This window comes from Humulus lupulus, chromosome X, assembly GCF_963169125.1.
Source record: "Humulus lupulus chromosome X, drHumLupu1.1, whole genome shotgun sequence".
In the NCBI taxonomy this organism is placed as follows: domain Eukaryota; kingdom Viridiplantae; phylum Streptophyta; class Magnoliopsida; order Rosales; family Cannabaceae; genus Humulus; species Humulus lupulus.
The window spans coordinates 27,202,239-27,274,327 of record NC_084802.1 but is presented as its reverse complement, the minus strand read 5'-3'; the positions used below and the strand labels follow the sequence as shown (position 1 = coordinate 27,274,327).

Genomic DNA, 72,089 nt, shown 5'->3' with positions numbered 1-72,089 from the left:
TACACTGATGAATAAAAGTATTCACTCGTTACTAATTTTCCCAGACTTTCTCCCCAAATATTCCTCAAATCCCCGTCAATGAAGCCCTGGGTCCTTTATTTATAGTACTCAGGGCTATTACATGATCAGTAGTACTGGGATTGTGGTTTGGTACACGATTATTAGGTAGTGGAGATACGTGTCCACCTCCCCATGATTATGAGAACATGGGTCATCTCATTGTTTCTCTGGATCGTGGTAGACAATGCACGATTGAAACCTCTGGGAAAATGCTAAGTCTAGATTGGTCTATGAGACTTAGGTTCTAGGCCCGACAACCCTTTAGAGCTTGGGTGTTAGGCCCGTTGGTCCTCTGGGTGCTAGGCCTGTGATTTTCTGGGTGCTAGGCATGTTGATCTTCTGGGTGCTAGGCCTATTGATCTCAGTCTGAACGAGAGTGAGTTTTACACAGGAGTGTAGGCCGACCACCCTATGGAGGATAGGGGGCCGACCACCCCGAGGGGTTCTTGGGCATGCTTGGGCTGTCCACCCCTAGGGGTTGGGGTCAGGCCGACCACCCCTAGGGGCTAGAGCCAGGCCGACAACCCCTAGAGGGTTTAAGCCTGGTCGATGTCCCTATAGGTCCTGGACCTATCTTTTTTGCTCATCAGTAATTGAGTATGCGTTATTTTGTGTATTAAATGTGTTTAAAGACCCGCTTTTGTTAAAAATGAGCATTTTCGTAATTTTACCTGTTGAGGGTGTATTTGTAATTATATGTGCATATGCATTGAGACTACATTATTATGTGGATATATATGTGACATTCAACATGATTGGGTCCTCTCGAGCGGTACCAGCAAAAAAGTCGCAATGGGGTTAAATGCCCGGATCGGGTCAAGCCAAGGGGTATTATGGAAATTTTAAATATTTTGGGGTTTATTGGCGATGAAATTTATTGGTGGAATAAGTATATTTGATGGGTTAGTAGATTAATTAATCATCTAGTGGTGAAATTGGGGTTTTAAGCCACCATAATGCCTTTTTCTCAATACTTCATCATTTTTTGCTGATTTGTGATGCCATGTGTCGCTTTCTCATTTGCCACGTCATTTCTGGATTTTTGAGGGATAACAAATATCATATCAATTTTAATTTGAATTTTATTTTTAATAAAATAAAGATTATTTAATAAGATTAAATATTTCTATATAAGTATGATAGTACATGACTTTTAGAAGTAGCTTTCATAATTTTTATGAGATTAAAAAAATATACTCTCTCTCAAAAGCGATAGTTTTCTCTAAACCTGAAAACTATTCTAAACCTCTTCTCTCAGTCAAACAACTCTAGATCTCATGTGTTGAGTATATCTAGAGAGTCACATAAATCAACATTTTGAATCCTACGTGCTCACACACGTACTTGTGTGTTTGAGGATTGATCTGGAAGATCAAGGTGTGAGCTATCAAATTGCTCGATAGGAGGATCGTTGATTTTATACAAAAAGATTCAAAGACACTTGATAGGCTACAAGAGGTAATCTCTGTTCTGTTTTTTATGTTATTTAATGTTTACATATGTATATGATCCTGGCTGGTATTAATATTTATTAAAATGGGTATATATTGCGCTGCGTACCTTTGATTTGATCATTTAATACAAACATTTGGTACCATAGCAGTCTATACATATACATATATGTATATTAAATATTATGTGGGTTTCTTGCATTTGTTATATGTATGTTGATATTGTTGACCCTTGATTTGACCAACGACACGGAGTCAAATGTACGACAAAAGATAAAACGACAATTAAGAAAGATAATCCAATGGAAAAGAAGAAAACACCAAGGATTTATAGTGGTTCGGCCCCAAAGAATGGTAATGACCTACGTCCACTTAGTGCTATTATTAATATTGAATCTCAAAGCCGTGATCAAAGAACTAGGGTTCTTGAGTTTCACAAACCTTGGAAGAAATACAATGAAATGATGGATAATTGCACTATAGCTCTTTTTCTCTCTCTTTCTTCGCAAAGAAATTATGGGATCAAAATTCCCCTCCTTGAGCTATTTCATGCATATTTATAGGCTCAAGGAGGGTTACATGGGCCAACGAGCCATATCTTTCCTTAATAACCGCGTATCAAGGTAATAATGAGGAAATATTCAATGCAATTATTATAAGATTACAATCTTAGAAGGAAACAAATCAAATTATATGACCTGCCTGGTCATATCTAAAAGTTAAGCCTTGACGAAGCGATGTGCCTCTGGTTGATAGTCGAACAACACTTCTACCTCGTGTCAGCCACATGTGAGAAATCCCTGCCACGTCATCAGCAGCCATTTTTTGGGTAAACATTTGCCCCTCAAGTTTATTTATTGCGACCAGCAATAAGTAAACTTAGGAAACTGACCCTTCGAATACCCCACGAAATCTGTCAGAGTCGCCCGTGCTTCCTTGAAAAAAGTGATCAATCACGTCTAATCAAGTCTTTTCGGTTTCCCAATAACTTGTCTGACGACCATTACACTTCCCCATGCTTTGAAAAAGGTAATTCATGATTACTTCTTCTACCGTGTCGCAGTCACTATAAGTAATACCCTAAATTCACATTTTTACTTTTTACTTTTCACTTGCCATCTCCTCTCCAAGAACTTCTGTCTTTAGAGCCCAGAAATTCCCAAGAACTCACATCCGGACGCTCGAAAGCTTTCGTGTTCAGACTCCGTTCTTCATCTAAGTAAGTTTCATGAACTTCTTAGTCGTTTGAGCTGCCATGCAAAACTGTTTCATACTTATTTTTATCTCTGAACCTTTGCATGTTCTTGGCTGAAACTGTTATGGGGATTGTGTGTATATCAATAGATGTTTGCTAGGGTAGTGAAGTAACATTTTGTAGGAGTTAGGAGCCAGTTTGGTAGTTGAGATTGTAGATTTAAAGGCGTAAAATCGAAGTAAAAATTCAATTTTTAGGCTAGTTGAAAAACTGGGTTTTTCCCGCCCCTTTAGAGTCGAAAAAGCTTTTTTCCTGAAAAACTTTTTACTTCTGCTTTTCAATATGTTTTTCAAACTGCTCGTATAGAACTTAGTGTTTTTGCTAGAATTTTGTTGGCCGTATAAAAGCTTAACTTTTATACGCGAGCAACATTATTCTAACTCTCAACACAGATTTTTAGGCTTTACGTTCTCACCTCCCCCTTTCTCTGTTCGCAGTTATTCATGCAAGATCCGTGGGGAGGTGAAAGGCCTATCGACGATGACTTGCTTGCCCAATTACTTAAAGACAAGGAGCAATCGTCACTGTTGATACCAGAAATTCCTTTTTCTCGAACCCCACCCAATAGACCTCAGTCAAACCTTCCAGCCATGGGTAGAGTAAAATCCACTGCCCAGAAAAAGAAACCTTCCAACCCTTCAAATCAGCCTGCTTCTCAAGCTGGAATTCCCCCAACCAATGGTCGAGAAAGAAATATCCCCGACCCCAACATTCAAACTCGTGCTCAGCTTTGAAACGTCGTTCAACCAGATGTTGAATGGTACGTCGCTCCTCCTAGCCGGGTAACGATTAGGATGATCACTAATTATATTAAAAAACATGGACTTCCTGGGGTGACACTAGTCCAACCCACTCAAGATCAACGGGCAAACTTTCTTGGAGGCGCTTTCAGCGCCTGGTTGAGGTACCACATCGAGGCAAGATCGATCCTGCCTCTTCATCCTTTTTCCATGGTGTGGCCAATTACTTCGGGGTCGCCCCTTTTCAAATAACTCTCAACGGATATAGAATGCTTGTTGCACTCTATATCCTCTATAGCCATAAGAAATGGCCTATCCCCACACCACATGAGGTCAACTACTTGTTCGACCTAAAATCTAAACCCAACCAGGAAAACACGGGGTTTTCCCACTTCTGTCACCAGGAAACAGGTCGCACTTTCTTGACTGACACCACTTATATCTCGAACGTGGGGAAGTACCATCTGGAGTACTTTCTGACCACTGACATGGTCGCAAACAACTTGGCCTTCACACAAGGAGGTAAAGTCTTTATACCACTGGTCATTTATCTTTCTTCAATTTTAAGTTGCATTTCCCTTAGAATTTAATGCATTTCAGGTCGATGGTTGTGACCAGAGCCTACTTCGAACATGGAGATCCGATCATCCCTCCTGGCCAGCATGACCGACATAGAGAAAAGTGTCAAATAGATGGTCACAGAGGCCAATTAGAGACTGGTCGACCTTTTGGCCCCTCACCAGGATGTGAGGGAGTTAACAGCGGGAAGTGCCACTGGTGGAGAGGTTCCCGAGCATCACCCAGACACGTCACAACCCCCTCCGAGGAGAGCAACTAAAGTGACAATCAGGGAACCCTCCAGCACCCTGCGAGCTACTGCTCCCCCCGCCCCAATAGGAAAGGGAAAAAAGAAAGCCACCGAACCTCTCGAGCCCCTCGATGAATCTTCGGATGAGAACGGTACTGATCTCTCGCTCTTAGATATTTTGCCAATTCCCTGTCACTTATTTGACAGGGATGGAAATTTTTAAGTATGCTCCTAATTTAGATTCATACTTCTTCATGCTATAGAGTGAGTGTAACACTAGTAGAGTATATAATGTAGCGACTAGTAATGATAGCTCGGGTATTTCACTTACAATTTTCTTTGTTTCTTTTCCTGGCATAGCATACTCAGTCGTTTATACTATCTCATTGTTCGTGTATTTTCTTTTTTTACAAATATGGACTTCGAGAATGTGTTCGACATATACTATGCCCCAGAGGCTCCTGAAGCTCCCTCGAGCAAGAAGAAAACGAGGAAGCGGCATCCCGGGGAAAGCAGTAAAGCGCCTCTGGACAAGAAAACCTGTACTGCAGGTCCTTCGACAAACGGACCTTCAACAAATGTAACACCAACTCCTTCTCCTCTTGAGCACCAAACTCCACCTGCTCCTATCGAGTCGACACCTTCTCCACCGGCCCCAACCGACCAGACTCAGCAGGCTGCTCCTGCTTCCACAGGAGGCGGAATATCAAGTCGTGCCTTAAGATCGGTCAAAGACAAGGTGGCCAAAATTTTGAAGCACGAACGTTGCCGAGAGGCGATGGCTGGGACGGAGACGATGGACGTTGACTAGGTCTTAACCCGCGCATTAAATGAGTTTTCCAGTGTAAGTTATCTTTTTCTGTGGAGACAGCCTTTTTATACTCTATAGTCAGTTTAACTTTTGCATGGATCACAGGCAATGCTGACCCTTACTGCCGACCGGCTCCACTCGGGTGCTATCACCGAGTAGTCCAGGGCTTTGGAGCAACGGCACGCTGAAGAACTCAAAGTTGCCGAAGCAAAATATGCTGAACAGCTTGAGGCTGTGCTTGAGGAGAAGAACAAATTGGCTGAGGAGCTAAGGGAGAAGCAAACTGCTCTGGATAAGGCCGTCGAGCAAAGAGACAAGTTCAAGGAGTCTAACTGCGTCAACTACCGTGAGGCTAAAAAGCTCAAGGATCACTTAACCGCGAGCAGATAGGAGACTACAACATTAGAGGGCCGGATTGAGAACCTTGAAAAAGCTAACACCATCAATTTGGAAAGGTACAAGAACTCCATGGTTAAGTGTTTCTATGACTTCTAGAAACATAACCAAGAGGTTGATTTCAGCTATCTTCCCGAGCGCACAAGGCATGCTGAGATAACCCACTGTGTTGCTCGATTGGCGGAAGAAGAGAGAGCAAGGGTACCTGCCTCGCCCGAAATCTCCTTGGCCACTGGCGTGGACGGGGCGGACAATGAAGCTACAACTGTCGTCGACCAAGGCACCCCTCAAGATCCTCCAGCCTCGTAGTCTGCTATTTTTCTTTCTCTTTAATCTTTTAAGTACACGGCCTACGGGTCGTGATGTAAAGACACTTTTATTTTCTAGTTGAATATTTATTGCTGCACGAGCAGCTTTTACTTTTAATTGAACAATTACATTTGAGCAGCAACTGCTCACGGTGTAAAAGGATCCTTTTTGATATTATAATATATTTGCATCTTATTATAACATATGTTCGCATGACCGAACTTAGCATAGTACTTTGGTTTGATTTATCACAATACAAATTTTTGAAAAATACTCTAAGTACCCCAGCATGCTTTCACTTATTTTGCTCATGTGTTTACTTACCTTTCGATATGCTTTGCTTACTAGATACCTTATGTGCCCCCCAAGTGATCGAGGAGCTTTAGGTCCTTGGTAACTTGTCTTAACCAAAACCTGTTCGAACAATACTACTCGGAGCAAAATAATTAAAATTGTAATACAGCAAAACAACACACGTAATGAGCAAATACTTGTATAAAATACAATAATGGTCAAGAATGACTGGCTGCGCAGAGTCCCTTATATTTCTCGTAATAAATGGACAAAACGTGTCGGTATGAGTTATCAAAAAGATCTTACACTTATAAGCGATTAGTCACATAAAATGACCAACCTTTTTTCATATCTTGTAAAAAGTAAAATTAATACAAGCCAATCCTTTAAGAAGGATTGTTCATTTATAGTACTTGCACTGGTGTTCTCCATTCCAATAGAGAGGAATGAGATCTCCATTTAGGCGAGCAAGTTCGTAGGTGCCTGGATGGAGGACTTCTTCAATATGGTAAGGCCCTTCCCAATTAGGTCCGAGTACTCCAGCAGCTTGGTCGCGGGTGTTTAGGAAAACTCTTCGAAGTACTAGATCTTCGACATTGAATTTCCTTTCTCGCACTTTAGAATTGAAATATCGGGCGACTTTCTGCTGGAACGCAGCTACTCGGAGTTGGGCTTGCTCACGCTTCTCATCGACCAAGTCTAGGGATTCCATCAGTAGTTGTCCATTAGAGCCTTGATTGTACGTTATTCTGCGATGCGAAGGCGGATCTAACTCAACCGACAACATAGCTTCATACCCATAAGTCAAGGAAAACGGGGTATGACCTATCGCTGTTCAGTGGGAAGTTCTGTACGACCAAAGGACTTCAGGAAATTGTTCTGGCCATGCCCCCTGTAACACCCTACTACCTTAGAGTCATTACTACGTGAGTTTAAAACGTGCATTTAACTCGCTAATTGAGGTTTTAAGACAAACGTGTAATTAAACCATAAACAGAGTCATAAACTTTGAAAATAATTCCATTTACTGAAAATCATGAAGTGTTCAACATTTGGGATCCCAAAACACTGTTTAGAAATGTTTACAACACATAAGTACAAGCAGAGTCGACTAGACGAAAAAATCTTGGTTTAGTACAATCATCTCCCAAAATACCCCTGGCCGTGGCAGCCAGGTAGGCTAAACATGTACGCGCTGCTTCACGCTCTCCGTACTCATGGTTGGTCGACTTTTCCCTTGCCCTTACCTGCACTATAAAGCACCCGTGAGCGAAAGCCCAGCAAGAAAACCCTCACAAGCAGATAACATATGCATATCAAACACTTAGCATATAAACAGGCCATCAATAGGCAATACACATATGGCCATGCCGGCCCAAGCGCTTTACTAGGCCCTGGGTTCGTGGTCAACACCGTGAGGATATCCCAGGTATCCTTTAGGGTCCCGCCCTAGCAACTCATACTCCGCGTGCTAAACGCTGCTCCCGGCCCCTTGCCGCACTCGGCCTTGCAATCCACGTGCTTAACGCTGTTCTCGGCCCCATGCCGTTTCCGGCCTTGCCGACCTCGGCCTGCGCCGTTTCCGACTCTTGCCGAACATTAACACATATGCATACATAGCATAATAAAGCAAATACAAAACATGAATAAACTCAATCAAGGGCTACGCCCTTCAACACAATCATATAGGGCCCTACCCTGCATACAAGCTCTATGGGAACAGTGGTTTTCTTACCTGCATCCCGAGCTTTCCAGGAACCGATGTCCCGAGCACAGTCCCCTAATCCGAGCCTCGATGAAATCCTAGTCACAACGCATTAACAATATTCAACCATCAAGTTCTAATCCCTTAAATAACTTTGAGCCATAATTCTAATCTCCAGGACCTTGAATTTTATCATTCCGAGTGATAAAATCCATCCCGAGCCTTAACCTTTGAGTTTCCAAGCCTAAACACACCTTAAAGCTCAAAATTGCACTAAGAGCCATGGCCCCTAGAGGCCATGCCGCGGCCCGCCCCCAAACCCGAGAGCATCCCAAAAATAGGGCAAGCACGCCGCGACCCTAGCTAGGGCATGCCACGGCCCGTCCTTTTGCCAAGCCACCAAGATGCTTCAGAGGGCCGCAGCTCAGCAAGAACAATGCCCCGCCCGACCCTTCAAACCCAGAAAAATCCTCCACTAATGCCACGAAAACCCAGCCAATTTATCCCAAAATCAACCCAACAATGCAAACCATTAATCACAGCAGTCCTAAAACAGTTTCAGCAGCAAAACCTAGCAAGAACTTAGCTCAAAACCTCATCAAACTCATAGAATGATCCATCACCCAAAACACATGCAACACTCAAATATTCAGCTTAAAACCAGTGTGATAAACCAAGATCAAAGTTTACCTTGAGCTGAGTTAAGTCTCTGAATTTGGTCCTTAAGCCTCAAGCTTCTAGCTCCAAAGATTTCCCAGCCCAATACCTTATTTTGATTAGCTTCCACCACAATTTTCCTTTTATATGCTTTAGAGAAAATAAAGAGAGAGAAGAGGAAATGCTTGGGTCGGCTTCTACAAGTTTCTGAGTGTTTCCCTTTCTTTTGTTTTATTTAACTTAAGCTCTAAGGTTACCTCAAGGCTCGGGGTACCAAAAACGTCCTCGAGGGAAAAATGGTAAATTTCCCCAATATTCCCTCCTAGACATTCTAACCTCAAATATATCTCCAAATATTTATTTCCATAACCCAATAACCCCATAAAACATCTAATACCCGGAACACCCCTCGACTCGCGCCAAAATCAAATATTCAACCCCATTGTGACTTTCACGCTAACGGCTCCCTAGGACTGTCTCGGATCATGGTACACAGATATATCACATTTATCTCATTTATCACATTTATGCCCTCAACGGGCTAAAATCACAAACATGCCCCTAATATCCAAACGGGGCCCACATGCATATTTAATTCAACTAAACATGCATCTCTATCACATATTCACATAAATTCACTTATTGCCCTCTAGGCAGACTAATCAAGGCCCTAAGCCTTATTAGCGAATTTGGGTCGTTACACCCCCTTAGCTTCTTCCAGTATTTTCTTCACAGTATCCTTTAGCATTTTATTGACTGCTTCGACTTGTCCATTTGCTTGGGGATGAGCGACTGAAGAAAAGCTCTTGATAATACCATGTCGTTCGCAAAAGTCTGTGAATAAATCACTATCAAACTGGGTGCCATTATCCGAGACGATTTTCCTTGGCAATCCATAGCGACAAACGATGTTTTTGATCACGAAATCCAGCACCTTCTTGGTCGTTATGGTTGCGAGCGGCTTGGCTTCGACCCATTTAGTGAAGTATTCGACGGAAACCACAGCATACTTGACGTCGCCCTTTCCTGTGGGCAAAGATCCGATTAGATTTATGCCCCAAACTGCAAACGGCCACGGACTTTGCATCTGTTTAAGCTCATTAGGGGCTGCTCGTGGGATTTTGGAGAACCTCTGGCACTTGTCGTACCTCCGTACAAACTCCATCAAGTCTTCATTCATCGTGGGCCAGAAGTATCCTTGCCTCAGGATCTCTTTTGACAAGCTTGCCCCCCAGCATGGTCTCCACAAAAGCCTTCGTGTACCTCTTTCATCAATTCTTTGGCCTTCTCTTTTGAAATACATCTGAGGAGGCATTGAGTATCCCCTTCGGTATAAGATTCCATCGACCAGGATATACCTAGCAGCCTGCCGCTAAAGGGTCCTAGCTTTGTTTCTGTCCGTTGGTAACACGCCTTGCGTCAGATACTTTATATATGGTGTCATCCATGTATCCGCCATCTGGATCACCATAGTGGTCTCCTCTGCTTGGATGCTTGGCATAGACAGCTGCTCAACCGGTACTATGTTCAGAGTATCAGCATCCTTCACACTTGCTAACTTGGCCAAAGCATCAACATTGGAATTTCGGTCGCGAGGTACTTGCTGGAGGGTGTATTTGTCGAACTGAGCCAATAGATCTTTTGTTTTTTTTAAATAGGCAACCATCTTTAAACCTTGCACCTGGTATTCTCCCATGACTTGATTCACCACCAATTGAGAATCACTGTAGATGTCGAGCACCTTTATATTCATGTCCCTGGCTAACCGCAACCCAGCGAGTAATGCTTCATACTCGACTTCGTTGTTAGAAGCAGTGAAGTCAAACCTGATTGCACAGTGAAATTGATGCCCTTCCGGTGTTATCAATATCATTCCTGCTCCGGTGTGGCACTTGTTAGAAGAACCATCTGTAAATAATTTCCACGAGGGAGCTTGGTTTTGAGACTCAGGCTCATTACGCTCTTCAGTCTGCTCGCTATCTGTAAGTTCAGTGAACTCTAAGATGAAGTTAGCCAGGGCTTGCCCTTTTATCGCTGCTCGCGGCAAGTAAGATATATCGAACTGCCCAAGTTTGACTGCCCATTTTAACAATCTACCCGCAGCCTCTGTTTTTTGCAAGACTTGTCGTAGAGGCTGGTCGGTCAAAACCGTGATTGGGTGAGCTTGAAAGTGAGGCCGCAGCTTCTTGGAGGCCAAAATTAAGCAATAGGCTAGCTTCTCGATGGGTGGGTACCGTTGTTCTGCTCCAATTAGCCTTTTCTTACAAAGTAAATAGCCTTCTGCACGCCTTCTTCCTCCCTTACTATAACGGCACTAGCAGCATATTCCGTGATTGCCAGGTAGATGAACAAAGTTTCCTTATCGACCGGCTTTGACAGGATGGGTGGTTACGCCATGCGAGTTTTCAATGCTTGAAAAGCCTGCTCGCACTCCTCCGTCCATTCAAACTTTTTGTTGCCTCTAAGTAGATTAAAAAATGGAACGCACTTATCTGTTGACTTCGAAATGAATCTACTGAGAGCTGCAATTCTTCCGGTTAAACTTTGAACATCCTTAATCTTTGCTGGTGATTTCATATCGATTAGGGCTTTAATTTTCTTGGGATTGGCTTCAATTCCTCTTGAGTTAACTATAAATCCCAAGAACTTCCCTGATCTTACTCCGAAGGAGCATTTAAGGGGATTCAACTTCATCTGATATTTGTTCAAGACGTTGAAGCACTCCTGCAAATCCTTTATATGCCCTTATGCCTTCTTCGACTTGACCAGCATGTCGTCGACATAGACCTCCATGTTTGTGCCGATCAGTTCTTTGAACATGTGGTTGACTAGTCGCTGGTAAGTCGCACCAGCGTTTTTCAAACCGAAAGGCATTACTTTGTAACAGTAAAGCCTTGTATCAGTCTGAAAGCTAGTGTGATCTTCATCAAGGGGATGCATACTAATCTGATTATACCTGGAGTATGCATCCATGAATGAGAGAATCTCATGCCCTGCAGTGGCATCGACCAACTGGTCGATCCTAGGGAGTGGGAAACAATCCTTAGGGCAGGCTTTATTGAGGTCTGTGAAATCCACGTATGTTTATCATTTGCCATTCGGCTTGGGAACACACATGGGATTAGAGACCCACAATGGATAAAACGCCACCCTGATGAACCCATTCTCCTTCAGCTTTTTGACTTCTTCTTTTAAGGCCTTTGATCTATCTTTGTCGAGCAACCTTCTTTTTTGTTGCACTAGTGGAAAACTCTTGTCGATGTTCAGGACATGGCTGATGACTGCAGGGTCTATTCCGACCATGTCTTTGTGCGACCAGGCAAAGACTTCCTGGTTCCTCCTTAAAAACTCCACCAGTGTTTGTTATGTTGTTATCTCTAAGTTTTTACCGACTTTCACAACCCTGGTCGGATTTTCTTCATCGATTTGGACCTCTTCAAGGTCCTCAATGGGTCCAATTTCTTCCTCAAAATCCCCAAAGTGAGGATCCAAGTCTCTATCCTCACTTTGGGCAATGCCCTATTTGGTGACATTATCACCTGAGTGGGCCTAAGCATCAATTGCCACTTGCAACTCTTTTCTGAGAACATCTCTCGATACACTCTTCTTTGCCTTGGTGATCGAGGCGTTGTAGCACTCCCTTGCTTCCCGCTGATTTCTCAATACGCATCCTACCCCTACGTCTGTCGGGAATTTCATGGCAAGGTGCCATATTGAAGTGACGGCCCGTAGGTCGACCAGGATTGGTCTCCCAATTACAACATTATATGCTGAAGGACAATCAACTGCTATGAAAGTAGGGAGTAATGTCCTATTAGCATGTGCAGTACCTGCTGTAACTGGAAGCCTAATCTACCCTGTTGGGGCGAACACTTCACCGAAAAAACCATAAATGGTTTAGTTGCATGGCTCCAGGTCTTTGAAGCACAGCTTCATTCTTTCCAGCAAAGACTTGTACAGGATGTTGACCGAACTTCCTGTGTCGACCAACACCCTCTTCACCATTATGTTGGCAATTTGTACGTCTACGACCAGCGGATCGGAGTGTGGGAATCGCACGTGTTGGGCATCGTCTTCAGAGAAGGTTATCAATTCCTCCTCTGTTCGAACCTTTTTCGGTGCTCGATCTTCCACACTCATCATCTCGATGTCTTGGTCATGGCGTAGGGTTCGATCGTATCGTTCCCTTGCCTTCCCACTGTCTCCTGCAAGATGTGGGCCTCCGCAGATGTTGAGTAAAGTGCCTGCCACAGGAGCTGGCTATAGAAGCGGCGAGCGTTGGCGTGCAGGCGCCTGCTCGTTGCCACCTTGAGCCTCTTGCTGAGACCCTCTTGCAGCTCGTACATATCTTCTTAAATGTCCCTGCCTGATCAGGAACCCAATTTCGTCTTTCAACTGGTTACATTCATTGGTGTCGTGCCAGTAGTCATTGTGAAAACGACAGAACTTTGTCGTATCTCTCTTGGAGATATCTTTCCTTATAGTGGCAGGTCATTTGTAAGGCACGCTTGAGCTAGTCGCCTGGTAGACTTCAGCTCAGCTTTCGACAAGGGTCGTTTAGTTGGTGAATCTTGGCTCATATCGATTGCCTTTGGGGTGTTTACCCTCAGAAGCTGAGGGTTCATTGTTCGCCCATTTTCAACCATTCCTACCACTGCCATTTCTGTTGCCCTTGCCATTTCCATTGGGCTTTTGCGACCCGTTGGCGGCTTTGGCGGGTTCTTCCTTGGGCCCCTTGTCTTTTGTTGGAGATTTCCCTTCATTGGCAATCGCGTCTTCGAGCTTGATATATCGATCAGCCAGATCCAAAAACTCTTGGGTACTTCTTACCCCATTCTTTCTGAGGCTACTCCAGGGGGGTGAATGGCGCCTAACCCCAGCAGTTAGAGCCATCATCTTACCTTCTTCGCCCATTGTCTTGGCTCCAGCTGCTGCTCGCATGAAGAGTTGGACATATTCTTTCAAGGGATCTCCGTCTTTCTGGCGAATCTCGACTAGCTAGTTGGCCTCTGTGGGGTGTACGCAACCCGCGTAGAACTGTTCATAAAATTCCTTCACGAACATTTCCCAAGATACTATACTAGCAGGAGGGAACTTGAAGAACCACTCCTGGGCGGTGTCAGACAGTGTCGCAAGGAAAATCCGGCAGCGGGCATCTTCCGACATTTTTTGTATATCCATTTGTATCTCAAACTTATTAACGTGAGATATCGGGTCTCCGTACCCGTCAAAGTTCGGCAATGTTGGCATCTTGAACTTACTGGGGGTTTCGGCCACAGCAATACTCTGTACAAAGGGGGTGCCCCTCTTCCTATCATACTCAATATGGGACGTTCGTCCCCCGACCAGTTGCTGTACCGCCTGGTTCAGGGCATCAATCTGAACCTGAACAGCTTCTGGGACTGTTGAGGCCATCGGTGTCGGGGGAGCGTACTCGTCGTGCCTCTCACGGCGGTCGTTAAGTACATCCCTTAGATCATCGTCTCTACGTCTCTGCTCGCTAGCTCCTAGCGGACTAAAGACATTCTACTGCCTGGGTTGCCCCCCAGCATTGTGGCTAGCTGGCCTATTTTCTCTTGGTGGAGGGCTTCTGCCTCCACCTCTTTCCTCATTTCTCCGACCAGCATTTCTTCTGCCAGAATCAACTTCATTATAGTCATGGCCATCTCTGAATTGTGGCTGACTACGACGTGACCGGTTGTTCACGCTATTTCCTCCTCGGGCTGGCATTTCCTGAGTGTCAGAGGGAGGCCTGCGCTAATCGTTGGGTCCCCATGCATTGTTATGCCATGGGGGGCCCCTGACCGCAGAGCCTGACTCGGTGTTCCTCCTGTTGGCAGAAGGACACTGCCCTCTGCTCGGTGGATTTGGCTCTTCATCCTCGGGGCGTCTAAGGCTATGGGGCGGCTGCCCTACCCTATTTTGCCTCGGGCGCTGGGGATTGCCTCGACCAGCCTGAGATGGATGCTGCTACTCAGGATCCCTAGGTGGGACATCATCCTGAGCCACAGGCGGCTACTCCGGCCTTTGAGGGCTTGCCGGCTGAAGCGGAGGGCTTGGATTGGGACCTCTATGAGGTGGCGCATTCGGTGGCTGATCTGTTTGGGAGGTTGGCATAGCCTGACTCCTAGCCATTTGTATGGCTGCTTCAAGGGCGGCCATGGCATCCCTCTGCCGATGATCCATTTCTGCCTGCCACTCACTCAGCTTCTGGCGCTGGCGTTCTATTTCTCTTTGCTGTAGCGCCATTGTATCCTCAGCATTCTCCTGATTGGCCCTAAGATTAGCCAACTCATCCAGCAACACTCCTAGCATTGCCCTCAATGTTTAGGAATCTAACTCCTCCTCATCAAACTCCAAATGTGGTTCATTCTCGGCCACATTTGGGGGAGGAGGTTGGGATGGTGCAACGCCAGCAGCCTGTCCAGTTTTCTCGGACGTTTTCGCCATTAGATTTTCTCACATTTTTTTGTCAAACTCTCAATGAAAGCACCAGAATGTTGACCCTTGATTTGGCCAACGACACGGAGTCAAATGTACGACAAAAGATAAAACGAAAATTAAGAAAGATAATCCAATGGAAAAGAAGAAAACACCAAGGATTTATAGTGGTTTGGCCCCAAAGAATGGTAATGACCTATGTCCACTTAGTGCTATTATTAATATTGAATCTCAAAGCCATGATCAAAGAACTAGGGTTCTTGAGTTTCACAAACCTTGGAAGAAATACAATGAAACGATGGATAATTGCACTATAGCTCTCTTTTTCTCTCTGTCATCGCAAATAAATTCTGGGATCAAAAGTCCCCTCCTTGAGCTATTTCATGCATATTTATAGGCTCAAGGAGGGTTACATGGGCCAACGGGCCATATCTTTCCTTAATAATTGCGTGTCAAGGTAATAATGAGGAAATATTCAATGCAATTATTATAAGATTACAATCTTAGAAGGAAACAAATCAAATTATACGACATGCCTGGTAGTATCTAAAAGTTAAGCCCTGACGAAGTGATGTGCCTCTGGTCAATAGTCGAACAGCACTTTTGCCACGTGTCAACCATGTGTGAGAAATCCATGCCACGTCATCAGCAGCCTTTTTTTGGGTAACAAATATGTATACTGAATAGATGGATATGTTTTTTGAATGTATGGTTGAATGATGGATCGTTAATTATATGGTGTTATTGGGTTAGGAATTTTAATTTCCTAGATCTTGTGTAAGCCATAAAGGGCATAGGATTTTGTAATTTTGTTTCTTGAAATTTAAATTGAAAATTTGTACACAAAGAAAATTAGAAGGATCCGAGCCTAGGGCCCGAGCCCTAGCCGCACGCACCAGCCCCGTGGCTACCTTACCTGTGCACGCCCAGGCCCGAGCTCCCTGGTCCTGCATGCGTCACCTAGCCAGAGCCCCTGCTCCCTCGCGCGCACCCCTGGTGCCTCCCACATGCAACGCCATGTGCGCCTGACAACTACCGAGAAGCCCCGCACCCCTACACCCTTGGTGCCATTTCGTGCGTCGAGCCCTTGCTGTAGCCACGCCTGGCCGAGAACCACTTGTTCCCATGGCACCTTGTGTCGCCGGACCTAGGATTCCTAGGGCACCAATCTTGGTGCCCAAGCCCTAGATCTTACTTTTGTGCATTATCTTTTATTTAATTAATTTTAAATTATTTGAATTTAAAAGTTTAATTATCTTATTTTATTTTACTATAAAATAAAATATCTTTTAGTTGATTAAGATCTTTTAATATGTTAAGTTTAAATAATTATTTGAACTTGATTATTTAATTAATTAAATTCAACTAAATTAAAAAGATGATAAAATGGTTATTTAATTAAAATTTATTTTTAATTAAATAAATTAATTAGAAAGTTTGTTTCTAATTAATAGGATGGGCATAACAAAGTTCCTAAAGATTAATACGAAAGCCTAAAGGAGAGGAGAAGTATTCTTGTAGAGTCTTGAAAGCTACATAGGCTTAGATTGCAATTTTATTTCTAATTTTTCTAAGGGTTGTAAATTTTAGAAATACTCAATTGTACTCGGTTCTTCATTCATTGTTTATTTATTTATTAATTGTATTTATTTAAATAAATGTTCATTGATGTTTGATTGATAACATGATCATGCATTAGTCAATTACATGCCATTTATGAAACCCCACACAGTTTCTCATTAATCATTCATCTTTTAGAAACAGGATTATTTATGATTGTCCTATTTGTTTATATGAACTATTTTGGAGAAACCAATTGCATGTAAACTACTAAGTATTAAATTAGTTAAAACTTGGTAACTTACATCATAATAAAGGCAATAGTTTTTATAGGAATTTAAGATAACCAACTTTATGTAAAAAGCGTTTTAGTAAAGTTAGATGAATGTAATGGATAATTATCTAGATCACATTAAATATAGAAACAGACTCTTATATAATTATAAATGTATTTTGTAATTACTTACATTCAGATGGTTATTAATAAATTAGTAATTAATTGATTAGTTTTATAAAAACACATTTAATCCAAAATAGTAAGTGGGAGAAGGTGAATATCTCAATGTGACATATGGTCTCCATTATTAGTACAACACCTGAGATATGAATAGGGCCTCGAGGTGGCTTTGTTTCCGTCCCCCTAAGGAAGGTTTCTAGCTGTATTAATAACAAGGTTGACTTCTTACGAAGATAGGAAGGAGTGATGCATTTTAGGCTTGACCGATCCTAAGGCGGCACTCTCTAAGTTAAGTCATGAATTATGAAATAATTGGTTACACTTACAGAGATGCAATTAAGCTTTTGCGGTGGATAATTGCATCTTGACCAAACTAGCAGTACTTTATATTTAAATGAGAAAATAAAGAGTTATTTCAAGTTTTAAATTATAAAGATAAGATTGTCTTATAAGCTATCTGAATTTAACTTGACCGACCCTAAGGCGGCACTTTACTTGTTGAGTAGTTTTATCGCGGAAATGTAAATGTTAATTTATGTGTTTTAATTGTTTCATTCATGCATCATGTTTACTTTCCAAAACATTGATATTTTTTCAAAATGATAATATTATTGTATTTTATTTATTTCAGTAATGTTGAACGGTGGCAATCTAATAACTACTTTACTTTCACTTGAAAAACTTAATGGTGATAATTTTATAAGATGGAAGTCAAACCTAAATCTTATGTTAATCTATGAGAACCATAAATTTGTCCTAACTGAGGTATGTCCTGAAGAGCCCACTGGCACTACCCCGAAGAATGTTCAGGACAAGTATGATGCCTGGATTCAATCCAATAATAAGGCAAAGTGTTACATGCTTGTGATCATGAATGATGTTCTGAGAACAAAGCATGAACCCATGGAAACTGCATTTGAGATAATGGATTCTCTGCAGGCCATGTTTGGGCAACAATCTAATCAAAGTATACATGAGGCTACTAGAACCTACATGACTACTAAGATGAAGAAAGGTGTTTATGTACGTGAACATGTCTTGCACATGATGAGCGCACATAAGTAGGCATCATATTGGAATCGCTCACTTCTTCATTTTCTGCGTTCACCGCCAACTATATTATGAATAAGTTGGAATTTAACATGACCCAGCTGTTGAATGAACTGCAGACATTTGAGTCTCTGAACAAATCCATTACCAAAGAGATAGAGGAAAATGTGGTAGAGGATAAACCTTCAAACTCTGAGGAAAAATCCAAGAAGAGAAAGAAGAAAAATGATAAGGACAAAGGAAAGGGCAAGAAGACACCAAAAGCCAAGGAGAACAAGAATGACAACAACTACAAGAAGAAAGAACCAAAAGGAAAAGGTTTCCACTGTGGAGTTGAAGGTCACTGGAAGAGAATTGTAAGAAGTATCTCTCTGAGCTGAAAAAGAAAGGTAAATGTGATTTACTTGTACTTGAAGCTTATGTAGTGGAAGACGATATGTCATTCGGGGTTTTAGATTCAGGAGCCACTAACCATGTTTGTTCTCCTATGCAGATACTTGAGTCATCGAGGGAGCTGGTAGATGGCGGGGTGACCATGCGAGTTGGAAGTGGAGCGTTCGTTTCAGCAAGAGCAAAGGGAACAGTTCGTTTAATCTTTGGAAACAATTATCTTATTTTGAACAATGTTTATTTTATTCCTGTATTTTCTAGAAATTTAGTTTCTTTATCTATGTTGCATGAAATTTTTTTTGATATTTCTTTCAGTAATAATGCAATTGTTATTTCGAAGAATGGTTTCAAAATATGTCAAACATAACATAATAATAGACTGTATATGCTCAAACCAAATGAACGAACGCTTAATAATTCAGAATTATTTAAAGTAACAAAACCGCAAGGTAACAAAAGACAAAAAGTTTAAAATGAGGATGACACATATCTTTGGCATCTTAGACTTGGTCATATAGGTCTAGATAGGATAAACCAGTTAACAAAAGATGGACCTTTGAGAGAAATAAGAGTTTGAACTCTTCCGGTTTGTGAATCTTGTCTAGAAGGGAAAATGACCAAACATCATTTCTCAGTGAAATGCAATAGAGCTAAAGAACCTTTGGAGCTTGTACATAGTGATGTCTGTGGTCCAATCAATGTGCAAGCAAGAGGTGGGTATGAGTACTTTGTCACTTTAATTGACGGTTACTCAAGATATGGTCATACTTACTTAATGCTTAGGAAATCAGAAACCTTTGGTAAGTTTCAAGAATTCAAAACTGAGGCTGAGAAGCAGTTAGGTAAGACTCTTAAGACACTTCAATCTGATCGAGGTGGAGAATATTTGGATTTATAATTCAAAGATTTCTTACTGGAGCATGGTTTTCTATCCCAACTCATAGCACCAGGAATGCCACAGCAAAGTGGTGTTTCCGAAAGAAGAAACATGACATTTTTGGACATGGTCAGGTGTACGTTAATCTATTCTTCACTTTCTCTCTCATTCTGGGGATATGCACTTCAAACGTGTTACACCCTATTTTTGAGGATGAATAAATGAGTCTTGAAATGTAGGCTCGTAAAGCGTAAGCTCAAAAATATTAAGTAGTGGCTAAACACTTGTATATATATACATGATTCCTGACTTGTTCTTGTTGGCGATCGAGCACAAGTTTAAAAGTCTTGAGCTTAAGGTTCAAGCTCGAAAGATATAATCTTCTTCGACACATATGGGTATTATTCGAGACTTAGTTGGAAGCTCGAAGATATTGGTCTCCAAAGATTGAGTTCGATGAAACCACTAGCTGAAGAGGAGGCTGACTGAAATAACGAGCTCGAAGTCTTGGTCGATCTCGAAAGCGTGTTAACCTTGCATTTGAGATCAGCCTTCTTGCTGGTTGGGCGGACCTATGACCTCGGGTTGCCTCTCGCTCGATCCTGTGTCCGGGTCAAGTTCGACAGTTCCCGTCTCGGCTGTCACTTTGAGATGGCCTTTGTGGTGCATGCTCCCTTGCCCGATTCCTATTAGGAGTTAGCTGAGGTGCCTCTCGAAGTGGTGAGGGTGTCTTATAGGAGACGGTGGATGCCTTATAGGCAATGGTTGAGGCCTTCCATTGTTGAGCCTGGAAGGTCCAGAATTGGCCCGAACTGGCTTCAGGTTATTTCTGGTAGACTCAGGGTTAGTGCTCCGAGTAGCTGGGGGAGCTTGGTTATTCCTTGTTCCTATAGTAACCTCTGCCATAGGATTACCATTAGTATTAGCTTGAGTATTCCTCCCAGGGTGATTGTCGCCAGTGTTTGCCCTAGGCCTTGGCTGGGTCTGCCAGGCCCCTTGTTTGGCCCTCCTGGTGGTCGTGCTCCCGCGGGGACACCCTCTTGGCCTCTGGGGTGGCGCTTGGACCTCGGCGGCCTGCCTAGCCAATTCTTCATTGCATCGTGTGACATCTGCCAATTGTTGGCGCAGTTGCATGTTCTCTAGTTCCATAATGGGGTGTACCTTTCAGGATTATAATAGAGGTTCTCGTTGAGTTTGGGAGTAGGGAGCTCCCTAGAATCAGATTATGCACTCCCTTTGTCTCAGTCATGATCTGTCATTGGTTGTTTCCCAGGCCTCCGGGCATAATTCTTAGTTTGAGGAGTTTGCTCCTCAAGTATATGGGCCAATGCTCGTCCACCAGCTCCTAGGTTGTTTGGTGCTTTCATTGAGAGTATTAAGCTAATATTTTGTATTGTTTAATCACAAACCTCCTGCATTGCATCAATGGCCACCGCAAACAACCCAGGAGCTGGTGGGCAACTGTTGCCCCAAATACCTGAGGAGTAGACTTCTCAAACTGAGAATTATCCCCGGAGGCCTGGGAAACAACCAATGACAGATCATGACCCAGACGAGGGGAGTGCATCATCTAATTCAATGGAGCTGCCTGTTCCCAGGCCCGACGAGGACCTCTATTATAATCTTGAGAGGTACATCCCCATTGTGGAACTGGAGAACCGCCAACTGCACCATTAATTGGCAGAGGCCACATGACGCAATGAAGAATTTGCTAGGTAGGCCGCCGAGGTCCAGGCGCCACCCCAGAGGCCAAGAGGGTGTCCCCGCGGGAGCACGGCTGCCAGGAGGGCCGAACAAGGGGCCTGGTAGACCCAGCCAAGGCCCAGGGTAAACACTGGCAATAATCACCCTGGGAGGAATACTCAAGATAATACTGCTGGTAATCCTAAGGTAGAGGTAACTACAAGAACAGGGAATAACTAAGCTCCCCCAGCAGCTCGAAGCACTAACCCTAAATCTACCAAAAATAACCCGGAGCTAGTTTGGGCCAATTTTGGACCTTCCAGGCCCAACAATGGAAGGCCTCCACCATTTCCTATAAGGCATCCACCGTATGCTATAAGACACCCCTCACCACTCTGAAAGGAACCTCAGCCAGCTCCTAATAGGAACCGGACAGGGAAGCATGCACCACAAAGGCCATCTCGAAGTGGCAGCCGAGACGGGAACTCGACCCGGACACGGGGGCGAGCGAGGGGCAACCCGAGGACATAGGGTCGGCCAACCAGGAGGAAGCCACATATCAAGATCACAAATGACTGAAGCAAGAGTACCGGTGGAAGATCCACCTCACAACCATCGAGCCCCTCAACCAGAACGAAACGTTAGTTTTATGAGTGGGAATTTGGACCTCACTAGGTCTGTAAGTGTATATAATATCGAACCTAGGAATATTGGGAATTATGACAATTATCCTGATCATCGAGATCTTCTGAACCAGAACCAGGGGCAAGCCAATCCCCCAAACCTCGATTTACGTGAACAGCCGAAAGGAACCTGTGAAGCCATCATATGGGTGTTAGGAAAATGTAATTTACCTCAATGGAAATTGGTAAGAAAAATACAAGTCTAGACAAAATATTACAAATAAATAATTATTGATTAAATAGTGTTACAACTCTATAACAAAATATACATGTAAATATATAAAGAGGTAGAAGATAATAGAAATAGAAAATACAACTCTATGACAAAAATATACAAATATATTATAAGTAGTAGAATTAAAATTATAGATGAGATTACAACTCTAAAACAAAAGATACAAATAAAAGAGTAAATAGAGAATAATAGAAGAAGATGAAAAGAAATAGAATAAAAAAACAGGAACAGGAACAATGACCAAAGAACTCTCACTCACACAACCAAAGTGAAGAGTGTTGGGGATCAACAACTTGAACAAGGTTTGAAACATTTGTCCAAAAGCTTATTTCCCCCTAACTCAAGCACTAAGGGATCTCTCATAGATTTTGGAAATGCTTTCTGGAATAATCAAGCCTCTAGGTGTTTTCTAGCCAAGTGCTCTAATGGATAGAAAAGTTGTTGTCTTACAAGTGAGCAATAGGCTCCTATTTATAGAGTTTAGAGACACCCTTTGAATTTCAAATTCCACCAACCCCCATGGCTGTTACCAATGATTAATTGGATGTTTATGAAATTAAAAAAAAAAATGAGATTTGGGAGTTATTTGGGTTTTTAGAGCTGTTCAAAAAGGTTGGAAAAAACTGAAAAACTTGGTCAGTTTTTCACCTGTGGCCGCGGCCACTAGCCTTTGTTCCCCAAGCCGCTGCCACCAATATCCTGTGGCCGCAGCCACTGACCAATTTCAGCACACAAAAATGTGTTGTTTTTCCAAACGGTTCCAACACCCTCCCAATTGATTTTGTAACCCCCAAAACACATTATTGAGGTTAAAATCATATCTCTAACAGCCATTTCACATATGGCTTTAAGAAATTCATCTCAATATTGTGTAACAACAAATCTACATGGTAATGGGCAATATTTGGAAGTTACAAATTTGTGACTGAATTTGTAACACCAAATATGTTACATATTTGGATATTTCACATATATCTAAATATTGTAACTCTTTATTATATGTTACAATATGTGACACTCTTTGTCACATTTATTTAATCTAAAACAGTATATTATAAAATAATATAACAATGGGAACCAGTATAACCCTATACCGGGACAGGGAGCTGAATTTTTTATAAACAATAACCAGCTACCCCAAGCACAAGCGCAGCCTCCTGTGGACTTGGTCCAGGAGAGAATTAATTAGCTTGAAAGATCATTCAGGCTCCTTCAGGATGAAAGGAACAAGGGCAAGGCCGACGACTCTGATGAGGAGCTTGAGCCTTTCGCTCCACATATTTCAAACACACCATTCCCTTACGGGTTCAAGATACTCCATGTAGCTCCTTTTGACGGGAACTCAGACCAGTACAACCATCTGAGCACATTTAACACCATCATGCAAGCCAACAACGTTGGCTACGAGCTCAGATGCATGTTATTTCAAACTACTTTGATAGGACCAACAAAAAATTGGTTCAATAAATTCATAAGACATTTGATCTCGTCTTGGGATCAATTGGCAAAGGAATTTATAAAACAATTCAAAGACGTGGTAGGCATCAAGCCTGAGATCTCGACCTTGACCATTGTCAGGCAACAGCAGGGAGAGTCATTAAAAAACTACCTGACGAGGTTTAACATAGAGGTGGTGGCCCATAATGATGATGATAGTGACCATCTTATGGTTGTTTGAGCTAGAATATTGCCAAGAAGTCCCCTCTGGGATGATATGCAAACAAAACTGATAAGTACAATAACCGAGTTCAACAAAAGGGCTTGGAGATTTGTCAATGTAGAAGAGGCAAGGTCAGCATTAAAACTGACCCCTCAGCCCATTATAACTACAACAACAAATGTTAACTCAGCCTCGACCTCGGCTACCCCATCAACGTCTCAACCCTCAGGAGATAACCCTTCAAAAGAAAGAAAAATGAAGGGAATAACTCAAAGGCAGACAGGGGGGGAGAGAATAAGGGAGACAAGTATTTCTCCATTTATATGGTTTACACCGAGCTCATTGAAACTTCGGAGAATATATTTGTCGCAAATGAGAACCAGGTCCCGTTTTGGGGACCTCACTCAATGCAAAATCCGAAGTAAAAGAGAGACACCAACAAGTACTGTAGGTTCCGCAAGGACATCGGACACACCACCGATGAGTGCCGACAATTAAAAGACGAGATCAAAGGTTTGATCTCGAGAGGATATTTCAGACAATACATAAGAAACTGAAATACCACTCAAGTGTCGGCTGGACAAAGGGAAGCTTCTGCGCAACCTGCCCAACAGAATAACCCCTCCCGAGCAAATAAGGATGATCGACCTCCCCCAATAGATGAGGAGGGTGTGGTAACCATCTCCGGAGGACCACACCTTGCTAGATCGGGCAGAAATGCTCAAAAGAGATATGTGAACGAGCTCAAGACTGGAGACGATTCTCCCTATGAGCCTGAACCACGAGCTCCAAAATAACAAAGGGTTGAATCTCAACCCATTAGTTTTACAGAAGAAGTTGTTTCGCATGTTCAGTTTCCCCATAATAACCCTCTGATCATCACACTTCACCTTGCCAACAAAAGTGTACGCAGAGTCCTGATAGATAATGAGAGCTCAGTCAATATCCATTATAAGGCTACTCTAGAGTAGATGGGACTCATGCTTTGAGATTTGAAAGCTTATGCAACGACGTTGTATGGATTTTCAGGAGAAAGGATTGCCAGCACGGGTTCCATCGAGCTCCCCGTAACCTTGGGAAACTATCCAGTCTCTGTGACCATAATGATGGAATTCATAGAGGTGAATACCTCGTCAACGTACAACATACTACTCGGGAGACCAACCCTGATTGGGTCGGGGGCAGTGTCGTCTGTTAGGCATTTGGCCGTCAAGTTCTTGACGTCTAATGGCATTGAGACGCTGAAGGGTGACCAGTTGGCCGCATGGGAATGCTATAGCATTTCCATGAGAGGAACGAACCAAATGAGTGCACAAGCACTTGTAATTATTCGAGAAATGAGCGAATCTGTCTTCAAAATCAAAGAAGAGATCAACCCTAGAGTTAAAGAAAGGGTCGATCTCAAACAAATGGAGGAGCTTGAAGAAGTGAAGCTCGACGAGAAAGATACCACGAGGGTGATAAAAATAGGAAAAAATCTTTCTGAAAATGCAAAATGGAAATTAACTCGCTTCTTGAGAGAAAACCAGGATGTGTTTGCATGGTCACACTCAGATATAGTAGGGATCAGTCCGAGTATTATAAGCCATGCACTCAACATAGATAAGAGCTTCCCTCTGAAGCAACAAAAAATGGGGCTCTTGGATGACGATAGGAAGAAAGCCCTGAAAGAGGAGGTTAAAAGGCTAAAGGCAAATTGGTTTATCCGAGATGCTTACTACCCTTATTGGATATCCAATCCTGTGCTGGTTCTGAAGCCCAACGACAAGTGACAAACCTGCAATGATTATTCGGACTTCAACAAGGCATGCCCCAAGGATTGCTTTCCCTTGCCTCGAATCGATCAACTCGTAGATGCCACTACAGGTCACGGCGTAATGTCATTCATGGACGCTTATTCTGGATATAACTAGATAGCCATGCATGCACCCGACCAAGAACATACGAGCTTCATGACGATAAGGGCTTGTATTGCTACAATGTAATGTCTTTCGGGCTCAAGAACACAGGAGCCACATACCAAAGATTGGTGAATAGGATGTTTGCTGAACAGATAGGGAATGACATGGAAGTTTATATGGACGATATGTTAGTCAAGTCCAAACATAACTATAACCATGTGGACGATCTCACTGAATGTTTCGTTGTGCTCCAAAAATACAATATGAGACTTAACCCACAAAAATGCTCATTTAGAGTATCCTCAGGAAATTTTCTCAGATTCATAGTGAATGCTCAAGGTATAGAGGCTAATCTCAACAAGATTAAAGCATTAATTGACATGCCCTCACCCAAAAAAACATAATGATGTTCAGAGCCTAACTGGACGAATGGCGGCCTTAAGTAGGTTTATCTCAAAATCAATAGATCGGTGTCTTCCATTCTTATATCTTTTGAAAGGGGGCAAGAAATTTGAATGGTCAGACAAGTGTGAACTCGCGTTCTAGAACCTTAAGAAACACCTCGTGGAGCCACCAATCTTGTCTAAACCGATCATAGGGGAAATCTTGTACTTATACCTCACCACAACCGAGCATGAGATTAGTGCAGTACTTGTTCAGGAGGATAAGAAAGTACAAAAACCCATATACTACATCATCAAGAGGTTACTGGGGGCAGAATCGAGATACTCATTAATGGAGAAACTGGCTTTGAGCCTAATGCATGCGTCTCAAAAGCTTCAACCCTATTTCCAAGCACATCATATTCATGTGTTAACTGATCAGCCGTTAAGGCAAGTATTATCCAAGTCCAGAGCATCTAGGAGATTGTTGAAATGGGTTGTCGAGCTTGGACAGTTCGAGATCACCTATCATCCTAGAACAACGATCAAATGACAGGCTTTGGCAGACTTCATTTTCAAATGTACAGGGATCTCCAACGAGGAAATCGTAACCCCAGCCCGCGAGCTGTGGAGACTTTACGTCAATGGGTCCTCTAATAAATATGGGTCAGGCAGGAATCATTTTGATCACCTCATCGGGAAACCGCTTCCATTCGGCGTTAAGGTTTGGTTTTGAGGCATCGAATAACGAGGCTGAGTACGAGGCATTGTTAGCAGGTCTTCAAATAGCCTCCGAGCTCAAAGCAAAGTCCATCCACTGCTAGAGTGACTCTCAATTGGTCGTTAACCAGATCCTGGATGAATATCAGGCGCATGACATAAAAATGGTAGCCTACCTGGAGAAAGTTAAGGCAGCATTTGGGGAGTTTGAGTTCTACGCTATAGAACAAGTTCCCCGGGTACAAAATTTGAATGCAGATGCATTGGCCAGACTCGCCATGACCAACGAAGCTGACACACTCAACGTGGTTCTAGTAGAATTCCTACCGGTTCCGAGCATAACCGAGCCTAAGGAAGAAGATGTAAACATGATTGACTCGCAACCCACCTGGATGACCCTGATAGTTGACTACCTTGAAACCGGGAGTCTCCTACCAGACCGGAACGAGGCTAGAAAGCTAATGTGCAAAATACCAAGATACACCATCTTGGAAGGAAAATTGTACAGAATGGGATACTCCATGCCACTACTTAGGTGTGTAACTCCCCTCGAGGCAAAGAAGATTTTAGAAGAAATCCATGAAGGATTTGGCAGAGACCACACCGGGGGGCATAGCCTGTTTAAAAAGGTGATTAGGCAAGGATATTTCTGGCTAACAGTCGAGGCAGATTCCTTCGAGTACGTTAAGCATTGTGATAAGTGTCAACGGTTTGCTTCAATACCATGATCCCCACCCACCGAGCTTACTATGATGAGCTCTCCATGGCCATTCGCAGTATGGGGGATCGACCTCATAAGCTCCTTGCCAACAGGAAATGGTGGACTAAAATGTGCAGTAGTCGTCGTTGACGATTTTACAAAGTGGACCGAAGCCGAACCCTTAGCAACTATCACCTAGAAGAAAGTCCTACATTTCATAGTAAAGAACATCATTTGTAGATACGGGATGCCCAGTGTGGCGTGCTGCCCCTTTGGCACACCCACATGGGGCCATTTTGTTAATGAGCATGCCTTGGTGCTTGATCATTAGTCAAGTCTTGCACCAAGCAACCTCATGGGATAGGGTAGTGGCAGTTTTGTAATATTGCATATGTCTTCCGGAAAAAAATCATATATGTTCCTAGGAGACTTTATTTCCCTAGAAGGCTCCTTAGGGGGAGGTGACCTGGTGACTTAGGGAAGCACCATGGACATCAGCAGATAGGGGCCAAAGCTGTGTACTCCCTTGCCCTATCAAGGCTATATATTAATGAAATAACATTTATCCATACTTGCCCCTGTGTGCTTCCTTGTTGCTTATGTGTTGCTTGTTTGTTAGCTTCGTTGGGCCACTGCGTGCCATTTGCCTTGTTGTGTGCTTTGTGTTGTGTGGACGTTCCTAGGAATGACTTGCTTTGTGCTTTCTCATACTTCGTTATTGTCTGTTGCATGTCCGAGATGTGTATGTGGCTAACCGCTGAGTTTGTTTGCCTGTAGGTGTGTGTTGTAGGCTGACTTGCTAGCTTGAAGAGTCTGCAAGTGCCGCACGTTCCGTCTAGTTGGAGCACCCAAATAGCCGGCCCGTGACAGTTGGTATTAGAGCCAAGTTAGAAAGAGCTTGGAAAAACACACTATGGTGAGCAACACTCAGAGGATCGAAGCTCTTGAGAAGCGGCTAGGGGAACTAGATGGCCTGGACGAGAGGGTCAGGGATCTTTCCTCTACAAGTCGGGACTCGGGATCGTCTGATGCAAACAATCGCATAGCTGCGTTGGAAAAGGAGAATGATGTTCTTCTATCCAGAATTATCGCGATGGAGAAAAGAAACACTCCAACAAGTACTTCTGTTTCCCCTCGGTGGGAAGAGCGCATCGCGGCAGTGGAGCGCATGCTGAAGGAACAAGAAGTTTCCATAAATGACACGACGGAAGATTGCAGGGAGGCAGTCGGTGTGCTCAGAGAAGAAATGGCTGAGCTATCTGCCAAGGTAAACCTAACCATGCGAGCGGTTGGGAATGCCCCTGCAACAGGGCCGATAGGTATGGAGTATGGCCGAGCCAAAGTACCCGAGCCGAGGCCCTATAACGGGGCCAGAGATGCAAAGGATTTGGAGAATTTCCTCTTTGACATGGAACATTACTTTAGAGTCGTGCGGGCCGATTCAGAAGATGGAAAGGTCACCATGGCTACCATGTATTTGTCGGGGGATGCCAAGGTGTGGTGGAGGACCAAGTATGATGACATAGAGAATGGCAGGTGTACCATCACATCTTGGGCGAACCTGAAGAGGGAATTAAAGACGCAATTTCTGCCAAAAAATGTAGCTTACATAGCTCGTCGCCAGTTAAGAGAGCTTAAACAAGTCGGGACAGTCCGAGAATATGTAAAGAGATTTTCGGGACTGATGCTTGATATAAAAGACATGTCCGAAGTGGACAGGCTCTTCTGCTTCCTCGAGGGATTAAAACCGTGGGCCAAGCAAGAACTTCAAAGACAGTGGGTGTTTGATCTGGCCACCGCTCAAGCTGCTGCCGAACGCTTAACAGACTACACTCCGGAGAGCAGCTTGCCAAAAAGGGCTACTCCTCCAGCCAGCTCAAGTAGCGCCGGGAGTAAGAAGTCTGGGAATTCCTGGCAGGGTAAGAGTGGGGGAGAGAAGAGGACAGCTGAGTCCAATTATTCCAGTGGGACAGATGCTGCTGCAGGGAAGAAGCCGCTAGCGTGTTGGATTTGCAAAGGCCCACATAAGTCGGTAGTTTGCTCTTTTCGGGGCAAGCTGAATGCCCTCATCGGCCAAGAACAACAGGGCGAAGGAGAAGAGGAAGAAGAAAAGTACGCGCACATGGGCGCTGTCCGCCTGTTGAACGCTCTCAAGAAGCATGGCGAGAAAGGGAAGAAGACCCTGGGGAAAGGGCTAATGTTCGTGGATGCCGCTATCAATGGCAAGCCTGCCAAAAGCGTGATGATTGATACTGGCGCCACCCACAACTTCATCTCTGAACTCGAAGCAAAGCGACTGGGACTGAAGCTGGAGAAAGATGCAGGCTGCATGAAAGCGGTCAACTCCAAAGCCTTGGCCACAACTGGCGTGGCTAAAGGGGTAAAAGTGAAAATCGACACGTGGGAGGGGCAGACTGACTTGGTGGTCCTCCATATGGACGACTTCGATGTAGTTTTGGGAATGGACTTTCTAACTGAGAAAGGTGCCATTCCCATTCCTGCCACTAGAAGCTTACTCATAATGGGAGAGACTCCTTCAATGGTACCTGCAAAGGTGAAACCACCCCCTGGTGTGAAGCTTCTCTCAACTTTACAGTTCAAGAAGGGTGTGAGGAAGCAGGAGCCCACTTATGTAGCTGTACCCACCGTGTTCGAAGAAGTAGTGGAAGAAATTGTTCCACTAGAAATTACGAAGGTCTTAAAGATGTATGGGGATGTGATGCCAGATAAACTCCCCAAAGCCTTGCCACCAAAGAGGGGGATTGATCACCAGATAGAGCTGGTGCCCGGAGCGAAACCTCCAACAAAAGCGCCATACAGAATGGCACCCCCTGAGCTAGAAGAATTTAGGAAGCAATTAAAAGAGTTATTGGAGGCAGGCTTCATCAGACCGTCGAAGGCGTCATTTGGCGCACCGGTGCTATTCCAGAAGAAGCACGATGGGAGCTTGAGACTGTGCATCGACTATAGGGCTCTCAATAAGGTGACAGTTCGCAACACCTACCCCATCCCTCTGATCGCTGATTTGTTCGACCAGCTAAATGGAGCCAAATACTTCACAAAGTTGGACTTGAGATCGGGCTACTATCAGGTGAGGATTGCAGATGGGGATGAACCAAAGACTACATGTGTTACTCGATACGGAGCATTTGAGTTTTGGGTAATGCCGTTTGGGTTGACAAATGCACCTGCTACCTTCTGTACACTAATGAACCAAGTATTCCACGAGTATCTAGATAAGTTCGTGGTGGTGTACTTGGATGATATCGTGGTTTATAGCGCCATGATTGAAGAGCATCAAGAACACTTGGCTCAAGTGTTTATGAAGTTGAGAGAGAACCAGCTATATGTGAAGCGAGAGAAATGCTCGTTTGCACAGGAGAGCATCAAGTTCTTAGGCCACGTGGTGGAACGTGGCCTTATTCGTATGGATCTGGAGAAGGTGAGGGCAATCCAGGAATGGAAAGCCCCCACAAACGTGAAAGAACTCCGCTCCTTCTTGGGCCTAGCCAACTACTATAGACGATTTGTGGACGGCTACTCAAGAAGGGCGACACCCTTGACCGAGCTTCTGAAAAAGGGTGTGATTTGGGCGTGGACTGACAAGTGTGCTGAAGCGTTCAGGAGTTTGAAAGAAGCCATGATGAAGGATCCTGTTCATGCCTTGCCAACTATTTGCAAGCCCTTTGAAGTACAGACGGATGCATCAGATTATGCTCTGGGAGGGGTACTAGTACAAGAAGACCACCCAGTCGCATATGAGAGCCGCAAGCTGTCTGAAGCTGAGAGGAGGTATACTGCCCAGGAGAAGGAGCTCCTCGCAGTTATACATTGCTTGCGAGTGTGGAGGCATTACTTGCTGGGGTCAAAGTTCGTAGTGAAGACGGATAATGCAGCTGTGAGTCATTTCCTTACTCAGCCGAAATTGACCCTTAAGCAGGCTCGATGGCAGGAGTTTGTGGCGGAATTCAACTTCCATTTTGAGCACAGGGCAGGACGCTTAAACCAGGAGTTTGTGGCGGAATTCAAAAAAATATAGACTCTCTCTCCAAAAACGATGGTTTTCTCTAAACCTGAAAACTATTCTAAACCTCTTCTCTCAGTTAAACCTGTCTAGATCTTATATGTTGAGTACATCTAGAGAGTCACATAAATCAACCTTGAGGATTGGTCTGGAAGATGAGCTTTCATATCATTGGATAGGAAGATCGTTGATTTTATACAAAAAGATTCAATGACACTTGATAGGCTACAAGATGTATTCTCTTATTTGTTTTGTATGTGATTTAATGTTTATATATGTATATGATCCTGATTTGTATTAATATTTATTAAAATGGGTTCATATATTCCGTTGTGCACCTTTGATTTGATCATTTAATACCAACAATAGGTTCATATATTACTTGGATCTAATGGTCTACAAACTATTTTTTTATACAAAATTCAAATACTTCATTTTTTTTTACCTGGGTCTATAGACATAGCTTTTCCTTAGCTAGGTCCGTCCCTGATGCAATCCAAGGCCAGCCTAAATGGGAGATTTAGACCAAGTTAAATTATTTAAGAAAAAGTATAAAATTCAATAAATTTGTGTTATCTACCATTTTAATTTGTATGCTTGATATTTTTTTTAAATATTACACATATTCATTATTAGCTATAGCAATAAAATATTGTAAAAATAAACATAATAAGTTTAATTTTTTGTCCAATTAATAAAGAAAATTAATTTTTTTTAATAAAGAAATTGAATTAAAGATAAATATTTTCATTTTTCAAAGTTCACATAAAAGAATGTATAAATGAGATGTCTAAGAGGTTCTAATGTTAGGGAAGAAGATGTCCAACAATCCATGTGGTACTCTTCCGTTCGTCCACTTTTTCCTCAAACAATTCAAGCGCCAGTATGACATCCTCATTGGTAGGTCTACGCCTTTATCTCCGGCCGTCACGGGTCAGTGTGTCAAAGTCTCCTTGCTAAATTGGCAATTCCAACTGGTACAGAAGCAAATTGGTGAAGGTTGTTTTGCTTGTCATTGCGAATGCAATTGGGTGGGCTCAGATTTGTTTCTGGCTGGTGCAGTACGACAGATGATGGCCATGGTCTTGTGAAGATGAAAGCTTGGGGATCTAGGTGGTTCTTAGGGGAGATGATGGCCTAGGTGGTGGTTAGTTGTTGGGTTTGTTGTGGCATCCTCTTTTTTTATGTGTATTGTTTTGTGTTCAATGTTTTTCAGATTTATTGTTTGCTTTTTAGGTTATTTAGAGGTATGTGAGGATGGCTTTAATTCATGTTGGGTTTTTGGTAGAACATCAAATGACTCAATGCGCCTCTACGGGGTGTCAATGCTCCTTTCCTCGGCTATCAAATCCGGGGGTTGCCTCGATCTTTATTGATCCCTTGGTTTGTGGTATACCGATCTATAGTGGCGATTCTCATGAATCTTGCTAATTGTTGTTTATTTTCCTTAATTTTAGTTTGAATTATGAAATTATTAATTTTCTTTTAAAAGAGAGGTCATTGGTTTATAATCATTGTTGGGGTTGCCTTATCATTTGCCCATTTAGAAAGAAAATTTGGTTTACTTTGCATTGTTTGGAAGCTTGTTTGTTTGTGCATAATTAGATATTTAGTTGAAGTTTGTACATGAGTTTTATTTCTGATGATCATTATAAATGACTCAATATATGAAGTTTTATTTCTATTGATCATTATAAACGACTTAATATATCTTTATTGGTTGATATTGGTATATGAGTATTCTCTTTTAGTAGTAGACATCGTATGATTGACCTAATGAATATTTTTTTTATCTTTGAAAAAAAAAAAAAAAAAAAGGAGATAGAAATTATGAGTGAAACTAAATATGTACATTTTCTTATATTTATATATATATATATATATATTTGGTAATTTTGACTAAAATAAGGATTATAACTAGAAAGATGATAATAATTGTATTTTATGTCTATTACTATAAAATGTTTAATAATTATTAGGCATGTAATCAGTTCATAAATATAATAAGTTAATTCTTATTAGATTATTTAAAATTAAAATTTATGTGGAGGTATCTAGTCCACTTGTCTTTCGAGCTGGGTCGATCTGATCCAATCTACAAAATTTAGTAGTTTGGTCACAAACAAATTTTTAGTGTAGCTACCATAAATAATTTGTGTACTTCATTATTAGCAAAATCATTCAAGTCGAGCATTATGTAAACTGGTATTTACTTTTTAGGTTTATACATTCTTAGACTCTGTGTTTTTTTCTATTATTTGTTTGGATACTGTGTTTTGATAAATTATTTTTTAAACTCTATATTTTGTAAAATGGTTAAAATAGAACTCTAAACCTGATTTTTGTCAATATTTTTTCAACCAAAATCACAAATAATTTACCAAACTAACCATTCAGAACAAAAATAAAATCATTCTGCTTAAAAACTGTGTTGTTATATTCAATTTTTTCTTCATCAAAATTGAGTTTAAAGTTCTATTTTAATAATTTTACAAAATATAGGGTCCAAAAAATAATTTGTCAAAATACAAAGTTCAAACAAATAATGAGAAAAAACACAGAGTGAAAAAAATATAAACCCTTACTTTTTTATACCTTATTTATTACTATCACTCATTTGCACATATAAAACACAGGGAGAACCTCTAGAACAACACACTTTGTACGTACATTCTATCATTGTTTTTCTGAATACTTATAATTTTATGTTTTTACGATCTTATACATTATAATTATACATAGAACACTTTGTAAAATTTTAAAAAATTATGGATAATTTATAATATCAAAAATAGAATTCAAATAAAATATTTTTATATTTTATAAAATATTATTTGATTCTTGTTTTTGACATTATAAATTATGTATAATTTTAAATTTTATAATTTTTTAAAAATAATTATAATGTACACTATCGTAATATCCTACAAAATATTTTTCTTATATATTTATATTTATGAAGAGAGAAATTAATATGAAGGGGCTCAGTGCTCAATTACAAGGCCACCAGAACATTAATTTAAAAGAATTGAAAGTTGGAAACTCTCAAACCTAACTCATTAAAGCTGGAATTTATGATCCTTCTGACAAATTTTTTATTTTTTGGTGTTTGGTTATATATATTGGATATAACAAAAATCACTCAAAAGTAAAACAGTAAAAGAAAATTCTGATCAAAATCAGATCAAAATTATAAAACACACACAGAAGTTAAGAATATAAATTATAAATAAATTCATATAAAAATTAGGTTATGTTTTTTTTTTTTTTTTAATTTGTATGTATATATATTGACATTTGCTTGTTTTATGTTTGATTATATTTTTAGGGTGAATTTATTTATAAATTAAAGTTGGTGGAAAATATTTATTTAACGAAAAGTTTTTTTTTTTCCAAACTATAAAATTTGTAGACTTTTGTTATTTCTTTTCACAATGGTAGCAATTTGCTGACGTGATAGTTAAAAAAATATTTTTTATTAATTAATTAATTTTAAATTAGAAATAATAAATAAAAATTATTTTAAAAAATAAAAATCAATAAAACTTATTTTTAAAATTTATTAAATTATATAAATCCAATAAATAAAAAATCAATAAACATAATTTTTTAATCCAAATATAATTAAAAAAAACTAAAATCAATATTTCTAAACTAAATTAAAATTTTTAAAAGTAAATTAAATTAAAAAGTCAACCAAATCTATATTTCAAATGTAAGTTAAACACATTTAGAAAACAATCAAGCAAACAATTAAATATTTTAATTTAATTTATTTTAAAGTATAATTTAGTTTATAAATATTGAGTTTAGTTTTTTAAAATTATATTTGGATTAAAAATTATTTAAGTTTATTGATTTTTTATTTGGATTTTATATAATTTAATAAATTTGAAAATTAGTTTTTATTAATTTTTTATTTTTAAAATATTTTTTATTAATTTTTTTGAATTTAAAATCAATTAGTTCATAAAAAAATATTTTTTTAATATTACTTATATATAAATTTATATTTATATGTCAAAGTAAATTAAACACTCAATGAGTGAAGACTGCAGTCGTATGCACGGGTTCTTTTACCATAATTTATTGGTTGCTTCATTTGGACTCTTAGCATGCTCTTCCAAACACACTATATTATATATTTTTGGTTCTTGTAACATATATTTTACTCATTATTAGTTATTAAATGTACAGCTTATATATATAAATATATTATATTATATGCATATTAATATGCCTACCGCCTAGCCAGCCAAGAAGATACAGATTCCACTTTAATTAATACATACTTTAATCAAGACCTATATACACAACACATGTATATAGACTCGTACTTTCTTCCATTACTAATAGGCTCTTTTCACTTCATTTTAGTAAATTAATTGGTTGAATGTATTGCTTTCTACATTTATTATTGAGCAAACTTGATTTGAGATACCAATTTCCCCTAATTTACAAAAACACAACACCTTATTTGTAATTATTTTAAACTAAAGATCGAAACCGATATTAAAACAAACAAAACACCCATAAAAGTATAAACATTTTTTATTATCCCAAGTTGCCATAATCATACAAGGTTTTTCTCAATCACTTTATTCAAAAAGGGTGTGATTCTATAAGCTGGGTGAGTCTTAAATGAAGCAAACAAGCCAGCCAAAGGGTATCCAATTATAAGGTAAACTAACAATCATATTTGGTTGTTTTTTTGTTCTAAAAGAAGTTGTCGTTACTTTTCTATAGTTTAGTTGCTTGAAGTAGAAGGACACACAACACAAAACAGCAGTTAAAGAAGAGCTGAAAGAAAGAGTTGGCATTTGTAGTAGTAGTAGTCTTCTAATATGCCACCCTTTTTAACTTTATTAATTATTAGTTTAATTGTATCTTTTTTGGGAAAGAATTAATGTGTTTTGGACAGATCTAGCTAGATCGATGAAAAGGAAGGAGTGTTCTAGGCAGAGAACAGGGAGAGCATTCGGTGTCCTATATGCATGATTTAAGCTTCATATTTGGCTATCTTCAATAAACGACATAGCAATTGTATAGACTTTATTCTTGTTTGACACAACACAAGCGCCTGAACATGTTTTTGGTTTTGTTTTTCATATATATATATATATATATATATATAATTAACTATCTTCTCTATGGTATGAACAAAATTACAGTTTACGAGGATGTTGACCAAATATGTTTTTATCTCAAATTCAAAGCTTTTTCTCATCCAAGTTAAGGTATTAGTTTTTGTTTGGATTTTGAATTTTTACAATAAACAAAATATGTGGGAAAAGAGAAAAAAAAAATAGAAAGAAATATTTTTTTAAATTTTACAATTTTTTCAACTTTTTTTTTTAATAATTCTAATTTTTTATATTATTATACTACATTTAAGTTTAATTTTTATAGAAAAAGAATTCACAATTGAATTCAAATACGAGAAAATGAAATTCTTTGAGTTTTTTTTTTAATTATTATAAAAAAAATCCAAGATCAACATAGAATAATAAAAACATACCTTTCAAGATGGTTAAACGGCAATTAGTACATAGAAGTAAAGCGAGTAAAATAAAAGAACTCGATAAAGATATTTTAAAACGACAGCATATTAAAACAAGGAGAAAACGACAATAATTAAATAAAACAAAAAAAATTACAAACGACAGAGATTTTGGAAACGACACTTATTAAAAACGACAATGAAATTTTTGACCAGTCAACTAAATAAACGACATTGGGCTGTAATAATGGACTTTTCATGCTTATTGGGCCTCAAGTCTCGGGAGTCTTTGAACATCTCTAATCGAACGTTGCTTCCTCTCCCTAAACCCCGCTAGAACCCCAGAACTCGCTTCTCCACCGGTCCCAACACTCTCCGGCAAACCGGCCGATGCCCGCTAACGTGCGCCGTATTCTCAACACAGTCGAGGTACAACCCCAAACCCTCAACACTCTCCTTGTAAGGCATTCCAAGAGCTTTGATTTTCTGAACCAGTTTTTACCTTTTGATTTTCCCATTTCGGATTCTTCGAATAGTATAAACCCGAACGAGCGGCGCAAAATCGCTGTTGGGTTATCGAAAATAGTCAAAACCCAGAAAATTTACGTACTTCAGGGCTTCTCTAGAGAGTTTTGCCCATCTTCTCTTGTAAATATAATGAAGATGTTGGAAACTCGAGACACCGCTTTTGCTTTCTTTAAATTCGCGTTTAGAGACCATTCTGATAGAGTTGTGAGGTCTTCTGGCCTCGCCGCACTTTTTTTATCGGCGGAGGATCTCCAATTTTTGGCCCAAGACATGGTTTCTTATATAATAGATAAAATTGGAGCTGTTAGGAGTAGATATTTGGTTGAGTTCATGTGGGAATATCACTATAGATATGAGTCACATTTCTCAGTATTGAACACCCTTATGCGAGGCTTCTTGAACGCTGAAATGGGCTATGAGGCTTTGCAGATTGTGAATAAGATGAGGGAAGTAGGAGTGAGTCCAAGTTCATCAGCTAGTAGAATTCTGTTCAAGTTATTGATTAGAGTTGGTGATTATGGTAGTGTGTGGAAGCTTTTCAGGGATATGGTTAGTAAAGGGCCTCCCATTTCGACTCATACATTTAATATGATGATTCTCGGGTTTTGTCGAAAAGGGTTGCTCTCAACTGGTGAGAGTTTGTTTCACGTGATGAGAAAATTCAATTGTGAGCCTGATGTTTTTGGATACAATATTGTAATCAATGCGAATTGTATGATGGGCCAGATTTCGAATGCTCTTGAATGGATGCATTTCATGATTTCAAATGTCTGTGAACCAAGTGTTGTTACATTTAATACAGTTATAAACGCCTTGTGTAAGGAGGGAGACATGGTAAAAGCCAGGAGTTTCTTTGATGGAATCCTTAATGTGGGTGTTTTTCCAAATACAGTAACATACAATATCATGATCGATGGGTATGTTAAGTCAGGGGATATTGGTGAGGCAGACAAGCTTTATGAGGAGATGAAGAACAAAGGCATTAATCCTGATGGCATGACATTTAATATCTTGATTGCAGGTCACAACAAGTATGGAAGGGAGAATATTGGGGACATGCTGTTAAGGGATTTAGCTGTACCGGAAGTGTTTCCAGTTAGTTCATTGTTTGATGTTTCGATTGCAGTTTTGTGTTGGGCAGGACGGTTGGATGAAGCCATGGAATCTGTGGAAAATATGCTTGAGAAAGGATTTCCTCTCAGTGTTGTTGCATTTAACTCTATTATAGCAGCTTATAGTAAAGGAGGGTTCGAAGAAAAAGCCTATAAGGCTTATTTGATTATGAGTAGATTTGGTTTAACTCCATCGTCTTCCACATGCTGTTATTTGCTCCTGGGTTTGTGCAAGAAGGGATGCTTAAATGAAGCCAAAGATCTTTTGTGTAACATGACAGAAAAGGGTTTTCCTATTAACAAGCTCGCTTTCCTAGTGCTTTTGGATGGGTACCTAAGGACAGGGAACCTGAATGGAGCTTGGAATCTATGGTATGAGATGCAAAGCAGAGGGATTCGTCCCGATGCTGTTTCCTTTGCAATCTTCATCAATGGACTTGCCAGAGCAGGTGTCGTGGAGGAGGCATATGACATGTTACTAAAAATGGTAGTGGGAGAATTTGTGCATACTGATTCTGCATATAATTTTTTGATTAATTGGTTTTATAACCATGGGAGACTAAATCGGAACTCGATGTGTTAAGGAGAGAAATGCAGCAAAAGGGTCTTCCTTCTGGATATCTTTATTAGACAACATCATCATCACTCACATTTCCATAATGACAAATATGAAGTTGAGTACTTCCTTTCCTTTGATGCTGAATTTGAGTTTTCTGTTGAAGTCACAAATTCAATGGAGAAAACCATTCTTGCTGTAACACCTTTCAAGGTTCAAAAGACTCAGCCTTCAACTCATTATGATTTAGGATTTCCCTGTTTTCTACAATGGTCTCTGGTTCATTTCTAGATTTATAACCTTTGAACTGACAGTTGTGGCATGAAAAATAAGAGATGAAGAAAAAAGGACTCTCAGAATGGATAAATATTACGAACCCCATTGGTTTGGTTGATGATATAATTTGGCTTTGCCCAAAAGCAGAAGAAAGTCACGAGGTTGAACAAAGAGAGCCTACATAAGGGGGCATAGACAACAAAGTAATTTCCTTCTCTAAACAGATTAGGACAAAGCTTAAAAGTTATGGGGTAAATGACACTAGAAAGAATGATGATGCTCATCATGTTTGTAGTTTGATACTAATTATGTATATCTGTGGCAATTTAAAGTGTAACAAACATTTTCACCAACATATTATCAATTAATTCCTCAGGCATTGTATACTTTTTTCCTTCCTATGTTATTATTTGTTTCCATTTCATTGTACACTCGAGGTTAGAGGCGAATTAAGTATTTGGTGATTATTTAATATTAGAGTATGAGGAATTTACATGAATACACAAGTTTTTTTTAAGTTTTGATTTATATTGGAATTATGAAATTGTATCGTTTTGCATGGGATGTATGTTTTATAATAATAAAAAATATGTAGAACTGTTAATTTTTGTATTGTCACTCTCACATGTTCTAAACTATTAAATGATTATTATTTTTTTTACTTTCCGTGGGTATTTTAGCGTTTTTTATTACTATGGTTATTTTTATTTCTTAGTCATGCTTTAAAACTTATTCATTAATAGAATACCAATACCTGGTTTTTCAGATCTCAGATCTAATATTGCTAGTTAAGTTTTTTTATGATTTGATAGCTAGTTATCGATTATTATTATTATTATCTTTTTTTTGCTTTTTCGTTAATTGCGTAGTATTTAGGCACATTTAACAAAATTAGTGAATGGTTATGTGTAACTGATCCTAATATGTATATATATATATATTGCTCTATTGATTATTAAGTCATTTTTAACAATATTGGTAAGTAATTACTGAACTTATAAGTTTTTACTATACTACACATTATCATCTTTTAGTAATTGGTAACCACATGTATAGTTACTAAGTATACTTGTTTTATTTAAGCTCATTTTATCTAGATTAATAGCTTGTTATTGATGTTTTCATTTGTTAAATAGTTTTTGGTTTCGGGTGGGTACCGTAAACAGGAAATCCAACTCTACGAACTTGAGGAAGGCCTGCATAGCAATAGTAGGGGCTTTAAGACCAGAAATTTTCGTCCTCAAAAAATTTAGGGGGAAAACTGATTTAATAACCAAGAACTGTTGCATTGTCATAATTAATTACTGTACTATTATGTTATAGAGTTGTCATATTTGCGGTTTGTTTACTTTCCCAACTTGTTACTAATGTTTTTTAGTTTTTCAGTGATACATGGAAATGTGATTATTTTCCTATTACTGAAATAAAAATTAGTAACTTGTGGCTTCTTTTTTTAGTTACATACTAGTAATCATTTACCCATCTTAAACTGGTAACCAATTACTTGTAGTGTTTCTCCATATTTAGAAATAATAATAATAATAACAATAATAATAATAATAATAAATCAAATTCATATTGAAGATTCAAGTGAATTTTGATTGAAAGCCTCAATTATTTCATTAGAATTAAAAATTGGGGTTTTTTTTTCACAAAATGCCAAAATTAGCCATTTTATGTCAGGCGCTTATTTTTTTCTATTTTACAGTTTTATTTGATCTTTTATACCATTTGTATAACTTTTAATTTACACAACTATTGTTTTGTTTACTACACACGTTACCCACTTATCCTCCATCACTTTTTCTCTATCTTATTCTTCCACTATAAATTTTTCAATTTCTTCTTCTTCCTCTATTATTTTTTCTCTTCTTCTTCCTCTATGACCTCCCTACCCAAACTCGACCTTCTCATTCTCCTAAGGTCTGGTCATCACGTCGCACCACTCAGGTAGCTTCCAATTATTTTTCTCTATCACCGGCGTGACTCAATCGCCTACCGCACTATTGAAATCAGCGAGTTTACAAATGACACCTCTGCACCTACTAGATATGTTGTTCTTGTCATTCACAACACTTTCACCTTCTCTATAAGTGTTCCATAAGCTTAGACCCAAAACTCAGCTGTTCAAATCGCCCCATTGGCATTTTGTCTATTTTTCTTTCAAGCTATATGAGCTCCCACGACTTGATAATTATCAATACTTATTTCTCTTACAAGTTGGCTGAGCCAATTCTTCTGAGTTGTACATAGATTATTCACAAATCTGGTAAATTATTTTGGCTATATTGTTTTTAGTATTCATCCTCTTGCTTTTAAGTTTATATTATGTTGTTTTAATTTATGATCTCATGAGTTCCAGTTTTTAAAAGTACTGTCTCAATTTCAGTTTTGACAACTATATGTCAACCTCAAAGCAACACAACATATACTATAAAAAACCTATCATCAACACTACAACATCACAACACAAAAGCAACAAAACATAAACTATTTAAGAATTAAAATGTTTATGTTTTCAAGTTTTCCCACACATTAATAACATAGAGTTTTCCAGTTTAATTATAAAAAATTAACACGTTTCAAACAATTTATAACAATAACTACTAATCAACAAATATTTTTTTTTCTTAGGTCTTCATATTTGCAATCATTCGACATAGATTCTTCACTTGCTTCAAAATTAACAAAATTCTTTTGATCACCCTTGTGTCCATTGCTTTGTACAAAAATTGGTATTGGATTCTAATTTTTGAAAAATACATAATCTTAGTTTTTTTTTTATAAATATTATAATTTTTTCAATGACATTTTTACATTTTATATCACAGGTTCACTGAAATGAGCACAAAAATAACAACACCACAACCGCTTTATATTTTTTATATTATCTCGTTTATTCGAAGTTTTTTTCTCTCATTTTCTTCTAAATCTTACTGAAAAGTGATTTTTGATTTTTTTTTTGTTGAATTTTTATTAATAGCTTGATGGTAGCCCAAGATAGTAGTTTTTCATTGCTAATTTGCCAATGATTTTCAAATTGTTGATTGATTTCACGTTGTTGTTTGCTGGATTTTATTATTGTTGTTTTTTAAAGCTTGATTGTTGGTGTTCGTGGAGCTTTTTTTTTTTATTGTTCTAAGCTTCTTTGATGTGGGTAATTAGCGAGGGAGAAACGACTCACGACCGATAGAATTAGTGTATTTAAGAAAAAAACCCAATAAAGATCAGTTAATTTTGTTATCAAATACCACACAATTTATGGATTCATGATTAACTTTCTATCAAAATTTTAAAAAACTCGATCATAATGTCATATTCATCTCTTAAAATAAAGCCAATGCTTTAATTAAAAAAATAATTGTCACTTTTTTAAAATAAGCCAATATTTTCACTCATGATTGAATTTTGCAAGAAATATTGTATAATTGAAGAAATAATTTTATGATCACTTTAAAATGTTGTCGTTTTCCAATTTCATGTCGTTTTTGTTCTTTTGTAGCATCATCTTTAAGCTCTGCCTGACTCACGGGGATATTGAACGAGATCGGCGAAGCAGCCACCCATGGTGTCAGCATCAGCAGGAAAACACCACTCAGCCACCGGCGCTACCAATTGTCAATCGCCATGAAATCATACCACCTTGTCTAATTCGTGTTCTCAATTGTGCTGCGTTGAAGTCTTTGTGTTCGCCCATACCTTTTTCTCCATGGAAGAACGGAGCAACCGAAATCTCGATGTAACTTCAACATTGCACAGCCCCATTTCAGGGATTTGGTGGTTCTTCGCCATAGCCGTCTGCGTGAAGCTCCTTCTGATCCCATCCTACCACAGCACAGACTTTGAGGTCCATCGCCATTGGCTCGCTATCACAAACTCTCTACCACTTTCGCAATGGTACTTAGATGAGACCAGCCCTTGGACGCTAGACTATCCACCCTTCTTCGCTTACTTCGAACGCTTTCTCTCAATCTTCGCCAACCTCGTCGATCCCCAAATTGTTGACCTCCAAAAGGGTTTGAACTATAACTCAAATACTGTAATTTATTTCCAAAGAATCACCGTGATTGTATCAGATTTATGTCTTCTATATGGGGTTTTTAGATTGACAAAAAAATTGGATTCAAAGAGGCGAAAATCGATCTGGGTATTGGTTATTTGGTCCCCAATGCTTATGATTGTAGATCATTTGCATTTTCAGTATAATGGGTTTCTCCTTGGGATTCTATTGATTTCACTTTCTTATCTTGAAGAGGGAAATGATTTAATGGGTGGTTTTATTTTTGCGGTCTTGTTATGTTTAAAGCATCTTTTTGCTGTGGCTGCACCGGTTTACTTCGTGTACTTGCTGAGGCATTATTGTTGGGGAGGGGTTTTGAGAGGTTTTAGGCGGCTTTCGGCTATGGGGACGGTGGTTGTGGCAGTTTTTGTAGCAGCATATGGACCATTTGTATATCACGGGCAGGTAATTATCTCTTGTTCTAATGTTTTATATTTATCATTCCCTTGTATGCCTTTTGTCTCCTTTATGGTGTGATATGCTGCCATGTTCAGTTGTAGCTTGGTAATGCACTGGATAATACCCTTTTCTTTTACTTATGTTATGTGAAGAGTAACCACGTTTACCTGTAGCTTGGTAATGCACTGGAAAATGCCTTGTGTTTTTCTTATGCTATGAAGAGCAACCAAGTTCGTAGCTTGGTAATACACTGGAAAGTGTTTATCTTGTTGCCTTGGACCTTGGTCTTTATGATTTAATGTATATGCATATTGGATAATCCAAATCTTTTACATGTTACAAAGCATGAACAAGTACCAATGGAGACATTATAATTTTGTTGTGTTCTATATTTGCAGATACAACAAGTCATCAGCCGCATGTTTCCCTTTGGCAGGGGACTTTGTCATGCATACTGGGCACCAAATTTTTGGGTGTTTTATATTATACTAGATAAAGGGCTTGCATTTTTTCTTAGAAAACTTGGCTTCAATATTCAAACACCTGCAGCTTCTTTCACCGGTGGGCTTGTTGGGGATTCTTCACCTTTTGCTGTTTTACCTAAGGTAAATCTCTCGTGCTTAAACCTGAATAAAGTGTAGATTCCTTTTCGCTTGGCATGCTATCTCAAGAGAACAATGGGAGTAGGATTCAATTGAGAGTCTAGGCTTTTCTAGTATGTATAATCATCTTTAATGAATTAGTGTTGTGAATCCCTAAAGCCAATTCAGCAGCTTTCTATTCAATTTCTGTTAGGCATCAAATTAGCCTAGAAATTAATTAGTATTATGGTTGCTGAATTGTCAAGTCTTTAGTGGCTGAGATATATTGTTAGTAGAGTGTTTGGCTCTATTGTTGAGTTGTAATGTTTTTAAGTGTGCTATCAAATACCTCGAATTCCATTATTTGGCTGGTTAGGAGTCTTTGTTAGTCTAGCATATAAATATTCAGTTTAGTCTTATGAGAGGGTATGGATGAATTTTGTTATTGTTTAGGGTAAAAAGATTACTCAGGGAGTTTTGCCAAGTTTCTCGAATAACTTGGTGATTTTGTATCATTCTTTTGGCTCCTATCAATAAAATAGCCTTTCAATGTTCTTTCAAGCACTGAACTGTGATGTAGTATCTATCAAATTCTCATAGAGTCAAATGATTTTACAAACTCTATTGATGGTATAGATTAATCCGATGATTCATACAATTGTGTAAAAAAATAAATTATTTAATATATGAAGCTTAATCTGTCACACCACGCCACAGTTTTAGTAGGTCATCAGTTACCTGTTTGATCCTTGAGTTCCTTATTTAAATTTAAACTCTTTTTTTTTTCTTTTCTTTTATTTGTGGTAGCGGTGATATTATTAGACTTGATGAGACTAAGTTGTCTTTTCTTCAATTTGAAATGCAAACAATTTCTGTTGAGACCTAACACTATTATTATTGAATTGACAATGGCAGATCACTCCACTGACAACTTTCCTTATGGTTCTCCTTGCATTATGTCCCTGTCTAATTCAAGTTTGGAGAAATCCACAGCCAAGGAAGATTACAAGATGGGTAGCCTATGCGTATATGTGTGGGTTCTTGTTTGGTTGGCATGTACATGAGAAGGCTTCACTTCATTTTGTTATTCCCCTTGCCATAGTAGCAGTGCAGAGTATGGATGATGCAAAGCATTACTTCATGCTATCAATAGGTACTTATTGCTGCTTTAATTAGATGTTACTTTGGGGGCTTTTTCTTGAAAGTTATATTGCTTTAAAGTGCATATGATTTGCCTACATTTTTTATAGATGTTGCATTGCAAAGCCGGTTTCTTGCTTAATGTGTTCTTCATTTCATATTTCTGATTTGATTTGTGAAATTTTCTTTAACTCTATCTGGTAAAAATGCTTCTTGATTTTAAGGAATATTATAAAGTATGATTTGGATTCCGTTTCCTAATCACAATAAATTGAGCAGCAAGAACTTGCATAATCACTGAGCTCTACTATGAAAGAATTTATATATAAATATGCCACAACTGCAAGCTAATAAACAATCATTTGACAGTCTCATAACTCATTTACTCTGCCTTCCGTGGATACTGTAACCTCTTGGAAGAAAATAGCTCTTTTACGATTGTCGAAATTGATATCTTCTAATCCCTTATCCTCCTTTACCGTAACTTAATTTTCGTTTTGATGCTAATCTGCTATGTGTTCTCTAATTTCTTTCAGTGTCCTGCTATTCACTCTTCCCACTTCTCTATGAAGCTCAGGAGTACCCAATAAAAGTTCTACTGCTACTACTACACTCCCTTCTGATGTGGTTAGGATTTTCTGCACTATTTGAAAGTGGTAAAGCTATGAAAACAACTTCTCTTAAAAAGAAGGAAGTAAAGAGAAGTTCTAATACATCAGCCCAGGAGAAAGGGTTTAGTATTGGCTGGATTGAGAAGAGTTATTTGATTGGCATTATAATTGTTGAAATTTGGGGTCAATTTGTGCACCCTTTGGTTCTTGGTGATAAGTTTCCTTTTATACCTCTCATGTTGATCTCTATATATAGCACAATAGGAGTTGTGTACTCTTGGATTTGGCAGTTAAAATGGATAGTAAAAAGTGTTGGTCCATAGCATTCTCTCTTAACTACTCAAAATTTTAGGTTTTTTTTTGGTGGGTTTGTAATGATTCTCCATTTATTGACATTTATGTAATTGGGTCAGCTTAGAACTAGGTGAATGCTTTTCATATCAATTTTTTGAGTAATAATGGTCATCCACTATTAGCTGTTGATCATTAATTTAGTGTTCATATACAAGTATATGATATTTCTAGATTTGCTTTATTAATTAGTGAATTTGATTCATATTTAATGATAATCAGAGCTGACATTTAACATGTTTGATGTTTCATTCTTGTTCACAGGACATTTTCAACCATCCACTCGTGTTTTCAATTTTTAACTGGTAAAAAGTAAACGAAGAGTCAGGTTCAACCTTTTATTAGTTTCATATAGTTAATTGTGTGTTCTTATTTTTATTTAAATAAGGTGTTTTTTTATTTTAAAAATACAGTCTCAATTATTGATACCGAACGTACACGTAATATATATTAAATAAATGAAAACTGAAAGAAAAGAAAAAAAAATAGTTTTTTTTATTATTTAAATAAAAAAACCAGATACCATTTGATGGGCTGAAACAAAACTATGCCCATAGACTATGAAAAATCATTAGATGATTCCAAACAAGAACTTATCTTTGCTTTTCAACTCTTCTGAAAGTTGTAGAAGCAGAGCACATCAAGACCATTTTTTTGGGTACTAAACATAGATTTTAGAGAACCAATGTTCTTGCTTGCTCTAGAAAGTTTATCCTCATCACTTTTGTTTTGTCCAACTTTGTTATGATCTGACTCATCCTACCCCACTTGTATGGATGTAGGTTTCACTTTTATGGGAAAATATATGGACAAATTTTTAAATAACATATTTATTACAATATTTAATGTTTTTCCTTTTTCTTTTTCCTTGTAATCAATTATATCCAAGAGTCTGTGGAGTGTGGACAATTTTTTGAGATTGATTGATGTAGAAATTATATAAATAGTCATAAAATTGTTTTTGGAGTATATATATCTCAAAAGATGATCTTATCCAAGTATTATGATTATTCCACAATTTACTTTTTTATTATTATGAAAATAATTTATTTTACCACTTGTTGTATAATTTTCACTTTTCCTCCATGATCTTGTTAATAACAATAGTTGTTTTTGTGAACTTTTTTTTTTTAAATTATGTTATATTTGACAATACTTTATACTATTTTTTTTAAATGGGTATAAAACCTCAATTACAAATAAATCATAATACAAATTTCAGAATATCAATCTAAACAAATCTTTAATCAACATCCATATCCATATGTATGTACAATAAAAGATAAAATTGTTTATGGAAATTCAAACGTTTACATTTTTGGTTATGAACCTAAAAGTCAGGTTAAATATATATATTTTTCTTTTAGTATACTATTTAAGTTTTATTGATTTTAATAATATCTTTTTTTCTTAGCATACAAATTTTCTTAAATTAATGATAGGCTCCATTTTGGTTACTCAGACACATCATTAATGTGCGTATGAATATTACTTTGACAATCAATATAGTGTTGTTCTTTATTTAATATCATAATAATTGGGTGTTTGAAATTATTGCGTTTAGATGGAAGATGACATATGAAATTAATGTCAATCTTTTTCACTAATTATTTTATTTTACCGAAATCACTTAAAAATATGTTCATTGACTGACTCTAAAGTCTCTACACTTTTTTACAATAAGTTGATAGCTACTCTTTTAGGCCTTTCAGCACCACTATGCTCAGTCTCTTCCAAATACGTCATTACCAAGAAATTAATCAAAACATGTGTTTTTATTTATGATATATATTCTAAAATTATGTTTGTTTTTTTTAATTTGTAATATATTTGTTAAACACGTGTTATTACGTAGCTAATTACAAGGATAATTAAAAAAATTATATACTTGATTCACCATAGACTATACGATCCACCATTGACTTTTTATCATATAAAAACTTAAATGTGGCAGAAAATCAAATATTTGGATTCTTTTAACTAGTTCACAACTAATATTTTATTGTGATATTAATACATATCACAATAACTTATTTAGATTATTAACTTGCAAGGTTGTCATTCTAATTTATGTTATTGTTTAATAATGAAATTAGTACATAATAAATTCGTACACTAGTTATTTAATTTCTTACATTGTCAGCAACAAAATTTAAAATTAAAAAAAATCAAAGAATACTAAATAATGTTCACAAACAAAGAATACAAATTTGAGGGCACATGCCAATTAAATGTTGTAGGCCCACCTAGACATTGGTACAGTGACACGTTTCGGCCAGGTGGCTTAGTCCGCCAATGAAAATTTAGAAATAAAATAATATTTTTCTTTTAATGAAAAAAATGAAATCTATTCTTTTTGTTTAAAATAAGAACAAAATAATTTTTTATTATATATTTTTACAATTTAGGAAAAGAAAAGAAAGGAGTACTAATTCTTATCCATGTCAAACGTACATTTTTTTACTCAAATTTAAAATATCATAAAGAGATTTATATAGATATGGTGATAATAAGAAAAATTAAAAATGAGATATGTATGGATTAGAGCTGTAATTGTGGGCCGCCCGGCTCGGTCCGGCCCACATTTTTCGTGCCTCCGGTAAATTCGGGCCGGGCCGGGCCAGCCCGTGTAAGAAAATGGGCCGGGCCAGGCCAGCCCGTATAAATATATATAGGCCCAGCACGGCCCACACAGGTCACGTGCCGGGCCGGACTGGGCCCAGATCATGCCAGCCCATATTTCTAAAGTGGGCCAACCCATTTTTTAAAATGGGATTTTTTCGTGCCCAAAAATGGGCCTCAAGTCAGCCAAAATCTGGACCTAATTTGAGCCCACTTTTTTTTACATGTTTTATTTTTTTTCTTGTTTTACTTTTTACATATATATATTTACTTAATTAACACAATAAAAATTCCAAATTTAAAAATAAAATAAACATTGCCTCATTAAAAACTTTACCAAGAAAAAGTTTAAGAAATAAAATCTATAAAAATAGTATGATATTTTTACATACTATAAAAAAATGATGATATAATAATAATTTTTTTATTTATTTGAGTTTAATTCGGGCTTTTTGTGTGCCGTGCTTTCGGGCTTTTTATATTCGTGCTTACGTGTCGTGCTTTCGTGTCGTGCCTTCGGGTTTGTCGTGTCGTGCCGTGCTAAGTCCGTGTCGTGCCCGTGCCTGGCCCAAGTCCATATTTTTTCGTGTCGTGTCGTGCTCGTGCCGGTTTCGTGCCGTGTTCAAAAACGCGGCCCGTATTTACAGCTCTAGTATGGATACATACAAGATAGAAAGAAATGAATAAATGTGTAAAGTGAAAGAAAAAAAATAACGGTATTCAATTTTTTTTATTTAGTAATAAAAAGTTATACTTTTAAAATTTTTAGAAAATAAGAAAATCATATTGAATCTAATACTGAGGTCACACATTTTTATATCCAAAATATGCATGACATACTTTTACTCGTATAAATAAATATAAGTACTTTAAAGATGACTCATCGTGTGACATTATATGTACGAAAAATGTATATGCTCTTAAATCGCTTTAAATTTTATTTATTTAGGTTTTCTTTTTTTTTTTTGGGTGGAATTTATTTGTTTGTTTTAGCACAAATTAAATGAATTTTTTTAGCCACAGCTAAATAAGTCGGTGCATGTGCCACAAACAATTTTTCACATTTGTAAAAAAATAAATTGCTTTAATGTTTTAGTGATCACAAAAAATCACAATATCTATTTTAATAAATAGAGCAAAAAAAAATCTATTTCAATAAGTTGGGAAAAAAAAATACACGTTATAAGAGTCACACTCGTGTATTACACCTCATCACTACCAATAAAAATTAAAAAAATACAAAAATAATTTGCTTAAGAAAACAAATTACAATAACCACAAGTGTACCAAAGGCTCGTGCCCCAACGTGGGAAATTCAAGTGGTGGTGGTACCACCCAATAATTGAGAACCCAAAATTGGCACCTCCCCAAATAAATATATAAATAAATATTCAATATTGAAAAAGACTTTTCATCCATGGCGTGATCTCCACCGTCGATTCACTAGCCTCGATCATCGTGGCCGCTTCCCACAAAATAGAAAACATCAGATTCCGTGTCTTTATTCTCGATGACTTCCACGTGGCAGTCTTAAATAATTTCTCTATGGTGCTTCGCTGGTGCACGGTCACTGGCTCACGTGTAACGGGCAGCGAAAATATCGGGCAGACCGGGGTCAGCGGGCAGGTGGGTGTAGGTGGGACCCAGGGGACAAGTACTTCGGGCGTAGCGCCAGCAAGGTCCTGACTCAGTGCGGGTCCCACAAATTGGATGGTTTTGTTGTTTTGTGGGCCTTAGATGGGCCCCACTCCTAGTCACCTCCAACGTTTCGGTGTTTGTTTTAGGGCTTTTATGACTTTTTTAATTTCCTCTTATTGGGCTGCGGGGCCCATTTGCTTCGCTCATGTCCCAGTTTGCGAAAGTAACGGCTCACATTGAATAATTAACGCTGCAGAGGAATTGTGACGTTTTCTACTTACTTCTTTACCACTTGTGCTTTTTATATTTACAAAAATACCATCTTTTGAGTCGGCGTTGATGTTCTAGATGATGGTATTTTCGTAATTATGATGTGAATGTAGGATATTTTAAGGATTCCGAAGAATGAACCTTCGGTTTCATTTTTGTTTTTGCCCACTAATTTTTAAGAATTATATTTTGCTCAAATATTTCCTTCCTAGTGAAAATTCACAACTTGTTGAGTTTTTCCTATTAGTGGCTACATTTTTGTCTTTTGCCCTAAATTCCCACCCTTCATATTTATATTGCACTCTAGTCTACCAAGTATCGTAAACAGTGTATTTGGTCAAGAAAACCGTCTAAAAACATTTCACTGATTATATTTATGGACATAAAAATTATATAGTAGGTTTGAGTGTAATTGTGTGTCATACCTAAAATTTATAATTCCTATATATAGTGAAAAACACTAAATTACATAGAAATGTGAATATAATTGTATCACTCCAAATTTTATACACCCAATATCTCTCTTATCATTAAATACTACATTTCCGTACTTGTATTACCATATAAACAATTAACAAATATGTTAATGTTAATATTTCATGATAGACAATGTTGGAAACACAAATTTTATTTTAAAACACAAAACTGACCAATTGACTTTAAAATTGAAGTCCAATCAAATAAGAATTTCCAACATCAATCATATAAACATAAAAATTGTTATAAATAGAGATAGTCCATAAAAAGTGGTAAGCTCTACTAATTAAACATTTTTAATCCATTGTTTGAGCTACCGACAAACCTTTCATTGGAGCTAGATTCGACACTACATTTTCTAGGCTCACAAGCAAACCCAAGCTAGCTCAAACTCAATGACCATAGTAATAGACTGATTCTTATTCACTTACTTGTTCCCTCATAAATTTAGTTTAGTAGTTTTAATCTTTACATTAAACACATTGAAAATTGGCAAAACATTTTTTTAATTGTTTTTGACCAATAGTTAATAACTTTCCCTTCTTCAAAAGAGGAAACAAACTCATAGAAAAACTATCCTAGATTCTCCTTAACCAGTAAAATGTCTCTTATAATAGTATAGGTGAAGATAACCATGAAAGACATGAAGACATTAATAAATAAATAAGAGAGAGGTCAAAATTTATGGATGTTTAAGAAATACCCAACACTAAAGGGGACCAAAAGTTAAAAAAAGAATTTCTTGTGTACCTAAAAGAAAATAGAAAAAAAAAAAAAAAAAACTAATCTTGGATGAACAGATGCATGAACTAGCTGGAGCCAATAGATTGAATCCCATTCCCATGGAATCTTGGAAAACCGCCTTTGGTTTTCATCATTACAAAGCACTTTATCATTGGACAGGTTTACAACAACTCTCACAAGATTACAAAAACCTAGACACGTCAGACCAACGAAGTCCATATAATTTTCTTTGTGAAATTACCAAACTACCCCTGATAAGAATCCCCCCATTAGTAAAGTTCACCATAATATAACACCCAATACAGCACTAGATTGCACCACAAGTCTTTGGCCAAATCTCCTCTTTATAAACAAACAACTACACTAACTCGTAGTCCTCTCCCCTCTTCTCTCATTTTTGCTCAAGCATAAGAAAAGAATAAAAGAAAATAAAAGCTCGTTTCTCAAACGAATTTTCTTGGTTCAGTTTTTTTTTTCTTACTCGTTTTGTAATTGCCGTAATTATTCTTGTTTTTAGTTTTCTTTCAAGTTTCAACTATGGCCACGCAAATGTTTCATTTGGCTGGGACTGAAGACTACGCCAATGAGCCCCACTTTCTTGAAGCTTGTTACCTTTGCAGAAAGCCACTTGGATATAACTCAGACATTTTTATGTACAGGTGTGTAGTTTATCATAAATACATTTATTTTTCTTTATAAATCTTTGATACCCAGATGTAGATTTTTCGAATTCTTTGAAAATTTTCTACTTTTTGATTCCAAAAGTGGTTTTTTTTATCTGAGCTGTTTTTGGTTTATCATTTGGTTGCTTAGAAAATCTTCAGAATCTTATGGTACTTTTATGGAATATTTTTTCAGGGGAAATACTCCATTCTGTAGCAAAGAATGCAGACAAGAGCAAATAGAGTTTGATGAAGCAAAGGAAAAAAGCTGGAAAATGAGTAGCAGATCTCTTAGAAAATCAGAGACCAATAAGGATTCAACTCCCAGTAAAACCTCAAGGACTGGCACTGTTTCTGTAGCCTGATGATCTATACAAACTGTGTATTTAACAATAACAATCTTTGAGCTTTTGGAGGAAAAGTAAAGAAAAAAAAAAAAGAAATTTTCCCATGTTGAAAATGGTCATTTTGGGTCATTGGGATTAAAGGGTGTTGATCAGTCTGTGATCTGTAAAGGAGTGTGGAAGGTTTGTATGGGGCAGACTTAAAATTTTGATTTTTAATCTTTGTTTTTATTTTGGGTTGGTATGGATAGATCCATGTTTATAGAAAGAGATCTTGGGGGGTTTTGTATAATCTTGTAAGAATGTTTTTCAGTTTACTATCTGAAATGAAATTTTGAGGCATTTTAAGTCAAGTTCCATAAAGAGACTTGATTTATTTCATGGTAACCGGCTTCAATTTTGTGATTTTATGTTTTTTCTTAGAGATTATATGAATATAATTCTCTTAGAAATATTAGATTTGGACTGAAACATTCAAGGAAAAAAAATCAATAATAAATTTTAACATCATAGTCATTTTCTCCTATTTGCAATTATTTTCCTCCTTTTTTAAAAAAAAAAGAACTTTTAGTTCCCTTTTTCTGAAGCAATTATTGCAATTGGTGTGTCATATAGGTAAACATGTAAATCCCTTCATCTTTTTAATGTCTTCTTTATTATACTTTTTGCTTTCTTGAATGACCCTTTAGCTTTTCCAGTTTTAAAATTGAATTTGGAAAATTTTCTGGTTAATTCTAATTTATAGTTAAAATATGTATTTATTTTCTTGTTTACCTATAATTGAGAAGAAACACAACAAGAGAAGACTGGTTGAATTGTTGGCTTTTAAAAAATTGCTGTTTAGTAATAATTTAGAAGAGAAAAGAAAATCATTAAAATAAGACACCTACTTTAATTTCTCAGCTACTAAACTTAATACACAATAGACAAAATAATGAAAGTTGAAGGCTCATGTCATGAGTCATCATGAGCAATATTTTAATTCACAATGGGCATAAAGTAAAATCTATAAACAATTCCCATTTAATGTTTGTAGTAAGGTTTATCTGAGGTTTTGTCTTTTTTCCAAACTATGTTTTAAGGGAATACTAAGAAAAATTGTTCTTATGAAAGAATATTCTTGGATTGAGTTCTGATTTTTTATATTTATATAATACATGACTAAACAATATATAAGTTTAAGGTTTAAAAACTAAAAATTACTAAAGGAGACCAATTTAGTATAAAACATTTACAATTTACACATCATAAAGTGAAAACAATAATATTTAAAAGTGCCATACAAGAAAATTGTGATTTTATTTTTATTTCTCTTTTACATGATAGGTGACTAAACTGTATCTCTAATACTACGAAGAAAAAGTACAAGAATAATATCAACTAATATAATTTTGAATGTCAATTATTGTTGTATGTGGGTTTAGTCTTTACATTAATTTCTTGTCAAATAAATGGGACATAACACATCATTTCTAATAGCACACAAATTAAATTTTCTTCCATTCTCTAACAAAAGAGAAGCAATCAATTATTTATTTATAATTTTACAAGTACTTTTCATATTTATATTCATCAAAGTTTTATTTGTTATAAAATATTATATATATACGAATGTCCTTAATAATAAAAAATTACTAGCTTACTCAAAATAAAATATTAGCATTAATTTTTTATTGTATTCAGAGTAGGTACCCGATTTCCTTAGGACTTATTTATCTATATAAATAAGAGTTCTTCCCCCATTAAAATAACACACAAGAGTTTATTTCTCTGTCAATTTTTTTTTCTTTATATTTTATATTTCAGTATTCTTAATAGTTTTATAGCACGTTATCAACACGATTCTTTAACTACCATTGTTTATAGGTTCAAAATATTATCACGGGTCTCTAGCCATAATCATTCTTTGAATCTGATCTTGATGATTCAATCTTCAGCTGCCATCATATGTTGATATCAAAAATCATAATTATCATATTTCATTGAGGTAAAAATATTTTGTTGCGAATGTATGTTTATACCATTATCATATTGTATATTTTGATAAGACTTGTATATATATGAGTTGCTATTTCACCATTGTGATTGGATGAGATGGTTTAATAACTTATTATCATAAATATGGTTATATTTATATATGTGTTAATATCATCTCACATTGATTTCTCTATAGTATTTATTTTATAGTTATTTACAAATGATTGCATTAGAATTTGTAAAGTTCAATGTTTATGACATATTGAAAAAAAAAATATTATAGATGCTTGATATAAGATCTTGCATATATCATGAAGATTATGCAAAAGTGATATTCATCATTATAATTGATTGAGATATGTTAAAGAAATATAGATTTATATATATATGTTTGTGTATTATGTGAAAAAGAAATATAATCACTAAATATATGTGAGCATTCTCATAAGTAAATGTTTCATCTTTATCAATAATACAATTAAAGAATATTTAAAATGTTTTATTATTGATACAATTGGAGACTAATTTTTGAACTCCCAAAAGTATTTTTAGAAAATTGCATTAAAACATCAATTTATGAAATAATGAGAATATAATTGAAGAAAAATGCATATTAATTTAGTAAAAATACATTTGATTATTGAATTGAATATATATGAATTGTACAATGGAGAAGTTAACATGTATTTCAATTTCATTGTAGATTTAAAATATTTAAACATCATTTCTTGAAGAGAATGATAAAAAAATGAAATTTTATTTTAAAGAGTATTGATATTCCATATTAGTCATATTATCATATATGTAATTTTTCTTGCCAAAAGCAAGTAATGTCTTTTTAATATTATTCCCAGTGAATGGCACTTAAATAATTATTGGTGAAAATAAAAGTATATAGTCACTACTTATGTCAATTATTATTTTTACACATTCCCAAAAGTGAATGTCAAAATTATTAGTATTATAGTAAACTTTGTCATTGATCAAAATGTAATTTATAATTACATTCCACAAAGTGTTATAAAGTCACAAAGATTATTTGAAAAGGTTCTTGATGAAACCTTAACACAATATATTGCTAGCTAAAGTTAAACATATTTTATGTACAAGTTGTACAATTTCTATATAATTGTGAATGTGGCCAAAAATGACTTATAATATGTACCAGTCGTATATTTAATTATATAATATATCAAGTCATAAGAATAATGATTGATTTATTTCATTAATAAATTTGACCACTTGTTGGAAATAAATGAGAAAGGAAAATAAGTGATATATTCATATTATGATTATACCTATTTGACTACAAAAATCATGATTATTATCATTGTGTATTAACTTGAATGAATGATAAAGTTGTTTATATTTGAAAAATAATTGTGCTTTTAAGCAAGCACACCATTTGATAGAGAACATTGTTAAATATAATGTTGTTGAATATAATATATTACAAAAACCAAATGGAGAAATATGACTCTTGAAGAATCAATGTTATTATATGTTTTGAAGTATATAAAGAAAAATGAAACTTTTATAGTGTACGCCCTAATTCTCCACGGGCTATTAGCGAGCTGAGGTATGACATAATTATATCAGCCACGTGGATGCCACGTATCCGGAGCTACTGTTACCAGGTCCTACCTCTTTAGCTCGAGGTAAAGAGAGGCTTATTAAGATTACTAAGGAGTCGGGTCAGGAGTATGGATACCACGGGCTAAGAATTCCACAGGCTCGAGGTACGAGCTTGAGTTGGCATCTGTGACCCCTTATAAAGTCAACCACGCAATGTAAACATGCATATATCAGACATCACGTGTCTGATATATCCCTGAATTCTCGGACACGCAGCATAAACGTGCGTGTTCAGGCACCCACAACTGGGTTGGACCGTGCGGCCCATTATCCCCCTCACCTACTGATTAGACCACACTTCATTGTCAGGTTTTAGGAATTAATCATGAATGTCACAGAAGTGACATGATGGGTAAGAAGGTCACGGGATGACCCCCCATTTGCCAACCCCCAGGTGCCCTCTCCTATAAATATGGAGACCCTGGGAGTTGCAAGGGGTTGGATTCTCTTGTGTAAAGAAATACCCTGTAAAGAATATCGAAAAGATAGCAATAATATTGGCTGGTAGAGTAGAAGGATTTTAACCTTTGAACCACCTAAAAAAGTATTCGTGTCACCATTTTATTTTGAGATCATTCATCTGTTACGGTTCATCACTTAACACTAATCCCACTCTCTACTCTCTTAATTATCTGTTGGCGAAGAACCGCGTCAACATATAGTGGTTATGTATATGTTGAAAATTTTAGTGAAATACAAAGTATAATGAACCTAAAGTTCATTAATTGAATGATCAATCATATGCAATGAAATGTATAAATTTCCCTAAATTTAGAGGAAGAACCGAAAGATTCTTTTTATTATTAATTTTTATATGGTGCTCAAGAAAATATGTGTTGACGCCGTTTTTCGTCAACAGTGAAAGAAGAGCACGTAAACAATAATCAGAAATGGCCAATAAAAATATGATAATATAAACACGATTTTTTACGTGGTTCAGCAGTTAAATCTGCCTAGTCCACGAGTCTTTGTTATTAAATTCAAGATGATCTCTGAAAATTCTTCAAGGATGAATTCTTCAGAGTATTCTCTCAAGATCACAAAAATTCGGTCATTTATAATGGTGCATGACCTGTAATGCCCCAGATTCCCTAATGTGGTTTAATGGCTGGATTAGTAGGCGGGGAGGGCCATAATTGTTTAATTATGTCATTAAATGTGTTTATGCATGTTTATGAGAATTATATTATAATATAACGTTAATTGTATGCATGTCGATGATATGTGTTGAGACCACATTATGATGTGGGTTTGTTCGAGTTGTTCGACATGAGACGATCTTAGGATATTGATTAGCGGTTTAGTCATAACAGGTTTAAGTGTCGGGACTTGGGTTGAGTCTCGGGGTGATTTTGATAATTAGAGCGTTACCAGGAGATAAATGGTAACGGGTTGTGAATTATTGGTGTTTGAGATTACTGAGGATAGCGAGAATTGGAGAGCGTTAATTATGATTAACGAGATAGGAGGAAAGTACCAAATATGCCCTTGGGAGTCTTTAGAAACTATTAATTGACCTAGGGGTCAAATGGACATTTCACCCCTAGGATAGATATAACCTTTGACAACTGAAGAAAGTGGTGGAAAAACAGAGTATGCAAAAGAGTTCTCCCGTACCTTCTTCTCTTCACCTTTCTTTGTGGTTTTTAAACCAATTTTGAGGATTTAAGCTTGGGAAGCAAGCCTTGGGAGTTTGGGAGTGTGTTCCACCGTTGAAGACCATCATAAGCCGAGATTTGGGTAAGTTTCTAACCGTGGTTTTCTCTGGTTTGCCCTGTTCTGGTTTTATTTTGCAGCTGAGATTTGTAGGGTGAATTCATGGTTTTGTTGGGAGTTTTGGCTATGGTTCCCATGCTTGTGATGTTTGGGGTGTGTTAGGATGGTTTTTGGGATCATTTGGCATCAAGAATAGGATTTGGAAGCTTGGAAATCGAGTTAGAATCGAAGGAGTTGAAGAAGGTCGGTTCAGGGGAGATTGGGTCTGGAGGTAACGCTACAGCGCCCACCTTAGGGCACTATAGCGCTCCTCAGGAGGCTTCCTGGCACTTGGGTGGTTCTGAGTGTAGCGCTGGGGCGCTAGGGGTTGAACGCTGTAGCGCTACCCTGTTCCTTCTAAGTCCCGTTTTGAGTGTTTTTAAGGGTTTTTGACTTGGGGTTTCACTCCTTAAGGCCAGGGATCGAATCTATTCACCGTGTGGGCATGTTTCGAGGTCCCGAGGGTGGTGCTTAGGTTAAGACCCTATTATTATGGATTCTCAATAATGGAGGTTATAATTGGTTGTGATTAGGTAACCGCTAAGGAACTAAAAGATCGATCGTTCTCAGGGGTCGTCCTTATCATACTTCTCGCTCGAACCTAAGGTAAGAAAACAGTGTGTGAATACAGTTGCACCCCGTATAGGTATATGATATGCATGGTTTGATATTGAGGCATGTTGGTTGACATATGTGGACATGGATTGCATATTAAATGCTAGTGAACGTTGATTACCTGTTTGTGGCACTGACTAGTCAGGAACCGACTCTAAAGTCGATGATCACGCATTGAATGGCTCTATGGCATTAATGCGGGACCGACCCTAAGGTCAAAGAACTTATAAGCGCTTGCCTGGTCTACGACCATATGTCTATAGCCAAGGTATATGACCCCGGTGACCGTTTGTCACGTGGCTAAGGGACGTTGTCCATAGCTTCAACTCTAGAGTCGTGAGGAAGGTTATGTTGGTGGCTATTCACCTTGCACCTGTCCTGATCAAATTTATGATAGAATCACTTGTCAGTTAAGCCCTGGTGACCATATCGTCACATGGCTAGAAGGAGCGATGCTCATTATTGTGACTTTTGGCTACTGTCACCTATATGTTGGACTGATAGTCCTGAATGGTTATTATGATCGTTGTTGATATTATATCATGTCTTATTGTGTTTTCTTGCTAGGCCTTGGCTCATGGGTGCTATGTGGTGCAGGTAAAGGGAAGGAAAAGCTTGACCAACCCTGAGTGGAGAGCTTGGGCGATGTGGTGTACATACAGGGCCGCTTGACTGCCACGGTCAAGGTGTTCTCAGAGGGACTAGGGGTTTACCCTATTTTTGCCGCTTAGGCCGGCGGAGATTGTAAATTTGAAACAGTAGCGACTCTTTTGTATAACAAACTACTTGTAAACATTTTAAAAGGGCTCATGAGCAGTTTGTTTACTTAAGGAAACACATCCTTTCCTTTTTACTGGTTTTTTACCTTAACCTGATAATAACACTTAGATCACGTTTTTAACCAAAGGACTCGGGTAGCGAGTCAAATTTCCGGTTCACTATTCACCGTAACTATTCTGGGGTAACCAGGGCGTTACATGACCTCTCTATTTATAGAGAAGATTTTAGAATACTATCCCACATATTTTGGGAAGTTACTCTTTATATGCAAATAAATTAAATGGCATTAAATGCCTGTAATCCGATATAAAAGGACGCATGGCGCATCAGGGGCGCGCCAGGTGGTGCAGATCAGGAGGGGCTCCAGGCAGCTGGGCTGGGCTTCTCCTTCGGGCTACTAAGGGAAAGACAACCAATTACTCTTAAAAATGCCATCTTTAATGATTTTTTTTCCTTTTTCCCCTTTTTTTTCTTTTGCTTTTATTAATGTTAAAATGCAACATACTTTATGAAACTTACATATAAATTAAATTAAAAATTAATATTTTCCATTAGAGAAATATATCACAATAAATTCAAGGAAATATTAATTAAAACTTAATTTAATTTAAACTTTAAGCTTAATAAAATGTCATTTTTAAGCACTAATCAGGCTTCAAGAGAAAGCAATAACCACATAACATTTTTTAGTCCAATCTTGTGCCTGAGTACTAATGACCAAATCGAGACTATTTATAGACCTACTTACAAGAATATCTTCCCACAAGTTTAGGGAAGTTACAACATATATTCAAATCTAAATTCAAATGAATATTTGAATAATAATAATACAACTTAAATGCATTATTTAAATAAAGATCCTATAAAAATATGAATTCAATAAACAACTTAACCTAATCCCAAGGAAATAGGGATTTCCTAACAGCTTTTCTTTTCTGAGTGTATGTTTAACGCGTCTTCGAGCTTCAACACGCTTTCGAGATCACGTAATTTCGAGCTCACCGTTCCAGTTGTTGCCACCTCTTTACTTAACTAGTTCTTCAAACTCATCCTTTTGGAGGAGACTTTGAGCCTGAAACTCATGCTCAAGTGCTGATGACGTGGCACTGAAACTTCGTGTTTATTTGTGCAAGTACAATGCCAATACTTGTTAACTTCGAGCTTACATTTCACGAATCTACATTTCGAGGTTGTTTATTTATCCTTGAAATGTGGGTGTAACAAATACATAATCTTAATTTTTATTAAAAAAATTATCATTTTAAAAAGGTTATCATATTATATATATTTAAAAAAATCATGAACAATGTTTTGGTTTAATTTTTCGTTTAATATGTGTTGACGGTGAAATCTCGTCAACGATTAAAGGTTAGAAAACTAAGATTTTAATACTAAGGGTAGCTTAGAATCAAGAGGAAAGAACTTCAATCAATAGAAAAAACCAGAGCAACAATGGAACAAAGATCATGTATTTCTTAAACGTCCCCTCATACACTCAGTTTTCCAACCCCTTAACCTGAGGGTTTGGGGCCTATTTATAGGGGGGCTCTATTGGCCCTGGATACAGACAAGTCCCAGACGACAGGGTCGTACACAGGTACTCTGATAGTGTAGTGGCTCAGGGCGTAGTGGTGTCTACCCTGATGATGCCAGAGTCGTGGCCTAGAACATAGTACTGTCGGCTCTGGCGTATGGTCGGGGGTGGCCAAGTGGTACCACTACTCTTCGTACAGGTCCGTATCGCCACTACTCCTCAAATGCAGGTCACGGGGCCATACCTTTGTTCTCTCCACAACCGTACGCCTCATGTCAGTACGCGTGTCTTGTACCCGGTTGTCCTCATCAATACACGTTTGGTACCCAATGTTGGCTTGGCATTCCCACTAAGTGTCTCTAAGTACCCCTCATGCTAATGCCAAGGAGGCTTCATCCTGTATGCGTCATGTGTGGCCGATACGCTAGGAGTCGAGGCTGGCCTACGCAGGTCACATGAAATCGAGGCTGAAGACACGGGCGGCACAACAGGGCAGCACCCTCGCATAGCGAGGCTGCCTCTCTTCCCCCCGGGTGCAGGCGTAGCGAGGCTCGGAGCACGGATGCCACAACAAGGCCTCACCCACGCATAGCGAGGGTGTCTCGCGTAGCGGGGTTGACCTTCTCCTCCCGAGTGCAGGCGTGGCAAGGCTCGGGGCATGGACGCCACAACAAGGCCCCCATTCTCGCATAGCGAGGGTATCTCACGTAGCGAGGCTGGCTTTCTTCTCCTAAATGCAGGCTCGGCTCGATGCTTGATGGAACGGGGCGCACGCAGATGGCCAACCAGGGACCCTCGCATAGCGAGGGTGACGTTCAGATTGGCAAGCGGCCGAGGGCCCTCGCATAGCGAGGGTGGCCCTCTTAGCCCAATTCCCTCACCATCATGTGACGTCCTCATCCCCTTGTGCGGACAATGAGTAGCTTTTAGGATGTCTCGTAGTATAGAGCTTCACTTGTGAATAGGATTCATAAGGGAGGAATTTCCACATTTACAATATGTTTATGTCATTGTTTTATATATAATATTGTTTATATATTTGAAATTTATATGGCAATGATACAAATTTAATAAAAAATAATTAATAAATTCTATAAATAAAATTAAGCAAATGGGCATTATACGTTGATTGTATCTAGTATATATATATAGGTAAATGTACATAATATATAAATTAAATAATAAAGTTACATAAATATATATGTATATAAACATAGATAGTGACGAGACGACGTTCTTGCATAAACTTTAACTTTATTTCAGGAGCGAATGTAAACTTTAATCTTTAGATCAATAATATTTATGCAAATCAAAACCTAATTTTACATCAATCATAAAAGGAAATATCTTGAACAAACTGATTTTCACAACCACATAATAGATCGAGAACATACCTTGATCCATAGCAAGAGCAATTGATTTCTAGTGAATAATTGCTTAGGATTGCATTTCTCCCTCTTGACCCCTTTAGGTTGACAAGCTTTCTTGATGGAGAGGAAAACTAAAAAATTGGGTAGAGAGAGAGAGAGCCATTCCTATTAGTGTTTTTTTTTCTTCATATACACCTTCCATCAAGGTGCTAATAGGAAATTACCTTTTTATTAACCAATAGGAATTATTCTCTTTATTTTATTAAACCCATTTTGGTACTTTTCACTTGGGCCACTTAAATACCAACATATGGGCTTGTGGGTAAGTCCAACATTCTCCCACTAGGCCCATGTGACATCAGGTACCTTAATGGTCTGATAATAAAACATAATGCGCATAGTGAAAGAAATAAATCCATCTTCATATTGGTCACATCATAAAGTCATTATCAAGTAGAGAAACTAATAAGGATCATAGCGGTTGTATATCAATTTATCGACATAGTCCATTCTATGTATCACAACACTAGCCTTCAACTTAATATGAAACATAATAAGGTATTCAATTATGGCTCAACAATAATGTCTTTGTCAGAGACAAAATCCTATTTAACTTACATAATGCATTCATTTATACATACCAATCATACGAAACAGGATTCATAAATTCAAATCAGAAACAATAAATAAATGAGCTCAGAGTGTCAAATACATAATAACATAAAACATAACATAACATCAATAATGGTATCTAATAATGCCCATTCTTTCGACATGTTCATTAAATGTCTTTGGGGGCAATCCTTTCGTCAATGGATCTGCAACCATAAGATTTGTGCTAATGTGTAACGCCCTGGGTAGCCAAGACTATTACACTGTGTATTTATAAATGTACAAGACTTGCTAACCAAGTCAATTAGTTGAAAACGTGTTGCTAAGACCATTAGTGAACTAGGGTTAAAATGTTTTGGTCAAAAAAGATATATTCTATATAAATAAACGTTTTGTACATGGGATCCCAAAAGAAATAATGTTTGATGGACAGTTTACAAAATTTTCCAGAGTATATACATCAATTGGCCATTCTAAGGGAAAAACAGACATTTAAGGTCCTCCTGTTCCTGTCCCTTCCTCAACTGTGGCGGCTGAGCAGCTAATCATGTACATTCCGCCTCTAGAGCTCTCCAAATCAGGGCTAATCAAGTTTACCCTTGCCTTTACCTGCACCACATAGCACCCGTGAGCCAAGGCCCAGCAAGAAAACCATAACATCATAGCACAAACAATGACAATAAATAATAATCTTTAAGCATGATCATATATTCAGCAGACCATGACATTCACAAAATCAGTAAACATAACCAGCAAATCCACAAACTAATACTCAGATATTCAACATATTATATTCATCAATTAACAACGACAAGAAAATCATATAACAATCAGGGTCGACGCCTTAGATCGCACCCTCTGTTTACGCCACTGACTCCGGTTCGCTTAAATCGAGCTCAGTGAATATTAAGCTGTCCTTAGCTACCAGTGGCTGAGCCGCACCCTGTGCGTCAATATAAATTCCGGCACTCTTAGGCCGTTTGTTTTACATTCACATGGCATAATACCATCTTACATCATGCATACAAGAATAGGGAGCCCTTAGTCCCGTTATAAACTCACAACCAGGTGCAGTTTTCTTACCTTTGATTCCAAGTGTTCTGATTACGAGAGATGACCCCTTGAGCATGATCCGTTTCCCGAGCCCTAGTTTACACCTAGTCACAACCAAGATAAGGGATTCCATCAATAATAATTGTATAAAGGTTTTCGGACCAAGTTCTAGCCTCCGGAACATCGAATTCCACCAAACACAGTAGTGGAATCGATCCCGAGCACCCTAGGTTAGGTTCCCGGGCCTAAAACCTCCTTAAGGCCAAAAATGTCCTTAAGAGTCGCAGCCTAAGCTCTCCATGTCGCAGCCCACCCCTATCCAGAGGCGCAACCTCACCAAATAACAGACACGGGCCGCAACCCAACACTCCCCATGCCGCGGCCCGCCCTTCTTCCTTAGCTCCCCATCTGCTCCAGAGGGCCGCGACACACCAAGAACTGAGCCGCGGCCTGACCCCTTCAAACCTAGAAAACTCACCATTTTTAACAATCAATCCTCACTCAAATCAATCCAAACCATCCTAATGATACAATTCAACTATCATAAACATCCTAACATGTTTCCAGCAGCATAACCCAACAAAAACCTAGCTTAGAAACTGTTGCGAAATTTTATATCTACGCAAGTATATATAGTCGTGTCAAGTAGTAAATTCCGTAAGAACGGATATCGTCCCACAGAGACTATCTCCCAAGTACCACTAATTGATTTTTTTTATTCTATTTGGCGAATCAAAATTCAAACAAACAATTAACTAGGAATCAAAATTAAAGAATTAGAACCAAAGCAATAAATTACCACTTAAAATTCAATAATAAAAACAATCTAGGAATTAATTTCATCAACTGATTTTTCTATTAATTTTAATGATGAACTCTAAATCTCTTCTTTCTATTCTAATAGCAGGTTAATATAATCAAATCCTATTCTTTTTCAAGATATAAGATTTCAATTTATATGCAAGTCTTCTACATTTCTGTGATAAACCTGAACATATAAAAGGCATTAAACATAGAAACCTAATTACTACACAAGTCATATAGGTACTTTCATCCAATATGAATCCTATGTCTATATAATGATAGCATATTTATGTTGGGTTTTATGCCCTTATAAAACCATGTCGGACATGTAGCATGATTTCATATTATCAATAAAAGTAGTAGAAATCATTTAGTTTGACAACCGTATTGCTTGCTTGTTTTATTACATGATTATTGAAATAATACAAACATTTATAAAATCCCGAACATATGGATAGTTACAATTATAGTGACTAGGTCACAGTGGATTATAGTTGTAATTATATGTTCAAAAGAACGAGTCCTAAGATTAGAACAGTGCATTGGATTTTCACTGATTAGGCAATCTACGATATGATCTACTTACACATTCAGGGTGTGATGTCTTGTCCAAGGCATCGACCAAGTAGATAAGATCGGATGTATTTAGTTACATCGGACTAGGACCGATATTGATTATTGATTGATAAATAAGTATCGTTGTTATCAAATCTAATCAATGTCACAACGTTGACCATATATTAAGCCGATCTTAATTCTGAGTGATAATATTCTGCTAATTATATTATTTAAATCTTTTGACTTGTTCGTTACCAGCTTACCCTACGGTCTAGCCTATACTTACATCTTGGAGATTTATTAGTGTAATTGAGTGGGAGTATTATTCATAGATACGAAATCTATAACTTCTGTATGAGAAGTGAAAAGATGATTTCCTTAATTTCTTTGTTCAAAAGGTTAAATGATTGAGATCTCATTTCTGTGATTAAGTTCACGGAAATATCATTTATAAGGAACTTAGTGGGAGTTAAGGATAAAATACTGATGAGGGGTAAAACGGTAATTTGCACCCAGCTCGTTAGTAAGTCATCGATATAGGATTGACTGATTGTAATGGTTATAACAATGGATAACATATTTATGGTTTTGAAAATACGTTCTATGAATTCAAGAGTTCAATTCCGAGTCTATAGTGGAGTCACGAGGAATTAATAAGGTAGTGAAATTATTCGTAAATAAATTCACGGTAACTTGTTGGAGCTTGATTTCATGGATCCATGGTCCCCGCATCACCTTTGAGTAAATCATCTAGAATGTCTCAATTAATTGATTTAATTATCAATTAGGATTTTTAAAGTTGACTAGGTCAATTTTGGAAAATTTACAGAGATATGAGATTTAGAGAATAAAAGAGAATATTTGGGTAAATTTATTAATATTGATAAATTGGTATCAATATAAATAAATAATATTAAATCAAGTTTCAAATTATAATTAGTTAATTTGAATAAGGATTTAATTAATTAATTAAAAAATAAATAAATAAAAGGTTTTGAATTTAGGCCCAGTTGGGATTTAAATTCAAAATAAAGAGATTGGGCCCAAGTACATTTATGGCAGCCCAAGGCTTTTAGTTTTGTTTATTATTTTTAATTAATTGAAATTTAAATAAATCCCATTAAGTTGCCTATATAAGGAATATGATATCTAGGGTTTTTAGAAGCAAGTCAGTCTCAGTTGATTTGGGTAAGTGAAAACCTAGACACTCTAATCCTTCTTAGCCACAATCTCTTCTTCTTTTCTAGATCTCTATCTCATGTGTTGAGAGTCAGCCCACACTAGTTCTAGGTTGATCAAAGGCTTGGTGAGGAAGACTGTGTTGCTGATCTTGTTCAATCTCTTGATAATACTCTGCTACAGAATGGAATCAAGGGTTAGAGAGATTGAAGGATGGAGTTGTTCCAGTTCCGCTGCGTAATGTAAGTTTTTACTTTACTTTGTATTTGTATCAATTTCATAGGAGCATGTTCTAGGAATTTGCATGTTTGTGTTGATAATATGTAAATTGCATGAAAATAAATAAAGATCCTGCAATTAGTTTTTCCTACAATTGGCCTCAGAGCCACAAGTTGCTAGTTTATTTTCATGAATGAATATGTATGAAATTGATTGATATGTTAGGTGTTAATTGGATGGTACATGTTATTGGTGTATGTATGTATGTTTTCTTATGTAAATTTAGCAATAATTTGGTTGTGTTTTGGCTTGTTATGGATTTAAAAACTGCACAGATTTTTTTTTGGACTGATTTTTACAGTGTGTGTGCTGGGCACGCATGGAGCCGCGCGGCGGGACCCGGCCGTACAGATCCGTACGGACGTCCATACGGCGTCGGTGCCGGAACCCGCGCGCGACATTTTTTCGCAAAAAAAAAATTTTAAATTGGATATTTTGTGCAGTTAGGTTTAAAATATTTAAAATTGATTATCTGATAATTTTATAGATATTTTTTCTTTTTAAAATATTTTGAATTTGTTGATAATCATGATATTTTTAGATATTTTTTTTTATTTTGTTATAAATAAAATATTAAAATTAGTTATCTGATTTTTCAATATATTTTTATTGTTTAAAATATTTATAATTGGTTATCAGATAATACTAGATATTTTAAATTTGGTTAAAAGATATTTTGATATTTTAAAATTTGTTAAAATATTTAAAAATAAAATATCTTATCATTCCTAACAACTTAACATGGTTAAATTAATTATTTGAAATTGAATTTTGTTTGATAAATTCTATTTTAATTAATTTAATATTTTGTAACTTGTTTAATTAATTATATTGTATTTTGTCCGATGAATTCTATGTTAATTAATTATGGTATTTTACAAAATAGTGTATTGTTGTGGTATATTTGCATAATTTAATAATACATGCTTATAGAATAACATGTTAGGCCCATCCAATTATTAACATATCAAGCATCATTATTAAGTTATTTTTTGCATTTGGGCTTTAAATATAAGTATAATGATGGCCCATTTTTTGCGTTTAAAAAAAATGTGGGAAAACTCAAATAAAACTTTCATAAAATGTTAGGTTTTATTTGGACCCAATTGAACATGTAAAGTTTAAATTCCTCTCTTGTGGGTGGTTCCACTTGTGAAGGCCCATTTGCTTTGCATTACTAGATTGGGCCTAATCAATTGAATAACAATTAATAAAACAAAGGTTCAAATTCCTGTCTTTTTGGACTTTGTGTGGAAGTTAGGGAGCCTTAGTAGTGGGTCCGACATACTGAACCCAGCTCTCCTCCATGCAAGCTCGAATTGTTAAGGCCCATTTACCTAAGTTGGACTTAATTGTATTAGGTTATTCTTTTTAGTTGGACCTAATAATTGATTAGAAACATATTAATTCTAATTTTTTGATTAATTTTCAATGGTAATTTTAGAATTAATGGAAAAATTATAAACTATGGTTTGTTGATTATTTTAATAATTTGGCGAACCTTAGTTGGTTTATTGATTATTTTGATAATTTGGAAAACCTAAGTTGATATTTTTTTTCAAAAAGAATAAAATACTAAAATATTTAATAATGAGTTTTAAAATTTTTCAATTCGATCTCCACCGTTGATTTAACAAGGTTAGAGTTCAGTGGGGCCTCATGACGCTTTGATTTCGTCTCCCTACGGAAGGTGTTCACTGGACTTCTTAACATGGTTAAATTTCTTAGGATAGATGGTTATAGATGGACTTTCTATAGACTCATCCCTACGGTGACTATAGGAATTAAGTCTATAATAATCGAAACCGTGGGTCAAACTCATAAAGTAAGAAATATTTGTGACTCTCGCCTACCGGGACACATGAGTTTCTGTTACTTTGATCGGATGGAATAGGTAGTTAATAAAAGTCTATGACGTTTTATTAATTGAGATGTTTCTCTATTTAACTACGTGAATATTTGTGACTCTCGCCTACCGGGACACATGGGTTCATGGCTAGCTAAAGTACCTAAGAAATAGAAGATAAGTGTTTTAGTATTTAGCTTATCTCAAAACATTTTGTATGTTATGCTATTTCTAAAATATTTAATGAATAAATGTTTGTCAAGCAATGCGTTGATTTCTACTTAGTTGATAATAGAAGCTCTAGGCTTCCCACCTCATACTCTCTCTGATCTCTAAAATGTTACTCTATGGTGAGAACCTCACGAAATGTTTGTCCAACATCAACATGGTGTTGATTTTAGACAACATCGAGTTTGTGATAATCAAAGATATTCCTATTTTTCCCATGCAACGATCACCGAATCCTTCAAAGAGGATTGTTGATGGTAGTTCGAGCAAATGAAAGAATACTAATAATACTAAACAAGCTCAAGGAGAAGCTGCTTTGAGCTTCTTCTTCGAAGAGCAAGAGAGAAAGAAATTCATACAAAAAGAACAAGAAGTCAACTGGCAAGGCATCAAATGCTGCAAAGTATCTTGGAGCAAGGCCTGATTATAAGTACACAAAAATGGTAGTGTTTCCAATTGCAAGGAGATTGGGAATTGGAACAAGATTGCCCGGAACTCAAGGCATATGGAACCCAAAATAATTAAATTTGTCTTGGATGCATATGATTTTAGAGGATGATACTTCGAATTTGGATCGCTAAATCACAATCTACTAACACATGTATGTACCTTTTTTACACTTTTAGCATTGGGAAAGCCATGAAGGATAAAAAGCCACGGCTTGGTATCCATCAAGGGTTGTTCGTATCAAACAAGGCAAAAGGATAAGCTTGAATGAATTTTGGAAATAAATATATTGTTTTAAGACAATGTTTATTTTATTCCGATTTTCAATGGAAATTTTAATTTAAGTTTTTCTTATTACATCAACAACAATTTGTAGTTACTTTCACAAGTAATAAAATCCTATTTCTTTAAATGGATGTGAATTGTGGGGTGGATGTATGAAAAACAAGCTATACCTATTGCAACTAGATGAACCCTATGTTATAAATAATGAGTTGTTTAAGACAGCTAATTCTAGGACTGTTAAACGACAAAATGTCAATAACGTTAGAAATGATGTACCCTTGGCATTTTCGCTTTGGTCATATTTGTTATGATAGGATTCAAATACTAACAAAGGCTGGGCCTTTGAGGGAACTCACCTAGGGTGACCTACCTGTTTGTGAATCTAGTCTCGAGGGCAGAATGACAAAGCGTCCATTCTCTGTGATAGGAGAAAGGGCCAAAGAACCACTATGGCTAGTATGTTCAAATGTCTGGGGACATATGAATGTTCAAGCGAGGGGTGGTTATGAGTATTTCGTCACCTTCATCGACGATTGCTCTAGAGACTCATGTAAGTACCTAAAGCATAGGAATTCTGCGAATTTGTTAAGAAGTTCAAAGAATTCATTGCTATGACTTTAAAACCAAATTAGGTAAAACGTTAAAGATCTTGCAATCTGATAGGGGTGAATGATATTTGGATAATCAGAACCAAGATCATTTAATTGAACTTGAAGATTTTTTTAAAACAACTGCCCCAAGGACTCCGCAACAAAACAGTGTTGCTGAGTGGTATGAATTGCACGTTTATGAAAATGTGTGTTCTATGATAAGCTATTAAACTCTACCAACTTCTTACCCAGATCTTTTCTGGAGACATACTACCTAGACCGCATGTGATATTTTTTTTTAAATGTTGTGCCGTCTCAAAAGTTGTCTCCAAGACACCACTAGAATTATGAAATGGTCGTGAACTTGGTTTACGTCATTATGGAATTTGGTGGTGTCATGTTTTTTTCATGAGGAAAAAGGTAGAAAGCTAGAACAGTGAGCTGAGGGTTTGCTTGTTTGATGGCTATTCTAAAGGTACTCAGAGTGGTCTGTTTTATAGTCCAGTAGACAAGAAATTGTTTGGCTCTACAAATGCAACTTTTCTGGATAACGACTACATAATGAATTTCAAGTCTCATAAAAAAAAAAAAAATTAGTATTAGATGGAAAAATGATAAACTATTGTTCCATCCTTACTGACGCAAGTCGATGATAACAAGGTACATTCAGAAACCACTAATCCAAGTCAGAAAGTTACGATGCCTCGTCATAGTGGGAGGATTTCTCGGAACCCGGTACCTATGATATGGATAGTGAAACCCACAAGTTGGTTGGGGACACAAGTAACAATGATTCGGTGGCCTTTAAATAGGCAATGGGTAGGTCTGAAAGGGATTTTTGACTCAAAGTCAAGTACCAGGTAATAAAGTCTAAGTACTCTTAATTTTTCTGAGATCTTGTAGATGTGTCATTGGACTTTAGGCCCATGGGGTGCAAGAGGATCTATAAGAAGAAGAGAGGAGCTGATAGAAAGGTCGAGACATTAAAGGCTCGACTCGTGGCAGAGAGAGAAATTTGACTTAGAGAAAACTTTTTCTCCGATAGCCATGTTAAAATTCATTTAGTATTCTTTTATCCATAGCCACAACTCTTGATTAAGAAGATAAGGCAAATGGACATCAAAGAAGCATTTTTTAATGGCTATCTTGATGAGACAATTAACATGTATCAATCAGAAGGATTTAAAGTAGTTGGACAAGAAATTCGGAAAGCTGAGTAAGTCAATCTATGGACTTAAACAAGCTTCACGCTCCTGGAACTTAAGGTTAAATGGAAACACTAAGACCTGAGTTTTTGAACAAAATGTAGTTGACCCTTGTGTTTGACAACTTAAGGAAAAAGACATTGTGGTGTTTTGAATCCTTTATGTAGATGATATCTTATTCATTGGAAACAATGTCAAGAAATTATCAAACATAAA

At 37.4% G+C, this 72,089-nt stretch overlaps 3 protein-coding genes across 3 annotated transcripts; all 3 read left to right on the top strand.

Annotated features, from left to right (window-relative positions):
- Positions 1-36,918: 36,918 nt before the first annotated feature.
- Positions 36,919-39,606, top strand: LOC133804714 (putative pentatricopeptide repeat-containing protein At1g12700, mitochondrial). The gene has a single exon (XM_062242856.1). The coding sequence runs from the start codon at positions 37,141-37,143 to the stop codon at positions 38,971-38,973; it is 1,833 nt and encodes a 610-aa protein (XP_062098840.1). The 5' UTR covers positions 36,919-37,140; the 3' UTR covers positions 38,974-39,606.
- Positions 39,607-42,712: 3,106 nt separating this feature from the next.
- Positions 42,713-46,552, top strand: LOC133803409 (probable dolichyl pyrophosphate Glc1Man9GlcNAc2 alpha-1,3-glucosyltransferase). Its single transcript, XM_062241445.1, has 4 exons — positions 42,713-43,687; positions 44,080-44,286; positions 45,178-45,415; positions 45,939-46,552. The coding sequence occupies exons 1-4, from the start codon at positions 42,932-42,934 to the stop codon at positions 46,334-46,336; spliced, it is 1,599 nt and encodes a 532-aa protein (XP_062097429.1). The 5' UTR covers positions 42,713-42,931; the 3' UTR covers positions 46,337-46,552.
- A 5,874-nt stretch (positions 46,553-52,426) lies between these two features.
- LOC133803363 (FCS-Like Zinc finger 3) lies at positions 52,427-53,508 on the top strand. Its single transcript, XM_062241374.1, has 2 exons — positions 52,427-52,774; positions 52,974-53,508. Exons 1-2 carry the CDS (start codon positions 52,653-52,655, stop codon positions 53,140-53,142), a joined length of 291 nt encoding a protein of 96 aa, XP_062097358.1. The 5' UTR covers positions 52,427-52,652; the 3' UTR covers positions 53,143-53,508.
- The last annotated feature ends 18,581 nt before the right edge of the window (positions 53,509-72,089 follow it).

Bases quoted from the DNA above. Each gene is read 5' to 3' on its own strand.
- LOC133804714 (XM_062242856.1), top strand. From the start codon at position 37,141: ATGCCCGCTAACGTGCGCCGTATTCTCAACACAGTCGAGGTACAACCC.
- LOC133803409 (XM_062241445.1), top strand. From the start codon at position 42,932: ATGGAAGAACGGAGCAACCGAAATCTCGATGTAACTTCAACATTGCAC. The intron at 43,688-44,079 runs GTAATTATCTCT...CTATATTTGCAG, and splicing joins CATTTGTATATCACGGGCAG to ATACAACAAGTCATCAGCCG. The intron at 45,416-45,938 runs GTACTTATTGCT...AATTTCTTTCAG, and splicing joins TTACTTCATGCTATCAATAG to TGTCCTGCTATTCACTCTTC.
- LOC133803363 (XM_062241374.1), top strand. From the start codon at position 52,653: ATGGCCACGCAAATGTTTCATTTGGCTGGGACTGAAGACTACGCCAAT. The intron at 52,775-52,973 runs GTGTGTAGTTTA...ATATTTTTTCAG, and splicing joins TCAGACATTTTTATGTACAG to GGGAAATACTCCATTCTGTA.